The following is a 72,089-nucleotide window of genomic DNA, read 5'->3' on the forward strand; positions in this document are numbered from 1 at the left end:
AACGTTGGCGCCACACTTGCACACCCTGGAGGAAAAAGCTTGAGCCAACATTTGCCTCAAACTTTTTGGCAAACGTTGGCATCACAAAAACAACACCCTGGAGGAGAAAAGCTTACGCCAACGTTTGCCTCAAACTTTTTGGCAAACGTTGGCGCCACACATATACACAAGGGGACCAACGTTTGGCCTAAAGTTTGACCTCAAACTTTAGCCCAAACGTTGGTAGCAGCAAATGAGGACAGCTGGTATAAAAAGTTTGAGTAAAAGTTTGCCTCAAACTTTTACTCAAGCTTTTATGATTCTTGGCCCGGTTCACAATGGGTTTCTCTCCAACTCCAAGAGCAATCAACAGAGGCTTTTATCAACCCAATTCCATCAAGTTCAAAGGCCCAATTCAAGGCTTGAAGACCATTTGAAGAAAGTGTATAAATAGCTTAGGATTTAAGTTTTAGAAGAGCTTTTCCTTTTACTTTTGCTGAGTAGTTTTTGGAGAGCTTTTGGTTTTGAGTTGTTTGGAGTTTCTGAGTTTCAGATTAGGAGAATTGAATTCTCTTCCTCTTAGTTTTCTTGTTTTCAATTTCAATTACATTTGTCTTGGATCTTGGGTTGGAGAATTGGAGGAATTCTGTTTCAATCTCATCCTGAGATCTCTCTGTTTTCTTTACTGCATAATTGAATTTAAATTTCTGTTCATTGTCTCTTCTTCTACTCATTCTGCTATTTACTTTTCTCTATTTCTTGCAATTGAATTCTACATTTGGATCTAGGAAGGCATTGAGATCTAGACTCGGTTATCTAGTCTCTTGGATCCTGAGATCTGGAGTTTGCATTTTAAATTCTCTGTTTAAAGCTTTTCAAGTTCATTTACATTTCCGTTTTAGATCCGGTTCAATTCAAGTCACCTTCTACTTGTCTGATTAATGCAATTTACTTTTCCTTATTTAAATTATGCAAATCCACTTCCCAATTCCCTTTACAATTCAAGCCATTTACATTTCTTGCACTTTAAGATTCTGCAATTTACATTTCTTGCATTCTAAGTTTCTGCCATTTAATTTTTTGCTCTTTAAGATTCAGCACATTTACCTTCTCTGCTCTATAATTTACTGCAATTGTCCCTCTCCCTTTTAATTTCATGCAATTTAGCTTCTGTCGAATACAAACCACTCAAATCAACTCTTGTTTCGCTTGACTAAATCAACCACTAAACTAAAATTGCTCAATCCTTCAATTCCTGTGGGATCGACCTCACTCCCGTGAGTTTTATTACTTGATGCAACCCGGTTCACTTTCCGGTGAGTTTTGTGTGTTAGGAATTCATTTTCCGAAAATGCACATCACCCCTCATTGTGAACTTCTTTCCTGTGCTCTCATGAATTAGCTCTACATGCTCTAGAGACAGGATTCTATTCATCGTATATGGTATGACTGGACTTCTTGTGAAGACCACTCTCATGCCAGGTGAGAAGTCCTCAGTAGGAATCTTCTTATTCCTCCAGTCCTTCGGCACTTTCTTTTTGGTTCCTTCTCCATTTTTGGTGGGTGGTGAATGCCCAACACCAAACTTAGGTTTGATATCTGGGGGTATTGTATGGCTTTCTACCAAGTGAGAGGGCTTAAGCTTTAAGGTCTGTGTGCCGGTACTTCCTTTGTCAGAGAGTGGTTGAAGTTTAGGTATCTTGAATAGCATATAGTTCTCGTGCATCATCAAGACTAATTCTCCTCTCTCTACATCAATGAGGGCTCTTCCAGTGGCTAGAAATGGCCTTCCTAGGATGATGGAGTCATCCGTATTCTCTCCCGTATCAAGTATCAGAAAGTCTACGTTGAGGTTGAGGTCTTCAACTTTTACCAGAATATTCTCCACCAATCCATATGCTCATTTTTGGGACCTGTCAGCCATCTCCAATGCTATCTTTGTAGCCTGTACCTCTTTGATTCCTAGCCTCTTCATTACAGAGAGTGACATCAGATAATACTTGATTCAAGGTCGCATAGAGCCTTCTCAAATGTAATAGTTCCAATGGTACAAGGAATCAGAAAGCTTCCGGGGTCTGACATCTTCTCAGGTAGCCTCCTCTGCACCAGTGCACTACACTCCTTGGTCAAGATCACAGTTTCATCTCCCTTCAAGGCCCTCTTCTCAGAGAGTAAGCTTTTCATGCAGGCCATATAAGGAGGCATCTTCTCCAACACCTCAGCAAAATAAGCATTGATGTGTAACTTCTTGAATACTTCCAAGAATTGAGACAGCTAGTCATCCTTGGTTTCGTTTTGCTCTTCCTGAGGGAGTGTTACTTTAGGCTCTTGTGCCACTAATGGGGCGTGTAGCAGGGGGCTTTTAGCCTTTTCTTGAGCCTTGTCTTCTTCTAGTTCCTCAGCAATATGCACCTCCTTCGGCTCGGCATCCTTAGCCATAATGAGGGCCTTACACTCTTCTCTTGGATTCACCTCTGTGTTGCTTAAAAGAGTGTTAGAAGATCTCTCAGGTGTCCTCTTGCTCAACTGACCCACTTGTACTTTCAAGTTCTTAATTGAAGCTCTCGTCTCTTGTATAAAGCTGTGAATGGTCTTGGAAAGTTTAGAGACTATTGTGGCAAGTCAGAATTGTCTTGAGAGGGTCCTTGTTGCTACTGAGAGAGGTGGAAATGCCTGTTGTTAGACCTATTCTGATTGGTTCCACCCTGATTGTTGTGGAAGCCCTGCTGGGGTCTTTGTGGTTGCTCCCTCCATGAAAAGTTAGGGTGATTCCTCCATCCCTGATTGAAAGTATTGGCATAGGGATCATTGTTGGGATTTCTAGAGAAATTTCCCATGTAATTAACTTGCTCAGTAGTGGGTTGAGCATAGCCACCAGCGTCCCCTTGGATGTAGCTTGCAATCATATCATAGGATGCATCTTGATGGTTGACTGCTGAAACTTGCATCACAGTCAAGTGTTGAGAGCTCGTGCTAATCTGCTAGGACAGTATCCTGTTTTGAGCCAAGTTGGCGTCCGATGTATCTACCTCCATGACTCCTCTCTTTTGAGTAGTCCCAATGTTCACCAGGTTCCTCTCAGAAGTGTATAGGTACTGGTTATTGGTAACCATCTCAATAAGCTCATCTACCTCTTCAAGTGTCTTCTTCATGTGTAGAGAACTACCTGCAAAATGATCCAATGACATTCTGGCCATCTCAGAGAGGCCATCATAAAAGATCTGCAGCCTGGTCCAGTCTGAAACCATGTCAGGAGGATATCTTCTGATCATCTGCTTGTATCTCTCCCAGTTCTCATAGAGGGACTCTCCATCTTTCTGTCTGAAGGTCTAGACATCCACCATAAGCTTAGTCAGCTTCTGGGGTGGGAAGAATTTGATCAGAAATTCAGTGACTACCTTCTCCCATGTGTCCAAGCTCTCATTGGGTTGAGAATCAAGCCGCTGCTTTGCTCTGTCCCTTACAGTAAAAGGGAAGAGCATGAGCTAGTAGACCTCAGGATTCACTCCATTCGTCTTAACAGTGTCACAGATTTGCAGAAAATCAGATATGAATTTGTTGGGGTCCCCCTGTGGGAGTCCATAAAACTGATAGTTCTGCTACACCAGAGTGACCAGTTGAGGCTTAAGCTCAAAATTGTTGGCACCAATGGCAGGTACAGCTATACCGCGCCCATAAAAGTCAGGTGTGGGTGCAGTGTATGAGCCAAGCACCTTTCTTGCTTACTCTTCAGCATTCGTATTCCCTCCATTAGCTGCCATGGTGGATTCTTCAATTTCCTTCTCAAAAGTTTCCTTGAGATTCTCTTCAGCTTTGTAAGCTTTAGCTTGTTGCAAACGCCACCTCAAGAAGGGATTCTTTGTACCTGTTCCTGCTCATAAAAACAAGAAACAAAGAAAAGTGAGTCTCTATGTCAGAGTATAGAGCTCCCAGTGATATATCCTAAAAGAAATACATTAAAATAAGAAAAATAATTGAACTAAAATTTTGAAAATAGATATACAAAAATAACCTAAAAATTCGAAAACTAAAAAGAGAAAAATAATAGAAATTTTTGAAAAAAAATAGAAAAGTAGACACTAATGGGACAGCAAACTTAAGATTAGAAATTATAGGAAAATAAATAAGACAAAAATCAAAAATAAATAAAATAAATAAAATAAGAAATAAAGAATTAAAAAGAAAAACTAATTAAAGAAAAACTAATAAAGATACCTAATCTAAGCAACAAGACAACTGGTAGTTGTCAATCACAAATAATCTCCAGGAACAGTACCAAAAGCTTGGTGCGCGAAAAGAGAATTCACACAGCTTAACTGGCAAGTGCATCAGTTCGTCCAAGTAATAACCTCAAGTGAGTGAGGGTCGATCCCACGAGGATTGTCGGACTGAGCAAGCAATGGTTGTCAAGTTGGACTTAGTCAGGCGAATCAGAAAAGGGTTTTGGTGAGTTGCAATGTGCAAAAACAATGAACAGAGAAATAAAGAAAGCAATAAATAGTTTGGTGTGAAAGCAGTATGAGAAAATAGTTAAGGTCTCGGACATGTTTATCTTTCCAGATTAAAAGTTCTTACCAACTATTTTAACAATGAATGATTCATTCTATGGCAAACTATAAGCGTCTAAACCTTAATCTCTTAGCGATTTAGCCTCCTCTAGCCTTCGTCAACCGCCACTCTCGTGGTCACTTAACTCATATTAGAGGGTGAAGTTTAGAAAACTACTTTATACCACCAAGGCCATAATCACCCTAAACCGGCTGAATAGATATTGCTTATCCCCATCGGTTTGTGTAATTAGTCGTCTAAGAGAAATGTTTTCAAGCTGTAGTTCAAGCGAGATAACTCTCGAGAATCACAAGAACTCATGTAGAAAGGGGTCGTACTCTCGTTCCACCCAATTCATAAGATTAAGAACGAAAACTATCCTTAGAACTGAATCGAACATAAATTAAAATGGAAGAATAATAATCTTAATCCATAGAAATAAACAGAGCTACTAACCCTAACCAAGAGGTTTAGTTGCTCATAACTTACAGAGAAAACAGGGTTCTGAAAAGTGCGGCCTAATGATGCTTGATGCGTGATGCCCTAGAAAGGGTGCATCTTATTCCTTAAATACTAACCTAAGAATAAATGGTAGACCTAAAAAAACATTGTTTTTAATTAGAAATTATAAAAAGAAAATAAAATAAGCTAAGAAGTGCGAAATCCACTTTAGAGGCCCAAAGAGGTGTGAAACGGACTGATGTGGTGTTTAACGACAGGAATGGTCGTTAAACGCCCTTGGGGGAGAGTGCACGTTGCTGGCCTATTTCCCCTGCTGGCTTGAAACACTGGTTAGGCGTTCAGCACCCAGAGGGGGGATGCTGACAGCATTTTCCTTTTTAGCTCCAAACTCCGCCAAACTGCTCTAAATTTCACCTGAAATCATAAAATACCAAAACAACTCAAAGTAGCATCCAAAAGGAATTTTTGTGCTAAAATTAAGCAAAACTACATGAAATCTAACTAAAAACAACTAGAAAATGCTAGGAAAAAGGGTATAAGATGCTCATGCATCAATACACTTGCCCTGCATTTTTCAGAAAAGCTGCTAAATTTGCAAAAATCACTTTTGCACACCAAACTTCTGACTCGCATAACTTTTTCATTAAAAATCATTTTTAGTCTGTTCTTCAAACGACATAAACTTCACGGACACAATTTTTTTCTGAAATAGGTTTGCCAACATTTAAGGATTCGAAAGTCAAGTTATGGCCCGCCGAAGTTTGTTAAAATCAAGTTTTACCAAAAATGCCATACCTCTATTTTTACCGAACTTCCATTTCAAAACCAATGAATTACACCTCAAAACAACACCAATTGGGCCCAAAACAATTCTATATCCATTCTAACTCTTCCACAACCTACCAATATTCAATTTTTATTATTTTCCTTTGATGAACGGATTTTTGCTAGTAAAGAATTTCACAAATGAAACCTCGTTGTAAGTATAGTTTCTAAACCAACAAAGAATCCTTTCATACAAAAATTTGGTTGTCACAAGTAACAAACCCCTAAAAATAATAACCGACGTATTCAAACCTCGGGTCATCTCTCAAGAAATTGCAGGGAGGTGTAATTATTATTGGTTATGGAAAAGTATATTTTTGGGTTTTTTAAATGTTGAACAAGGAATTTAAATAACAAGGAAACAAACTAATAATAAATAAATGTCTTAACAAGTATTGAGAATTGGAATTTCTATCCTCATTATCATCATCAATTATGATAGTAATTGTCCATTGCTCCCACTTAGGCAACCTCTAACTATGAAGGAAAGTCAAGTAGATAAATCAATTTGATTCCTCAAGTCCTAGTCAACTCTCAAGGAAAGACTAGAGTTAGTGGAATTCAAATCAACTAGCAAGTCTCAAATACCAATCAATAAAAGACCTTTGATAATTCAAGAGTCTCCAATTAATCAATCCAAGTTAGGAATAAGAAAATCTATCTTAAAACTCTCCCAAGCATTCAATAACACAAACTAAAGAAAACAATCATAAATATGAAATATTGCATTAAATAAGAAATTCAATCTAACATGGAGTTCATAAATCAAATTGGGAAAATAAACAAACCAACAAGAGAAATAGATAAACTAAAGTTCTAGAACTAATAAGAGTAGAAGAAAACTAAATTAAAGTAAAATAGAAATCTCAAATTGAAAAATAGCTAAACCTAAGAATCCTAAAACCTAAGAGAGAGGAGAGAGCCTCTCTCTCTCTCTAGAAACTACATCTAAAATATAAAATTATGTGAATGAATGTTGTGTGAATGAATGAATGTGATTCCCCCACTCTGCAGCTTCTAATCTGTGTTTTTCGGACTTAAAACTGGGCCAAAAACAGCCCAGAAATCGCCCCCAGCGCTTTCTGAAATTTCTGCACGTGGCGCATATGCATACGCGTCATTTGATGAAATTCCTTGTCACGCATACGCGTCAGTCACGCGTACGCGTCAGTCACGCGTACGCGTCGCTTGTCTTCTGCGCTAGTCTCGCGTACGCGTCAGGTACGCGCACGCGTCGCTGCCAGCTTCCTAAAACTTCATCTTCTTGCGTTCCTTCCACTTTTGCATGTTTCCTTTCTATCCTCTAAGCCATTCCTGCCCTATAGAGCTTGAAAACACTTAACACACAGATCACGGCATCGAATGGTAATAAAGGGTATTAAAAATTGACAGTTTAAAGGCCCAGGAAACATGTTTTCAACTATATCACAGAATTAGGAAGGATTTGTAAAATCATGTAAATTGTATGAATAAGTGTGCAAAGACTTGATAAAAACCACTCAATTGAGCACAAGATAAACCATAAAATAGTGGTTTATCATCCTTCTAAACAATCCACAATCAAAATATACATAACTCATTATTCCTCAAGCTATCATCATCATAATTCATTATCATCATCAATCATCAAAATCATCAATCATCAACTCATTCTCAAGATAACTTCACATTTTCATCAAGGTTACTGATGCCAAGGCATTTTGGCCAGTTTCACTGACCTTTTCTTTACTGTTATTAGGGTAGTTTCATGCATTTTCTTAGGAAATAAGCTAGTTTTGGGTAGATATTCACTTACACCTGGATTCAAGCATACATTGTGCATTTTACATGATTTCATGAGGATTTTGCATGAGTTTAGTGATAAATTGTATGCTGCATTTCCCATGACTTGGACTAGAACTTTGATGCACTCTACTGCCTGATTTCAGGACCAAAGGAAGCAAGGAATGGGAGTTAACTTGCAAAGTTAATGAGAAAAGTGACTGCCAATAACGCTCTCAAAGCCATCATTACCCACGTTAAGAGTCACGTTAACTAAGTTAACGTGAACTCTAATGTGAAGAAAGGAATTTGGGCCAACGTTAATGACACTTAACATTTTCACTAACGTTGGCCAATGCTCACAAGTGGCCACGTTAGAGTCCACGTTAACTTAGTTAACGTGGCCTCTAACGTTAAAAGGGGGAAAGGAAGCAAACGTTAGTGACATTTAACATTGTCACTAACGTTGCCCTAAGTGCATAAAGCCACGTTAACTCCCACGTTAACTTGGTTAACGTGGGAGCTAACGTGAAGAGGCAAGGGTGGTCGACAGCGTTAGTGACACCCAACATTGTCACTAACGTTGGAAGCAACCACACAACCCCAAGGAGCCACGTTAACTTCCACGTTAACTTAGTTAACGTGGAGGCTAACGTGAGAGAAGAAGGTGATGGCCAACGTTAGTGACACTCAACATTGTCATTAACGTTGGAAGGAGCCACACAAGCCACTATGAGCCACGCTAACTCCCACGTTAACTTAGTTAACGTGGAAGCTAACGTGGATGAGTAAAAGATGAGCCAACGTTAGTGACACTCAACATTGTCACTAACGTTGGGATGGCTAAGCAATGCCACGTTAAAGAGCCACGTTAACTAAGTTAACGTGGGCTCTAACGTGAGGCATGAGGGCATATTGGAACGTTAGTGACAATGTTGAGTGTCACTAACGTTCTCGAAGGATAGCAAGCCCACGTTAACTAAGTTAACGTGGGTTTTAACGTAGGAGCAATGGGGGCTTTTCAACGTTATTGGGAAAGTTAAGTCCCAATAATGTGTGCGAAGGACCTAGAGGCAACGTTAGTGGCAACGTTTGTGCCACTAACATTGAAGTTAACGTGGCTTTTACTTAGGAACGTTAGTGAGAAAGTTGATTGTCACTAACATTCTCGAACTCATATTTTCACTAAACGTTAACACCCCTAACGCCCTGAGCTAAAGTCTCTGCCCACTTCACACTTTCTCTCTGCAAGTAAAGCCAAGCCCAAATGAACTACTTCCTGTATTTACTTTCTCTGCACTTCTAGTTTTCATTATGTATTCTCCATCTTTGTTTTCATTTTCCAGAGCTATGAACAACTAAACCCCTTTCATTGGGTTAGGGAGCTCTGTTATAATTTGATGATCAATACTAATTTTCATTATTCTTCTTCTATCTTTTCTCTTGATTTTACTTGAAAGCTTTCGATCTTCATCCAATTGGGTAGTTATCTTGGAAAAGAAACTATTCATACTTGGATCTCTTCTGAACCTTGGAAGAGGAATGAAGAGATCAAGCTAGAAATGCTTTCTCATGCTGGACCAAATTGGGTTTGGATGGATACGTGACTATAATCCTCTCAATGCTTGATTTGGGAAATGCATGTGGTATAATCAGTGACCATACTTCATCTCTTCTCATGAGCAATTGACCAAGAAATTGGCTATTGATCAAGATTTGAGAGATTGAATTACAAGAAATTGTAATTCAATCACTTAAGATTGCCAAGGAGATCAATGAGTGTATTGATTGAGGAAGAGATGTAAATGAAATTGATCCGGAGAATGCAACATCTCCTAAGCCCAATGAACTCCCCATTTCTGATCTTACCCATTCTCTTTAATTTCTGTCATTTACATTTATGAGCAATTCCCCCATTCCCATTTAAGATTCTGCAATTTACTTTCTGCCATTTACTTTTCCGCCATTTAAATTTCTGCAATTCTCAACTCTATTTTCTGATTCGCTCAACTAGAACATTCCTCTAATTAAAGTTGCTTGATCAATCAATCCTTGTTGGATTCAACCTCACTCTATTGTGAGTTTTTACTTGACGACAAATTTGGTACGCTTGCCGAAGGAAATTTGTTATGAGACAAGTTTTCCGTGCATCAAGTTTATGGCGCTGTTGCCGGGGATTGATTGTGCATCAACAATGATTAGATTGGAGGATAACTAGATTGAGCATTTTATTTTTGTTTGATTTAAATTTCTGTTTGAGTTATTTACTTCCTAATTTAGTCAATTTCTTCCCTCCCCCCTACTTTTTTTTTATTTACAATTCATCTCACTAACCCATTAACTGTTTGATATATTGCATCACTCACACTAACAGTAATTCTGACAGATATACCTTCTTCACCTATTCTCTTTGCTTGTACTTGTTGGTTGTATGACAGGGAGAAGAAGCGGGGCTTCAACTTCCTTTGATTCTGAACCTGAGAGAACCTTCCTTAGACTAAGGAGGGAGGCAAGAGACAAACGTGTAGTTGGCGCTGAAGAAGAGGAGGAACACTTTGAGGAATACTTTGAACCAAACATGGAAGAAAACATGAAAAACCATCATGAAGAAGAGGCTCACAACCATGGCAGAAGAGGTCGAGCAAATCATACTGGGGAGGATAGAAGAGTTTTAGGCTCTTATATCAATCCAAACCCAGGAAACTATGGAAGTAGCATTCAAAAGCCAACCATCCATGCCAATAATTTTGAACTGAAGCCACAGCTCATCACCCTTGTGCAGAACAACTGTTCGTTCGGAGAAAGTGTCCAAGAGGACCCAAATCAACATTTAACCACCTTCCTGAGAATATGTGACACAGTGAAGTCTAATGGTGTTCATCCTGACGCCTATAGACTGCTCTTATTTCCATTCTCACTCAGGGATAAGGCAGCCAAGTGGCTAGAATCTTTCCCAAGGGAAAGCTTGACAACTTGGGAAGACGTGGTGAACAAATTCTTAGCAAGATTTTACCCTCTTCAACGAATCAATAGGTTGAGAGCTGAGGTCCAAACTTTTAGACAACAAGATGGTGAGACTCTATATGAAGCATGGGAGAGGTTTAAAAACCTAACAAGGAGGTGCCCACCAGATATGTTCAATGAATGGGTGCAGCTGCACATTTTCTATGAAGGGCTCTCTTATGAGTCAAAGAAGGCCATAGACCATTCATCCGGAGGATCTTTGAACAAGAAGAAGACTATTGAGGAAGCCATAGATGTTATTGAAACAGTAGCAGAGAACGACTACTTCTATACTTCCGAAAGAGGGAATACAAGAGGAGTAATGGAGCTAAACAATGTAGATGCTCTGCTGGCCCAAAATAAGCTCATTACCCAGCAATTGGCTGACCTCACCAAGAAGATGGAGAGGAACCAAGTAGCAGCAATCTCCACTTCATCAACAACCCGAGAAGGAGTGAATGAAGAAGCAGAGGGTAGCCAGGAGCAAGCCAACTACATTGGGAATTCACCAAGGCAAAACCATGATCCATACTCCAAGACCTACAACCTTGGATGGAGGAATCACCCAAACTTTGGGTGGGAAAATCAACAAGACCAAAGCCGTGATCAAAGACGCCCAAATCCAAACGATGCAGCCTCCCAACACTTCACATCTAGACCATATCAACACCCCCATAACAATACCTCTCCACATTCATATCAAGGCCAGAACAACCCTCCTCAGCCTGACTTATCATCACTTGATGAAAGAATCTCAAGGATTAAAAATCTACTTGAAGGCATATACAAGGATATCCAGGACATTAAAGCATTCAGAGAGGAAGTGCAGTCAAATATGCAGAATCAGGATGCTGCCATCAAGAAACTTGAGACACAAATTGGCTATTTATTCAAGCAAATTCCCAGCCACAACCTTCGCAGTAAAAATAACTCAACCAAAAGGGAGGAGTGTCAGGCTATCACCCTTCGGAGTAGAAAGGAACTGAAGGAAAACCCCCAGAAACCACAAGAAGAGAACTCAAATAAAGAGGAAGAAGAGCAGGACGAAGCTCTAGTTCCGAATTTGAGTTCACAAAAAGGGGAAGGAGTGCTGAAATCAGACATCCCAAGAGTTCCATACCCTCAGCAACTAAAGAAGAAGGGAGATGACAATCAGTTTTCGAGATTTTTGGAAATCTTCAAGAAGCTGCAAATCAACATACCCTTTGCTGAAGCAATAGAACAAATGGCACTCCACGCCAAGTTCTTGAAGGAGCTCATGACTAAGAAAAGAACTTGGAAGAACAACGAGACTGTGATACTAACAGAAGAATGTAGTGCTATCATTCAGCACAAACTACCCCAGAAATTGAAGGATCCTGGGAGTTTTCAGATCCCTTGCATTATAGGGGAAATCACAGTGGAGAAAGCCCTTTGTGACTTAGGAGCCAGCATCAACTTGATGTCAGTAGCTATGATGAGGAAGATGAAGATAGAGGAGGCTAAACCAACAAAAATGGCCCTACAATTGGCAGACAGATCGTTCAAGTTCCCGCATGGCATCGTAGAAGATTTGCTGGTGAAAGTGGGAGATTTTATCTTCCCAGCAGACTCTGTAGTGCTGGACATGCAGGAAGAAGCCAAGGCTTCCATCATCCTGGGAAGGCCATTCTTGGCCACTGCTGGAGCTGTCATTGATGTCCAAAAAGGTGATCTTACCTTAAGACTACACAATGAAAAGATGACATTCAATGTGTTCAAGGCCATGAGTTACCCACCAGAACAATTAGGGGAATGCATGAGGTTAGATGTACTTGAGGAGGAAGTGTAAGAAAATTTTGAAGAAGAAGAACCTGAAGAACCTGAGAGATTTGTAGATGAGGAATCTGAATCAAGTGAAGAGGTTGCAACAGCAGAGATTCATATACAAGGTGCACCAAAGGAAGAAAACGAAAAGTCAGAAGCACCCAAACTTGAACTTAAAGCATTGCCACCCTCTCTCAAATATGCGTACTTAGGGGAAGATGAAAATTACCCAGTAATTATAAGCTCATGCCTCAGCCAAGATCAAGAGGATGAACTGCTCAAAGTACTGCGAAAACACAAAGATGCTATTGGTTGGACTCTTGCTGACTTGAAGGGGATAAGTTCAGCCATATGTATGCACAAAATACTGCTGGAAGAAGATGCCAAACCATCCATTCAGTCCCAAAGGAGGTTGAACCCAATCATGAAGGAAGTGGTACAGAAGGAAGTTATGAAGTTATGGCAGGGAGGGGTAATATACCCCATCTCATACAGCCCCTGGGTCAGCCCCGTACATGTCGTGCCTAAAAAGGGAGGAATCACCATGGTTCCCAATGAAAAGAACGAATTAATTCCTACAAGGACAGTCACAGGATGGCGGATGTGCATAGACTACAGAAAGCTCAATGAGGCTACACGAAAAGATCATTTCCCCCTTCCATTCATGGATCAGATATTGGAAAGACTTACAGGGCACGCATATTATTGTTTTCTCGACGGTTATTCAGGATATAACCAAATAGTGGTTGATCCCAGAGATCAAGAGAAAACCTCATTCACTTGCCCATATGGAGTGTTTGCCTACAGGCGCATGCCATTTGGGCTATGTAATGCACCTGCAACTTTCCAACGCTGCATGCTTTCTATCTTTTCAGATATGATAGAAAAATTCATTGAAGTTTTTATGGATGATTTCTCGGTATTCGGAGATTCCTTTCCTAGTTGCCTACATCACCTTGCCTTGGTATTGAAAAGGTGTCAAGAGACCAATTTGGTTTTGAACTGGGAAAAATGTCATTTTATGGTGACAGGAGGAATAGTCCTTGGTCACAAAGTTTCTAACCAAGGTATTGAGGTTGACAGAGCTAAAGTAGAGCTTATTGAAAAACTGCCTCCACCCAGTGATGTGAAGGCAATTAGGAGCTTTTTAGGGCATGCGGGTTTTTACAGAAGGTTTATTAAAGATTTTTCAAAAATAGCCAAGCCCTTAAGCAATCTCCTTGTATCTGATGCACCATTTATCTTTGACGAAACATGCATGTTAGCATTCCAAAACTTGAAAATGAGGTTGTCCTCTGCTCCTATCATTTCCCTACCTGATTGGAGCCTACCTTTTGAATTGATGTGTGATGCATCTGATGTTGCGATCGGGGCAGTGCTAGGACAGAGGAGAAATAACTTAGTCCATGTGATATACTATGCTAGCAAAGTCCTTAATGATACTCAAAGAAATTATACCACTACTGAAAAGGAGTTGCTAGCAATAGTCTTTGCATTTGACAAGTTTAGATCATACCTAATTGGTGCTAAAGTGATTGTTTTTACAGATCACACAGCACTCAAATATTTGTTTGCCAAGCAAGAATCAAAACCAAGACTAATAAGATGGATCTTATTGTTACAGGAATTCAATATTGAAATCAGAGACAAGAAAGGAGTAGAAAACAAGGTAGCAGATCACCTATCCAGGATCCCTCATGATAAAGGTGGAGCACATGATACAAATGTGAACGAGCTCTTCCCGGATGAGCAGTTGATGACAGTTCACAAAGCACCATGGTTCGCAGACATTGCCAACTTCAAGGCATCTGGAGCATTACCTCCAGAGATAAATAAACATCAAAAAAGGAAGCTCATGAATAATGCAAAATACTTTGTCTGGGATGAGCCATATCTCTTCAAGAAGTGTTCAGATGGGATCCTTAGAAGATGTGTTTCAAAAGAAGAAGGACGAGAGGTCCTATGGAACTGCCACGGCTCATGTTATGGAGGACACTTTGGAGGAGACAGAACTGCAGCAAAAGTGTTACAAAGCGGATTCTTTTGGCCTACCCTTTCCAAAGATGCAAAAGAACTGGTAAGGAGCTGCAATGAATGCCAAAGATCTGGAAACTTGCCCAAAAGAAATGAGATACCACAGAATTTCATCTTGGAACTGGAACTGTTTGATGTGTGGGGAATTGATTTCATGGGACCATTCCCAACCTCATATGCAAACAATTACATTTTGGTGGCAGTAGATTACGTCTCCAAGTGGGTAGAGGCTATTGCAACCCCAACAAATGATAACAAGGTTGTCATGAACTTCCTTAGGAAGAATATTTTTAGCCGGTTTGGAGTCCCACGAGCACTCATCAGTGATGGAGGGAGCCATTTTTGTAAAAAACCACTAGAAGCTCTTCTCCTACGATATGGGGTAAAACACAAGGTAGCTACACCATATCATCCCCAAACAAGTAGACAAACTGAGATATCCAACAGAGAGCTAAAGAGGATTCTAGAAAAGACTGTTGGTGCATCAAGAAAGGATTGGTCGAAGAAGCTGGATTATGCTCTTTGGGCATACAGAACAGCATTCAAAACACCACTGGGGATGTCCCCTTATCAACTGGTTTATGGGAAAGCTTGTCACTTACCACTGGAGCTGGAGCACAAGGCTCTCTGGGCTATCAAGATACTAAACTTTGACAACATTGCTGCGGGTGCAAAGAGGATCTTGCAGCTGCAAGAGATGGAGGAATTCAGGTCACAAGCCTATGAAAACACTAAGATGTATAAAGAGAAGGCAAAGAGAAGACATGACCTGCATCTTGCACCTAGGAGTTTGGAAAGGGGCAACGAGTACTCCTCTACAATTCCAAATTGAGATTATTCCCAGGAAAACTCAAATCAAGGTGGTCTGGACCTTTTCTTGTCACAAGAGTTTCGCCTTATGGACATATCGAAATCATGGATGAAGGCTCTGAAAGGACTTTACAGTGAATGGACAAAGACTCAAGCATTACCTGGGCAACATGGGGGAACACCCCAAAGTAAATTACCACCTCAAGTAAAGAAGGAACCGTCGAGCTAGCGACGATAAAAGAGCGCTCTGTTGGGAGGCAACCCAACCTCAGGTAGTTTCCTTTTCATCTATATTTCAATAAGGATCACAAGTTGTTTCCCCTAATATTGCGAGGAGCTAAGTTTGGTGTTCCACACCAAAACAAGTCAAGAGTGAAAGTGTGATTCTAAGTTTGGTGTTCCACCAAAGACATTAGAATTACACCCCACTCCCAAAACACATTGCTAGCTCCAACCAATCAAGGGAAACCACTTAGATGTAGTTAGACTTTAGTAATAATTGTTATATTAACAACAAGATATGAGGTTCTCTGCATATATGCAATGTTTTGTACTGGGCAAGGAACTAAGTTTGGTGTTCGCACACCAAAGTAAGTTCAACAGCCACAAGCACACATACAAGCTAACTATGTCTCAAGTGCTTTGGGAACAAGCAACTTCCAATAACTCTACAGGAATCTTATGAGGAAATAGTGCATATTCACCCAAGGAAGTGAAATAGCAAGGACTAGGATGATGACAAAGAAAGAGAGCAACTAGAAATCATCACCCGAAGGTTGTATTGTCACTTAATTCCATTATACTCAGAATTGTTGAAAATTGGAAGTCCGAATGCACTTTTGATTAATAGATACTCGTAGTTGGAACCTTTTTCAATTCTGTCTTTTAAGTTTTTGGTGTTGAAGAAAGTCTCTGTGTGCTAGTCTTTATGTTACTACACCATCTCCTTACTTAATTGTATGTTTGTCCCTTTAAATCAAATGAAAAGAGAATGATTGTTTACAAAAGACCAGAGAGGAGTTCATACTATGGAATAAGTTCATGAGTTTTTGGTGGGATCATAAGTTAGCTAAGTTGGTTCAACCATAAGGTGGGAAGACAACTATCTGTCATGAATACTATACTTGAGACACACCCCATGAGACTAGATAAATAAGAAGATCCTAATAAGAAAAAAGGGAAAGAGCAATCAAGTTGAGGAATAAAAGAAAAAGACTAAGCAATAAGGCTAGGTACCAATGGTTTTAAATCTTGAGGCATGTGTCTGTGGTGTTCCTGTGTGAGGGATCTACTTGGATGAATAAGCTCTTAGGGGTGCCTTATCACTTGGTAACTTAGGTTAACTAACTCGGGATTATCAGCTGAAAGTCCACTATCAAGAGTAACCCTCACAACAGAACATTTAGTAACCCAAAGAGGTGCTGGACACTAAGGCATCAAGAAAAGAAAATGAATAAACTATATGCCTGTGGTGTGTATGTATGAGGGAAAGACTTGAGGGAGTAAGTCCTTAGGGGTGTCTCAACACCTAGCACCTTGAACCAACTGGTTCGGGAGTGTTGGCTGAAAGCTTATCTTAAAGAGTTGCCCCCTTACAGAACACTTAGCCTAAGAACACAAATAAGCCCTGAAATAACAACAAAAGGATCAATAAATAAAAGTTTCATGGGATGCAATCATAGTGAGTATTCTAGGACATGATAAAGGTCTGAAAGCCAGGAATGAACCTAAGTTGCTATGCATGAAACTACCATAAAACCAGGGACATGACTTCCACAAGAATGACTCATTTCTCTTGGTATCCCATTCATCATTCTCTTGTTCCAGTACTTGCTTAGGGACAAGCAAGCTTTAAGTTTGGTGTTGTGATGCCAGGGCATTTTGGCCAGTTTCACTGACCTTTTCTTTATTGTTTTTAGGGTAGTTTCATGTATTTTCTTAGGAAATAAGCTAGTTTTGGGTAGATATTCACTTACACCTGGATTCAAGAATACATTGTGCATTTTACATGATTTCATGAGGATTTTGCATGAGTTTAGTGACAAATTGTATGCTGCATTTCCCATGACTTGGACTAGAACTTTGATGCACTCTATTGCCTGATTTCAGGACCAAAGGAAGCAAGGAATGGGAGGTAACTTGCAAAGTTAATTAGAAAAGTGACTGCCAATAATGCTCTCAAAGCCATCATTACCCACGTTAAGAGTCACGTTAACTAAGTTAACGTGAAATCTAATGTGAAGAAGGGAATTTGGGCCAACGTTAGTGACACTTAACATTTTCACTAACGTTGGCCAATGCTCACAAGTGGCCACGTTAGAGTCCACGTTAACTTAGTTAACGTGGCCTCTAACGTTAAAAGGGGGAAAGGAAGCAAACGTTAGTGACATTTAACATTGTCACTAACGTTTCCCTAAGTGCACAATGCCACGTTAACTCCCACGTTAACTTGGTTAACGTGGGAGCTAACGTGAAGAGGCAAGGGTGGTCGACAACGTTAGTGACACCCAACATTGTCACTAATGTTGGAAGCAACCACACAACCCCAAGGAGCCACGTTAACTTCCACGTTAACTTAGTTAACGTGGAGGCTAACGTGAGAGAAGAAGGTGATGGCCAACGTTAGTGACACTCAACATTGTCATTAACGTTGGAAGGAGCCACACAAGCCACTATGAGCCACGTTAACTCCCACGTTAACTTAGTTAACGTGGAAGCTAACGTGGATGAGTAAAAGATGAGCCAACGTTAGTGACACTCAACATTGTCACTAACGTTGGGATGACTAAGCAATGCCACGTTAAAGAGCCACGTTAACTAAGTTAACGTGGGCTCTAACGTGAGGCATGGGGGCATATTGGAATATTAGTGACAATGTTGAGTGTCACTAACGTTCTCGAAGGATGGCAAGCCCACGTTAAAGAGCCACGTTAACTAAGTTAACGTGGGTTTTAACGTAGGAGCAATGGGGGCTTTTCAACGTTATTGGGAAAGTTAAGTCCCAATAACGTGTGCGAAGGACCCAGAGGCAACGTTAGTGGCAACGTTTGTGCCACTAACGATGAAGTTAACGTGGCTTTTACTTAGGAACGTTAGTGAGAAAGTTGATTGTCACTAACGTTCTCGAACTCATATTTTCACTAAACGTTAACACCCCTAACGCTCTGAGCTAAAGTCTCTGCCCACTTCACACTTTCTCTCTGCAAGTAAAGCCATGCCCAAATGAACAAAAGAACTGCTTCAAACTCAAGATCCAAAGGCCCAAGACTTGAAGAGCTAACTAGAAGATGAGAAGAGTAGTATATATAGGAGTAGCTTTGAATTATTTTGGAGAGTCCCGGGGAGTTGGAAAATAGCATAGAACTACTTCCTGTATTTACTTTCTCTGCACTTCTAGTTTTCATTATGTATTCTCCATCTTTGTTTTCATTTTCCAGAGCTATGAACAACTAAACCCCTTTCATTGGGTTAGGGAGCTCTGTTATAATTTGATGGATCAATACTAATTTTCATTATTCTTCTTCTATCTTTTCTCTTGATTTTACTTGAAAGCTTTCGATCTTCATCCAATTGGGTAGTTATCTTGGAAAAGAAACTATTCATACTTGGATCTCTTCTGAACCTTGGAAGAGGAATGAAGAGATCAAGCTAGAAATGCTTTCTCATGCTGGACCAAATTGGGTTTGGATGGATACGTGACTATAATCCTCTCAATGCTTGATTTGGGAAATGCATGTGGTATAATCAGTGACCATACTTCATCTCTTCTTATGAGCAATTGACCAAGGAATTGGCTATTGATCAAGATTTGAGAGATTGAATTACAAGAAATTGTAATTCAATCACTTAAGATTGCCAAGGAGATCAATGAGTGCATTGATTGAGGAAGAGATGTAAATGAAATTGATCCGGAGAATGCAACATCTCCTAAGCCCAATGAACTCCCCATTTCTAATCTTACCCATTCTCTTTAATTTCTGTCATTTACATTTATGAGCAATTCCCCCATTCCCATTTAAGATTCTGCAATTTACTTTCTGCCATTTACTTTCTCGCCATTTAAATTTCTGCAATTCTCAACTCTATTTTCTGATTCGCTCAACTAGAACATTCCTCTAATTAAAGTTGCTTGATCAATCAATCCTTGTGGGATTCGACCTCACTCTATTGTGTGTTTTTACTTGACGACAAATTCAGTACACTTGCCGAATGAAATTTGTTATGAGACAAGTTTTCCGTGCATCAGTTACTAACCCTTACATACTCACATAATTCTACTTATCCTATGGTTATCTAGCCTACATTTTCACGTGACATTATATATTATCTACGAGAAACCAAGATCATACCTTGGCCGATTCCTCCCTAAGCCAAAGAGACCTCAAATTTTACCATTCCTCAAGCTCCAAAGCTCCAGCTCCTCACCAAACGCGAACTCCTAGCCTCCAAGATTCAAATTCATGCTTCTAAGGCCATCAATTTGATCCCAAAGATATAATTTAGTCTAATACCAAACAATATCACTCAAAATTAATAGAGGGTTTATAATTATCAATTATTCACAAGAGTTAGTGGTTTTCCACCTTACCCCCGATTGTTTGGGACAAGACCCGGCAAGTTTCAAAAGGTAATTCAATCCTATAACACCAAAATCACATAATCTCCCAAAATCAAAGCCCAAATTTTTGAAATTACAAGAAAGAATACTGAGTAAGAAATAGCAAGGTAATTACCATTTTGTTTGGTGAGTTTTGTAGAGCTCGACGTGATGGTTTCATGGCCGCAAATGGTGCGATGATCGGAGCTCAAAATCGAAAGATAAGTGGATTTGAATTTGGAGCTAGGGTTTGAGGTTTCTTCTCTTCCCTTTCGGCGTGCCTCCATGGAAATGAGGAAGGAAGATGGCTAAGTTTGGTGCTTTATATGTTGGGTCTTAGGCCTGATCCAACTGGTTCGGCTCATTGGCCCGGTTTTAGGCTAAAACTTTTAGAATTAGTGTCGAAATTCATATTTTTAATATTTTTACCTCTTTAGATTAATAAAATTTAGTTTTCTAATTTTTTTTATTAATAATTAATTTATTGGCTAATTATTTATTAATTACTCGGGGTTTACATCCTATCCACCTAAATAAGAATTTTGTCCTCAAAATTCGCATTCAGTTACCTGAAAACAAGTGTGGATAGTCCTTTCTCATTTCGGATTCGAGTTCCTAAGTGTGTTATTCAATTCCAGCCCGACTCCAAGCAAGTTTTACTAGTGCCACTTTCTTTCCGCGCAACTGTTTAATACTAGTATCATCAATTCGAACCGAAGTTGCCTGAAGCGTCAAATTCTCTTTCAATTGAACTGATTTAGGTTCTAAAATGTGGCTGGCATCAGAAGTGTACTTCCGAAGTTGCGACACGTGAAATACGTCGTGCAAGTTCGAAAGATGTGGCGGTTGAGCTATCCAATATGCTATTGATCCAATTCTCTTTAGAATCTGAAACAGACCGATATAACGAGAATTCAATTTCTTTGCTTTGATCGCACTATCCACTCCTATTGTTGGAGTAACCCTTAGGAATACATGATCTCCCTCATCGAATTCTAAAGGTTTCTGTCTCTGCTCGGCGTAGCTTTTCTAGCATTTTTTAGTAGTAAGCAATCTATCTCGGATTTTCTTAATCTATTCTGTGGTTTCAGCTACTAACTCAGGCCCCAATAAACTTGATTCTCTGTCTTCATACCAACACAATAGAGATTGTCACTTTCTTCCATACAGAGCCTCATACGAAGCCAATTTGATGCTCGCATGGTAACTGTTGTTGTACGCAAACTCCAATAGCGGCATATACCGATCCCAACTGGCCAGTTAATCCAGCACACAAGCCCTCAACATATCTTCTAGGGTTTGTATCGTCCTCTCTGATTAACCATCTGTTTGAGGATGGTACACCATACTTAAACTTAATTGAGTTCCAAATGCTTTCTGGAAAGCTCTCCAGAATCTCGAAGTGAAACGAGGATCTCTATCAGAGATTATGGTGGTCGGTCCACCATGCAGTCTTACAATCTCCTTAATGTACAAGCGTGCTAGCTCCTCTAAAGTATAATTCATCTGGATGGACAAAAAGTGAGCTGACTTCGTCAACCGATCCACAATCACCCAAACTTCATCAAATCCAGCCTGAGTCCTTGGCAATCTTGACACGAAATCCATTGCGATACTTTGCCACTTCCATTGTAGAATTTCCAAAGGTTGTAGGGTTTTGGACGGTTTTTGATACTTAATTTTTACTTTCTGTCAGGTTAAACACTTTGAAACTACAATGCTACATCGTTCTTCCTTCCCGGCCACCAGAACTTCTTCGTTAGATCATGATACTTTTTGGTACTTCTTGGATGAATCGAGAACTTACTCCGATTAGCTTCTATTAACACATCTTGTCTCAAATCTTAAACTTTTGTATATAGATCCTTTCTTTCTACCTCTGATGAGCGGATATTTTATACACTTTTTGGTACTATTTTCTTAGTGTTTTTAGTATATTTTGTTAGGTTTTATTATGTTTTAGTAGTTTTTAGTGCAAAAATTACTTTTTGGATGCTACTTTGAGTTTTTGTGGTTTTCTATGATTTTAGGTGATTTTTGGGTGAATTTGGTAAGTTTTGGCAAAGTCTGATTCAAAGGCACAGAAAGGATAGCAGATGCTGTTAGATCCTGACCTCTGTGCATTCGAACGAGCGTTTCTGGAGCTACAGAGGTCCAATTGATGCGCTCTCAACAGGGTTGGAAGGCTAACTTCTAGACTTTACAGAAATATATAATAGTCTATACTTTTATTTAGAAAGGACTACCCAAAACGGGCGTTGAACGCCCAACTTACACCCTTTCTGGCGTTCAACGCCCAAGAAGGACCAACCCTCTAAGTTGAACGCCCAAACTGGCATTTAACGCTAGCCAGGGAGCAGAAAATGCCCAGAACTTGATTTGAACGCCAGACATCAGCCCAAACACTCACCAACTGGGCCCCAAAGTGGATTTTAGCACTTCTTAGCTTATTTTATTTCCCTTTTGTAATTTTTAATAAAAAACAATATCTTTTAGGTTTAGTCTTAGAGTTTTCATTATAAATAAGGAACTTCCTTCCTCCTGAGGACTATGCCTCCCAGGAGGGGAGAAGCATAGACACATTACTTTCTCTGTATTTTTTGTACAGCATGAGTAACTAAACCTCCTAGGTTAAGGTTAGGAGCTCTTCAAATTCCAATGGATTAATGCAATTACTTTTCTACTTCAATCGATGTTTGATTCTATTCTATAATCTATTGTCGTTCTTCATCCTTATGAATTTGGGGTGGAACGAAAGTATGACCCCTGTTCTACATGAGTTCTTTACGAGTCCTGACCCGGATAGTATTGAGCTATAGCTTGAGAGTGCATCTCGTTAGTCAGGGGTAATTGCTAAGCTCAAGAGAACCAGAAGAGTAAAGAGGGATGGTAGAATTTATGAAATGTAACCTATCTATATGAATGCAACTAAATGCAAAATTCTTTTTATCTACTTAGTTAAAAGTAAATAAACCTTCCAAAAATAAATATGAACTGAATCTCACTAATTCAAATCATAAAATGAAGTACACATAGACTTGCAAGAAGAAAGCTCGTGAAAGCCGGGAACAAAGAATCGAGCATCAAACCCTCACCGGAAGTATGCACACTCTAATCACTCAAGTGTTTAAGGCTGGATTCTCTCAATTCTCTACTAACCTTGCTTTCTAAGGCTTGCTCTTCTTCTACCAATCAACAAAAATTTAATGCACAAATACACATATCAAGAGGTCTTTTAAGGGTTGTAATGGGATTAGGGTCAAGGTAGGGTTGTATTTGGTCAAGTGGATTAAAATCTGAATCCTTGATTCACCTAAACTTTCTACCTAACTTAAGACAATCCATGTAATCAACATACAAAATCTAACTACCCATTAACTATGTTTTCCACATCTTCATGCATCCCAATTTTGAGTACAGTACATGATGCACGGAAAACTTGTCTCTCAAAAAATCTCCCTTCGGCAAGTATACCGAATTATCGTCAAGTTATAACTCACAAAAGAGTGAGGTCGAATCCCACAGAGATTAATGGATTAAGTAATCAATGATTAATTGATTATCCTAGTTAGACGAATCAAATTGGAGTGATAAGAAACAAGGAAATATAAATGGCATAAAAGTAAAGAAAGCAATAAAGTGCAGAAAAGTAAAATGGCAAGAAAAGTAAATGTAAGAACTAAAAATAAAATGAACATTGGGATCAAGAGATATTGCAATCCTCCGGATCAAGTTCATTCTAATCTCTTCCTCAATCAATGCATTCATTGATCTCCTTGGCAATCTTAAGTGATCGAATTACAATTCCTTGTAATTCGATCTCTCAAATCTTGATCAATAGCCAATTCCTTGGTCAATTGCTCATGAGAAGAGATGAAGTATGGTCACTGATTATACCACATGCATTTCCCAAATCAAGTGTTGGAGGATTATAGTCACATATCCATCCACACCCAATTTGGTCCAGCATGAGAAAGCATTTCTAGCATGATCTCTTCATTCCTCTTTCAAGGTTCAGAAGAAATCCAAGGATGAATAGTTTCTTTTCCAAGATAACTATCCAATTGGATGAAGATCGAAAGCTCTCTATTAAAATCAAGAGGAAAGAAAGAAGAAGAAGAATAAGAACTACACTTAATCCATTGAATCACAATAGATCTCTCTAACCCAATGTAAAGAGTTAGTTGATCATTGCTCTACAAAAATAGAAAAGAAAGAAAGTGAAGAAAAGTAAAGATGAAGATTCAAACTGAAATTGAAAATTCAACATTCATAAATGAAAATTACAACTAAAAGAAAGAGAAGAAAAAGTGTGTGAGGGGAGGGAGTCCGAAGACCCCTCTTCAATCCCCCATTCCAGAATTTTCAGCCTCCCCTTTCCAAGATGGCTTGAATGTAAAACCTAAGGCCTTTATATAGGCTCTTCTAAATTACAAAATGAAATTAAAAGCAAATAACAATTAAATGAAAATTCCTATTCTAGATGCTTCTTGTGGCCTTGATTGGTTGACAATTGTGGGCTTGCTTGCTTGAGCTTTGAAGTAGACTTGAGAGAGAAGTGAGTTAAGTTGAGGTCCAGGTGCTAAAGTTAGTGCTAAAGTTAGCCACACTAATGCTACAAGTGTGGCGTTAGTGCTAAAGTTATTGTGGCTAACGTCGCACTTGCTGCCCAGTTGGTGTTTTTAGAGCTTAAAAGATGCCTCTTGTTTGTGCTCCAATTTTATGCTCACTATAGTGTATTATATATCGTTGGAAAGCTCTAAATGTCAGCTTTCAAACGCAACTAGAATCACCTCAATTGGACCTCTGTAGCTCAAGTTATGCTCCTCTGAAGTGGACATGGTCGCTGGCATAGTTGCTAGCGTTAATGAAAAACTTGAGTGCCAATAACGCTAGCGATCAGGGCTTTAATATTGCCAGTTTCTGAAGCTCAAACTTAGTGTACACCCCATACTATTATATATTATTGGAAAGTCCTGGATGTCTACTTTCCAATGCCTTTAAAAGCGCATCATTTGGAGCTCTACAACTCGAGTTACACTTCTTGGAAGGTGAAGAGGTCAGCTGGCCTTACAACAGGTTGATACCATGTTCATCTTTGCACTTTTGGGCAGGTTTTCTCCCTCAAATTTAGTGTCAACCATATAGTTCCACATATGCTTGGAAAGCTCTAGAATCCTACTTTCCAATGCCACTAGAATCACCTTATTTAGAGCTTTGTGGCTCAAGTTATGCGTGTTTGAAGAAGGCATGGTCAGGCTGCCAGGTGGGACTTTTGCCCACGTTAACTACCACGTTAACTAAGTTAACATAGGAGTTAACGTGGCTCATAGTGGCTTGTGTGGGCTCATTCCAACGTTAGTGACAATGTTGGGTGTCACTAACGTTGGCGATTGGTGCACAAAATTGTGATCTCTGGTAATGGCTTCTTAGGCCAGATACTCTGATCTAGTTTTACAGTCTGTCACAACTTCGATACAACTAACCAGCAAGTGCACTGGGTCGTCCAAGTAATACCTTACGTGAGTAAGGGTCGAATCCCACGGAGATTGTTGGTATGAAGCAAGCTATGGTCACCTTGTAAATCTCAGTTAGGCGGATATAAAATGATAAAGGTGTTTTCGAATATTATATAATAAAATAGGGATAGAGATACTTATGTAAATCATTGGTAGGGATTTCAGATAAGCGAATGGAGATGCTTTTCGTTCCTCTGAACCTCTGCTTTCCTGCCATCTTCATCCAATCAGTCTTACTCCTTTCCATGGCTGGCTTTATGCAAGGGCATCACCGTTGTCAGTGGCTACATCCCCTCCTCTCAGTGAATAATATGCTCACGCACCCTGTCACGGCACAGCTATTCATCTGTCGGTTCTCGATCATGCTGGAATAGGATTCACCCTCCTTTTGCGTCTGTCACTAACGCCCAGCACTCGCGAGTTTGAAGCTCGTCACAGTCATTCAATCATTGAATCCTACTCGGAATACCACAGACAAGGTTTAGACTTTCCGGATTCTCTTGAATGCCGCCATCATTCTAGCTTACGCCACGAAGATTCTGGTTAGGAGATCTAAGAGATACTCATTCTAGCTTAATTCATGTAGAACAGAAGTGTTTGTCAGGCACGCGTTCATAAGGGAGAAGGATGATGAGCGTCACACATAATCATCACCTTCATCACGTTCTTGGGTGCGAATGGATATCTTAGAAGAGAAATAAGAAGAATTGAATAGAAAACAGTAGTACTTTGCATTAATCTTTGAGGAACAGCAGAGCTCCACACCTTAATCTATGGAGTGTAGAAACTCTACCGTATGAAAATACATAAGTGAAGGTCCAGGCATGGCCGAGATGGCCAGCCCCCAAAATGTGATCAAAGGATCATAAGGTAATCCAAAGATGCCTAATACAATAGTAAGAGGTCCTATTTATAATAAACTAGCTACTAGGGTTTACATGAGTAAGTATTTGATGTATAAATCCACTTCCGGGGCCCACTTGGTGTGTGTTTGGGCTGAGCTTAAGTGTTGCACGTGCAGAGGCCATTTGTGGAGTTGAACGCCAGTTTCTGTGCCAGTTTGGGCGTTCAACTCTGGTTTTGGATCCTTTTCTGGCGCTGGACGCCAGATTTGGGCAGAAGGCTGGCGTTGAACGCCAGTTTACGTCGTCAATTCTTGGCCAAAGTATGGACTATTATATATTGCTGGAAAGCCCTGGATGTCTACTTTCCAACGCAATTAGAAGCGCGCCATTTCAAGTTCTGTAGCTCCAGAAAATCTACTTTGAGTGCAGGGAGGTCAGAATCCAACAGCATCAGCAGTCCTTTTTCAACCTCTGAATCTGATTTCTGCTCAAGTCCCTCAATTTCAGCCAGAAAATACCTGAATCACAGAAAAACACACAAACTCATAGTAAAGTCCAGAAATGTGAATTTAACATAAAAACTAATGAAAACATCCCTAAAAGTAACTAGATCCTACTAAAAACATACTAAAAACAGTGTCAAAAAGCGTATAAATTATCCGCTCATCACAACACCAAACTTAAATTGTTGCTTGTCCCCAAGCAACTGAAAATCAAATAGGATAAAAAGAAGAGAATATACTATAAATTCCAAACTATCAATGAAACAGAGCTTCAATCATATGAGCGGGACTCATAGCTTTTTGCCTCTTGAATAGTTTTGGCATCTCACTTTATCCATTGAGGTTCAGAATGATTGGCATCTATAGGAACTCAGAGTTCAGATAGTGTTATTGATTCTCCTAGTTCAGTATGATGATTCTTGAACACAGCTTCTTTATGAGTCTTGGCCGTGGCCCTAAGCACTTTGTTTTCCAGTATTACCACCGGATACATAAATGCCACAGACACATAATTGGGTGAACCTTTTCAGATTGTGACTCAGCTTTGCTAAAGTCCCCAATTAGAGGTGTCCAGGGTTCTTAAGCACACTCTTTTTTTGCTTTGGACCTTGACTTTAACCGCTCAGTCTCAAGTTTTCACTTGACACCTACACGCCACAAGCACATGGTTAGGGACAGCTTAGTTTAGCCGCTTAGACCAGGATTTTATTCTTTTAGGCCCTCCTATCCACTGATGCTCAAAGCCTTGGGATCCTTTTTAATTGCCCTTGCCTTTTGGTTTAAGGGTTATTGGCTTTTTGCTTGCTTTTTCTTTTTCTTTCTATTTTTTTTTCTATATTTTTTTTTCGCCCTTTTTTTTTCTGCAAGCTTTGTTCTTTGCTGCTTTTTCTTGCTTCAAGAATCATTTTTATGATTTTTCAGATTATCAAATAACATGTCTCCTAGTCATCATTCTTTCAAGAGCCAACATATTTAACATTCTTAAACAACAACTTCAAAAGACATATGCACTGTTCAAGCATACATTCAGAAAACAAGAAGCATTGTCACCACATCAATATAATTAAACTAAGTTCAGGGATAAATTCGAAACTCATGTACTTCTTGTTCTTTTGAATTAAAACATTTTTCATTTAAGAGAGGTGATGGATTCATAGGACATTCATATCTTTAAGACAAAGTTACTAACTACTAATGATCATGTAATGAAGGCACAAACATAGATAAGCACATAACATAGAAAACGAAAAACAGAGAAAGTAAGAACAAGGAATGAATCCACCTTAGTGATGTCCTTGAGCACTTCTATGTCTCTTCCTTGTCTTTGCTGCTCCTCCTTCATTGCTTTTAGATCTTCTCTGATTTCATGAAGGATGATGGAGTGCTCTTGATGTTCCACCCTTAGTTGCTTCCAATAATTGTGTGGAAGAAAATGTATCCCCTGAGGTATCTCAGGGATCTCTTGATTTGCAGTCAAATGTTCTACCACTGAGCTATAGACCCTTGATGGAAGCTTTTGTCTTCCCTTTCCTCTTTCTGGAGGTTTCTCTGGCCTTAGGTGCCATCAATGGTTATGGAAAAAACAAAAAAGCTATGCTTTTACCACACCAAACTTAGAATGTTGCTCGCCCTCGAGCAAAAGAAGAAAGAATGAAGAAGATATGGAGGAGATGGATGGAAGTGTGTATTCGGCCATATGGGTGGGATTGGGTGGGAGAGATGTTGAATTTTGAAGGTAGTGGGTGTATGGATGTGAGTGGTAGATGGATAACAGAAGGGATGATCATGAATGGAAAGAGAGATGATGAGGTAGGTGGGGATCCTGTGGGGTCCACAGATCTTGAGGTGATCCTGTGGGGTTCACAGATCCTGAGGTGTCAAGGCATTTACATCCCTAAACCAATTTAGGCATGTAAAATGCCCTTGCACACAACTCTGGGCGTTCAGCGCCAGGTTGGTGCCCATTTTGGGCGTTCAACGCCCCTTTGCTGCCATTTCTGGCGTTGAACGCCAGAACCATGCTTGTTCTGGGCGTTCAGCGCCAGGATGCTCCCATTCTGGGCGTTCAGCGCCAGAACTATGCTCTGTTCTGGCGTTTGAACGCCAGACAGATGCTCCTCCAGGGTGTGATTTTTCTTCTGCTGTTTTTGATTCCGTTTTCAATTTTTATATTTATTTTGTGACTCCACATGATCATGACCCTAAGAAAACATGAAAAACAATAAAAATAAGAATTAGATAAACATTGGGTTGCCTCCCAACAAGCGCTTCTTTAATGTCAATAGCTTGACAGTGGGCTCTCATGGAGCCTCACAGATGTGCAGAGCTTTGTTGAGACTCTCCAACACCAAACTTAGAGTTTGGATATGGGAGTTCAATACCAAACTTAGAGTTTGGTTGTGGCCTCCCAACACCAAACTTAGAGTTTGACTGTGGGGGCTCTGGTTGACTCTGCTTTGAGAGAAGCTTTTCAAGCTTCCTCTCCATGGTTGCAGAGGGAGATCCTTGAGTTTTGAATACAAGGGAGTTCTCATTCCATTGAAGGACTATTTCACCTCTGTCAACATTAATCACAGCTCTTGCTGTGGCCAGGAAAGGTCTTCCTAGGATGATGGATTCATCCTCTTCCTTTCCAGTATCCAGGACTATGAAATCAGTAGGTATGTAAAGGCCCTCAACCTTTACTAATACATCTTCTACTTGTCCATAAGCCTGTCTTCTTGAGCTGTCTGCCATCTCTAGTGAGATTTTAGCAGCTTGCACCCCATAGATTCCCAGTTTCTCTATTACAGAGAGGGGCATGAGGTTTATACCTGAACCAAGGTCACACAGAGCTTTAAAGATCATGGTGCCTATGGTACAGGGTATTATGAACTTTCCAGGATCCTGTCTCTTCTGAGGCAATGTCAGTTGATCCAGATTACTTAGTTCATTGATGAACAAGGGAGGTTCAACTTCCCAAGTATCAATGCCAAATAATTTGGCATTCAGCTTCATGATTGCACCAAGAAACTTGGCAGTTTGCTCTTCAGTAACATCCTCATTCTCTTCAGAAGAGAAATACTCATCAGAGCTCATGAAGGGCATAAGGAGGTTCCTCAGAGGGAAGCTCCTTATTGGTCACTGGACGTCCCAGGAGGTCTTCCTCCTTGGGATTCACGTCCTCTCCTCTCCTCACAGGTTCGGCCATGGCACTTATGTCAATGGCCTTGCACTCTCCTTTTGGGTTCTCTTCTGTATTGCTTGGGAGAGTACTAGGAGGGATTTCAGTGATCCTTTTACTCAGCTGGCCCACTTGTGCTTCCAGATTTCTAATGGAAGACCTTGTTTCATTCATGAAACTTACAGTGGCCTTAGATAGATCAGAGACTAGATTTGCTAAATTAGAAGCATTTTGTTCAGAGTTCTCTGTCTGTTGCTGAGTTGATGATGGAAAAGGCTTGCTATTGCTAAACCTGTTTCTTCCACCATTATTAAAGCCTTGTTGGGGCTTTTGATCCTTCCATGAGAAATTTGGATGATTTCTCCATGTTGAGTTATAGGTGTTTCCATAAGGTTCACCTAAGTAATTTACCTCTGCTATTGCAGGGTTCTCAGGATCATAGGCTTCTTCTTCAGGAGAAGCCTCTTGAGTACTGTTGGATGCAGCTTGCATTCCATGCAGACTCTGAGAGATCATATTGACTTGCTGAGTCAATATTTTATTCTGAGCCAATATGGCTTTCAGAGTATCAACTTCAAGAACTCCCTTCTTCATAGGCGTCCTATTACTCACAGGATTCCTTTCAGAAGTGTACATGAACTGGTTATTAGCAACCATGTCAATGAGTTCTTGAGCTTCTGCAGGCGTTTTCTTTAGGTGAATGGATCCACCTGCAGAAGTGTCCAGTGACATCTTTGATAGCTGATATAAACCATCATAGAATATATCCAGGATGGTCCATTCTGAAAGCATGTCAGAAGGACACTTTTTGGTCAACTGTTTGTATCTTTCCCAAGCTTCATAGAGGGATTCACCTTCTTTCTGTTTGAAGGTTTGAACATCAGCTCTAAGCTTGCTCAGCTTTTGAAGAGGAAAGTACTTGGCTAAGAAAGCCGTGACCAGCTTATCCCAAGAGTTCAGGCTATCTTTAGGTTGAGAATCCAACCATAATCTAGCTCTGTCTCTTACAGCAAAAGGGAAAAGCATGAGTCTGTAGACTTCAGGATCTACTCCATTAGTCTTAACAGTATCACATATCTGCAAGAATTCAGTTAAGAACTGAAAAGGATCTTCAGATGGAAGTCCATGAAACTTGCAGTTCTGCTGCATTAGAGAAACTAATTGAGGTTTAAGCTCAAAGTTGTTTGCTCCAATGGCAGGAATGGAGATGCTTCTTCCATGTAAATTGGAATTAGGTGCAGTAAAGTCACCAAGCATCTTCCTTACATTATTATTATTTTCGGCTGCCATCTCCTCTGCCTGTTTGAAAATTTCTGAAAGGTTATCTCTGGATTGTTGTATTTTAGCTTCTCTTAATTTTCTCTTCAGAGTCCTTTCAGGTTCTGGATCTGCTTCCACAATAATGTTCTTGTCCTTGCTCCTGCTCATATGACAAAGAAGAAGACACAGAAAAATAATAATAATAATAGAGATCCTTTATACCACAGTATAGGGATCCCTTTGTGAGTGGAAGAAAAGAGGGGGAGACAAAGAATGTGATGTAAAGGAGGAAACACAACTGTACGAATGGAAGAGATGTGAGATGAGATGTTAGGATATGAATGAATAAATAGAATGAGATGGGAGAGGGGGAATTTTCGAAAATATTTTTGAAAAAGAGTTAGTGATTTTTGAAAATAGTTTTTGGAAAATGTTAGTAATTTTTGAAAATTTTTGAAATAAAAAATAAAAATAAAAATAATTAGTTAATTAAAAAGAAATTTTTGAAAAAGGGGGAGATATTTTCGAAAATTAGAGAGAGAGAGTTAGTTAGGTAGTTTTGAAAAAGTTAAGAAACAAACAAAAAGTTAGTTAGTTAGTTGAAACAAATTTTGAAAAGATAAGAAGTTAGGAAGTTAGAAAAGATATTTTGAAAAGATATTTTTAAAAAAAAGATAAGATAAGAAGATATTTTTGAAAAGATATGATTGAAGTTAGTTTTGAAAAAGATTTGATTTTTAAAATCTCAATTAATGACTTGATTCATAAGAAATCACAAGATATGATTCTAGAACTTAAAGTTTGAATCTTTCTTAACAAGCAAGTAACAAACTTCAAATTTTTGAATCAAAACATTAATTGATTATGTTATTTTCGAAAATTTGGTATAAAAATAAGAAAAAGATTTTTGAAATTTTCGAAAATAACTAAAAATTTTGAAAAAGATTTGATTTTTGAAAAAGATTTTGAAAAAGATAAGATTTTCAAATTGAAAATTTGATTTGACTCATGAGAACAATTTGATTTTTAAAATTTTTTTTGAAAAAGTCAATCCAAATTTTGAATTTGATGAGAGAAAAAGGGAAAGATAATTTTTTTGATTTTTGAAATTTTTATGAAAAACATGAAAATTATGCAATGCATGAAATTTTTGGATCAAAACAATGAATGCATGCAAGAATGCTATGAATGTCAAGATGAACACCAAGAACACTTTGAATGTCAAGATGAACATCATAGACACAATTTTGAAAAATTTTTAATGCGAAGAAAACATGCAAGACACCAAACCTAGAATTCTTTAATGCTTAGACACTAAGAATTCAAGAATGCATATGATAAACATGATAAGACACAAAACAAAAAATCATCAAGATCAAACAAGAAGACTTACCAAGAACAACTTGAAGATCATGAAGAACACTATGAATGCATGATATTTTCGAAAAATGCAGGATGCATATGCAAGTGACACCAAACTTATGATATGACTCAAGACTCAAACAAGAAACACAAAATATTTTTTTTGATTTTTATGGTTTTCTAAATTTTTTTGGATTTTTTTCGAAAATTATATGAAAAAGAAAAAAAATAAGGATTCCAAAATTTTTAATATGAATTCCAGGAATCTTGCCATGTTAGTCTAAAGCTTCAGTCCAGGAATTAGACATGGCTCACTAGCCAGCCAAGCTTTCAATGAAAGCTCCAGTCCAAAACACTAGACATGGCCAATGGCCAGCCAAGCTTCAGCAGATATGGATACTTTTCATGTATAGAACAACTAAGTGTGTGAGAATCTCTTCATTTGTGATGGTAAGTTGAAACCCCAGTCCAAAAATTAGACATGGCTTACAGCCAGCCAGGATTCAACGAATCATCATGAGACACTGGAATTCATTCTTAAAAATTCTGAAGAAAAATATATTTTGAAAATATTTTTGAAAGATTTTTGAAAAGAAAATAAAATAAAAAGAAAATTACCTAATCTGAGCAACAAGATGAACCGTCAGTTGTCCAAACTCAAACAATCCCCGGCAACGGCGCCAAAAACTTGGTGCACGAAATTGTGATCTCTGGTAATGGCTTCTTAGGCCAGATACTCTGATCTAGTTTTACAGTCTGTCACAACTTCGATACAACTAACCAGCAAGTGCACTGGGTCGTCCAAGTAATACCTTACGTGAGTAAGGGTCGAATCCCACGGAGATTGTTGGTATGAAGCAAGCTATGGTCACCTTGTAAATCTCAGTTAGGCGGATATAAAATGATAAAGGTGTTTTCGAATATTATATAATAAAATAGGGATAGAGATACTTATGTAAATCATTGGTAGGGATTTCAGATAAGCGAATGGAGATGCTTTTCGTTCCTCTGAACCTCTGCTTTCCTGCCATCTTCATCCAATCAGTCTTACTCCTTTCCATGGCTGGCTTTATGCAAGGGCATCACCGTTGTCAGTGGCTACATCCCCTCCTCTCAGTGAATAATATGCTCACGCACCCTGTCACGGCACGGCTATTCATCTGTCGGTTCTCGATCATGCTGGAATAGGATTCACCCTCCTTTTGCGTCTGTCACTAACGCCCAGCACTCGCGAGTTTGAAGCTCGTCACAGTCATTCAATCATTGAATCCTACTCAGAATACCACAGACAAGGTTTAGACTTTCCGGATTCTCTTGAATGCCGCCATCATTCTAGCTTACGCCACGAAGATTCTGGTTAGGAGATCTAAGAGATACTCATTCTAGCTTAATTCATGTAGAACAGAAGTGTTTGTCAGGCACGCGTTCATAAGGGAGAAGGATGATGAGCGTCACACATAATCATCACCTTCATCACATTCTTGGGTGCGAATGGATATCTTAGAAGAGAAATAAGAAGAATTGAATAGAAAACAGTAGTACTTTGCATTAATCTTTGAGGAACAGCAGAGCTCCACACCTTAATCTATGGAGTGTAGAAACTCTACCGTATGAAAATACATAAGTGAAGGTCCAGGCATGGCCGAGATGGCCAGCCCCCAAAATGTGATCAAAGGATCATAAGGTAATCCAAAGATGCCTAATACAATAGTAAGAGGTCCTATTTATAATAAACTAGCTACTAGGGTTTACATGAGTAAGTATTTGATGTATAAATCCACTTCCGGGGCCCACTTGGTGTGTGCTTGGGCTGAGCTTAAGTGTTGCACGTGCAGAGGCCATTTGTGGAGTTGAACGCCAGTTTCTGTGCCAGTTTGGGCGTTCAACTCTGGTTTTGGATCCTTTTCTGGCGCTGGACGCCAGATTTGGGCAGAAGGCTAGCGTTGAACGCCAGTTTACGTCGTCAATTCTTGGCCAAAGTATGGACTATTATATATTGATGGAAAGCCCTGGATGTCTACTTTCCAACGAAATTGGAAGCGCGCCATTTCGAGTTCTGTAGCTCCAGAAAATCCACTTTGAGTGCAGGGAGGTCAGAATCCAACAGCATCAGCAGTCATTTTTCAACCTCTGAATCTGATTTCTGCTCAAGTCCCTCAATTTCAGCCAGAAAATACCTGAAATCACAGAAAAACACACAAACTCATAGTAAAGTCCAGAAATGTGAATTTAACATAAAAACTAATGAAAACATCCCTAAAAGTAACTAGATCCTACTAAAAACATACTGAAAACAGTGTCAAAAAGCGTATAAATTATCCGCTCATCAGCGATCACCTCCCTTCTTCACGTTAGCTTCCGCGTTAACTAGGTTAACGTGGGAGTTAACGTGGCTTATTGGGGCTTGTGTGGGTTCCTTCCAACGTTAGTGACAATTTTTGGTGTCACTAACGTTGTCGACCACCTTGTTTCTTCACGTTAGCTTCCACGTTAACTAGGTTAACGTGGGAGTTAACGTGGCTTATTGTGACTTGGCCAACGTTAGTGATAATGTTGAATGTCACTAACGTTGGCTTCCCCTTTACTTCTTAACGTTAGAGGCCACGTTAACTAAGTTAACGTGGTAACTAACGTGGCTACTTATGAGCTTGGTCCAACGTTAGTGATAATGTTAAGTGTCACTAACGTTGGCTCCATTTCCTTTCTTCAAAGTTAATGCCACTAACTTTTCTCACTAACGTTGGGGCTTTCCTTCCTTCCACGTTAGTGCCCATGTTAGTGTAACTAACGTAGCCACTAACGTGGCTTCTTCTCTTCTTCTTTTGGCCTGAAATCAATCAAACAAAGTGCATCAAAGTCTTGCTCTTAATCATGGGATCATGCGTCATCCAATTTATCATATAATTCATGCAAAATTCTCATGAAATCATGTAAAGTGCACAATGTATGCTTGAATCAAGATGTAAGTAAATATCTACCCCAAACTAGCTTATTTCCTAAGAAAATACATGAAACTACCTTAAAAACAGTAAAAAAAAGGTCAGTAAAACTGGCCAAAATGCCCTGGCATCACAACACCAAACTTAAAGCTTGCTTGTCCCTAAGCAAGTACTGGAACAAGAGAATGATGAATGGAATGCCAAGAGAAATGAGTCATTCTTGTGGAAGTCATGTCCCTGATTTTATGGTGGTTTCATGCATAGCAACTTAGGTTCATTCCTGGCTTTCAGACCTTTATCATGTCCTAGAATACTCACTGTGATTGCATTCTTGAGACTTTTATTCATTGATCCTTTTGTTGTCATTTCAGGGCTTATTTTTGTTCTTAAGCTAAGTGCTCTGTAAGGGGGCAACTCTTTAAAATAAGCTTTCAGCCAACACTCCCGAACCAGTTGGTTCAAGGTGCTAGGTGTTGAAGCACCCCCTAAGGACTTACTTGCTCAAGTCTCTCCCCCATACATACAGACCACAGGCACATAGTTTATTTATTTTCTTTTCTTGAGACCTTGGTGTCCAGCACCTCTTTGGGTTACTAAATGCTCTGTAGTGAGGGTTACTCTTGATAGTGGACTTTCAGCTGATAATCCCGAGTTAGTTAACCCAAGTTACCAAGTGATAAGGCACCCCTAAGAGCTTATTCATCCAAGTAGATCCCTCATACAGGAGCACCACAGACACATGCCTCAAGATTAAAACCATTGGTGCCTAGCCTTATTGCTTACTCTTTTTTTTCTTTTATTTTTCAACCTTTATTGTTCTTTCCCTTTTTCTTATTAGGATCTTCTTATTTAGCTAGTCTCATGGGGTGTGTTCAAAGCATATGATTCAGGACAGATAGTTGTCTTCCCACCTTATGGTTGAACCAACTTAGCTAACTTATTACCACACCACAAACTCAGGAACTTACTCCATAGTATGAACTCTACTCTGGTCTTTTATAAAACACTCATTCTCTTTTCATTTGATTCAAAAGGGACACGCATACTAGTAAGCAAAGTAAGGATGCAGTAATGACATTCAAACTAGAAAACACAGCCTTAAAAAGTTTAAAAGACAGAATTGACATGCTTATTCACAAGGAGAAAGCACACATACATACAAAGAACATAGAAGACAATCATGCAAATTAAAGTGCTGGAAATAAGTAAGAGGAGAAAGGAACTTTACCACCTTGTATTTTATGTTCATTGTTGTTGCCCTTTTCCTCCTATTCTTTCCCTTCCCACACCAGACATAGAATGATTGCTTATACTCAGGCAATAATTAAAACAGTGGTGACGGGGTCCATGATGGATCATGAATGTCTTAGAATGAAGTGTGAGTATGCATGTTTTTCAGCAAGCAAGGTTAAGGGTACAATAAAGACACAAGAGATACAAACATAGGCATTTTGATTGCATTAATAAGTGGTGTTGGCATGGTACTTTGTATGAAAGTTAAGTGGCAACACCAAACTTAGTGTGCCACTGTCAATCTAGAATGTTGCAAGTACCCAGTGAAGATTGAAATTCAAATTGTTGCATGGCAACACCAAACTTAGAGTACAATCATATGCCAAATTATTGAAAGTAAACTAAGCAAAGCAAGGAAATGTTACCTACGGTTGGGTTGCCTCCCAACAAGCGCTCTTTTAATGTCATTAGCTTGACATGTTGTTCACGACTTTCTTCCTCTTCTTCCAGTTTGTTAAGAGGAATGACCTCAAGAGGAAAGAGGAGCCAGTTAATGCCCCTTGTTTTGAGTGCCTCTCCCCAGCAAGCCTTCTTCTGTTGTTAGCTTGAGTAAACTTGCTTGTTGGGGTAGGGGTGGGATGGCTTTTGGTTGACCTTTTCTTCCTCATGAATATTGTCCTTCTTTTCTTGGTCACTATCCTTTTGTTAGTGTTCATGTTGATTGCCTTTACCACCTTGATTTCAGGATTTGGGTATTGTATGATGGGTGGAGCATCCTCTTCATCAAGAACTTCTTGAATTGGTGGTTCAATGAACTCACCCTCTATATAACTCTCTGTTTCGTTGGAGTGTGGGTTCCCTTGATTGACTTCCTCCCTTATTCTTGACCTTTGAATGAACTCCTCTGTTTCTGGAGAGAGTGAAGTGGTCTCTCTTTGTGATCTCAGCTCTTCAATGAATTGTTCTTCAGAATAGAGTTGTGCATTCTCCCTCAATTTTTCTTCATGGTCCCTTTTTGCTATTTTCTCCTCTTCGATTGTTTTTATTATTTCTTCAAGGAGGAGTTCTATCCTAGTGAGTCTCTCCTCTACTCTACTTTTTCTGAGTTCTTCAATGATGAGTTCCACCCTAGCAAGTTTATCTAAAAGAGGTTGGGTAGATTGTAATGGTTGGGCGGGGTTGGCTTGTGAATGGTATTGGTTGTTTTGTGGTTGTGTGTTCTGAAAGTGGTATGACTCTTGTGGGTAGTGGATTGAGTTTTGTGGATGGTGAAATGAATTGTATGGATTTGGGATAGACTTTTGTGCTGAGGCATACTCAAATGATGAAGAATTTAGGCATGTAAAACTTGGAGGTGAGGTTGTATAATTGAGAGGTGATGGCTCTTGATGAATGGGGTATGAATGAGTGAAATCTCTTTGATTATGATCTTCCGAGCCACAACTTGAGTAGTGATTAATTTCACCAAAATATGGACCATTTTGTGACTCTGGAAAGTATCCCATTTCATATTCTTGATACTCCCACCCACCATGAGCATAGTAATGTGAATCATTATGTGGTGGTGGAGAGTTTTCCATGAAATATGATTGACTAAAATATGATGGATGCTCCTTTCTTTCTTGCAGAAAGCTCTGTCTCAAACAATAATCACCAAAAGAAATTGGAATCTCCATTGTCACAGATGAGGAAATTCCCAGTGAGGCAATATCACAAACAGTTAGTTAGCAAAAGAAAATAAAGAAGCAAAAGAAAATAAAGACAAAAGAAAAGTGTCTAATCTAGTAAATCAATCAACCGGTAGTTTGTTAATCACAATTAATCCCCGGCAACGGCGCCATCAACTTGATGCACGGAAAACTTGTCTCTCAACAAATCTCCCTTCGGCAAGTATACCGAATTGTCATCAAGTAACAACTCACAAAAGAGTGAGGTCGAATCCCACAGAGATTAACGGATTAAGCAATCAATGATTAATTGATTATCCTAGTTAGACGAATCAAATTGGAGTGATAAGCAATAAGGAAATGTAAATGGCATAAAAGTAAAGAGAGCAATAAAGTGCAGAAAAGTAAAATGGCAAGAAAAGTAAATGTAAGAACTAAAAATAAAATGAACATTGGGATCAAGAGATATTGCAATCCTCCGGATCAAGTTCATTCTCATCTCTTCCTCAATCAATGCATTCATTGATCTCCTTGGCAATCTTAAGTGATCGAATTACAATTCCTTGTAATTCGATCTCTCAAATCTTGATCAATAGCCAATTCCTTGATCAATTGCTCACGAGAAGAGATGAAGTATGGTCACTGATTATACCACATGCATTTCCCAAATCAAGTGTTGGAGGATTATAGTCACATATCCATCCACACCCAATTTGGTCCAGCATGAGAAAGCATTTCTAGCATGATCTCTTCATTCCTCTTTCAAGGTTCAGAAGAGATTCAAGTATGAATAGTTTCTTTTCCAAGATAACTACCCAATTGGATGAAGATCGAAAGCTCTCTAGTAAAATCAAGAGGAAAGAAAGAAGAAGAAGAATAAGAACTACACTTAATCCATTGAATCACAATAGAGCTCTCTAACCCAATGTAAAGAGTTAGTTGATCATTGCTCTACAAAAATAGAAAAGAAAGAAAGTGAAGAAAAGTAAAGATGAAGATTCAAACTGAAATTGAAAATTCAACATTCATAAATGAAAATTACAACTAAAAGAAAGAGAAGGAAAAGTGTGTGAGGGGAAGGAGTCCGAAGACCCCTCTTCAATCCCCCATTCCAGAATTTCCAGCCTCCCCTTTCCAAGATGGCTTGAATGTAAAACCTAAGGCCTTTATATAGGCTCTCCTAAATTACAAAATGAAATTAAAAGCAAATTACAATTAAATGAAAATTCCTATTCTAGATGCTTCTTGTGGCCTTGATTAGTTGACAATTGTGGGCTTGCTTGCTTAAGCTTTGAAGTGGACTTGAGAGAGAAGTGAGTTAAGTTGAGGTCCAGGTGCTAAAGTTAGTGCTAAAGTTAGCCACACTAACGCTACAAGTGTGGCGTTAGTGCTAAAGTTATTGTGGCTAACGTTGCACTTGCTGCCCAGTTGGTGTTTTTGGGGCTTAAAAGATGCCTATTGTTTGTGCTCCAATTTCATACCCACTATAGTGTATTATATATCCTTGGAAAGCTCTGAATGTCAGATTTCTAACGCAACTGGAATCATCTCAATTGGACCTCTGTAGCTCAAGTTATGCTCCTTTGAAGTGGACATGGTCGCTGGCATAGTTGCTAGCGTTAATGAAAAACTTGAGTGCCAATAACGCTAGCGATCAGGGCTTCATTATTGCCAATTTCGAAAGCTCAAAATTAGTGTCCACCCCATACTATTATATATTGTTGGAAAGCCCTGGATGTCTACTTTCCAATGCTCTTGAAAGTGTATCATTTGAAGCTCTACAACTCGAGTTACACTTCTTGGAATGTGAAGAGGTCAGCTGGCCTTACAACAGGTTGATACCATGTTCATCTTTGCACATTCGGCGCAGGTTTTCTCCCTCAAATTTAGTGTCAACCATATAGTGCCATATATGCTTGGAAAGCTCTGGAATCCTACTTTCCAATGCCACTAGAATCACCTCATTTGGAGCTTTGTGGCTCAAGTTATGCGTGTTTGAAGAAGGCATGGTCAGGCTGCCAGGTGGGACTTTTGCCCACGTTAACTACCACGTTAACTAAGTTAACGTGGGAGTTAACGTGGCTCATAGTGGCTTGTGTGGGCTCATTCCAACATTAGTGACAATGTTGGGTATCACTAACGTTGGCGATCACCTCCCTTCTTCACGTTAGCTTCCACATTAACTAGGTTAACGTGGGAGTTAACGTGGCTTATTGGGGCTTGTGTGGGTTCCTTCCAACGTTAGTGACAATGTTTGGTGTCACTAACGTTGTCGAACACCTTGTTTCTTCACGTTAGCTTCCACATTAACTAGGTTAACGTGGGAGTTAACGTGGCTTATTGTGACTTAGCCAACGTTAGTGATAACGTTGAATGTCACTAACGTTGGCTTCCCCTTTACTTCTTAACGTTAGAGGCCACGTTAACTAAGTTAACGTGGCAACTAACGTGGCCATTTATGAGCTTGGTCCAACGTTAGTGATAATGTTAAGTGTCACTAACGTTGGCTCCATTTCCTTTCTTCAAAGTTAATGCCACTAACTTTTCTCACTAACGTTGGGGCTTTCCTTCCTTCCACGTTAGTGTCCACGTTAGTGTAACTAACGTAGCAACTAACGTGGCTTCTTCTCTTCTTCTTTTGGCCTGAAATCAATCAAACAAAGTGCATCAAAGTCTTGCTCTTAATCATGGGATCATGCATCATCCAATTTATCATATAATTCATGCAAAATTCTCATGAAATCATGTAAAGTGCACAATGTATGCTTGAATCAAGATGTAAGTGAATATCTACCCAAAACTAGCTTATTTCCTAAGAAAATGCATGAAACTACCTTAAAAACAGTAAAGAAAAGGTCAGTGAAACTGGCCAAAATGCCATGGCATCAGTACATATGCATTGCTATCACTATTTACTTTGGGGTATTTTGTCCCCTTTTTATTGCTTATTTTTTTTCTTTTCTTTTTCTCCCTTTTTTTTATTTTTTTCTTTTATTTTGTTTTTCTCAATACATATGATTAAGATATTGAATGCATGAACATGTTCTCAACATTTGTTTTTCACATTTTCATAGAAAAGTCTAACATACTCAATTCCCAAACCAAATATTTTCAAACCCAACTTTTCCACACTTAAATCATGAACACTCTCACTCATCTAAGCTAACTGATAAACCCATATTTTATGATGTAGTTTGTGCTCAATTTAAGTGATTTATTCAACCCTTCACCCACTTATTCATGTAAATTGCATGGTTTTACTTTTCCTTCCTTATATTATGATATATGTGAAAAACATGATTTCTATGCTTTAAAAATATTAATTTTAATTACCCTTTACTATCATTCGATGCCGTGATTTATGTGTTAAGTATTTTTAGATCTCATAGGGCAGGAATGGCTTAAAGGACAAAAAGGAAACATACAAAAATAGAAGGAAAACACAAAAATGGAGTTTTGAAGAAAAGGCAGCAACGCGAACGCATGGACGACACGAACGCGTGCCTAGTGCGAAAATGCAGCAACGCGAACGCGTGGACGACGCGGACGCGCGCCTTGAGCAGAACGCAAATGACGCGTACGCATGACAAGGAAAAATCCCAGATGACGTGAACGCGTGACCTACGCGAACGCGTGACTGACACCACGTACAAGAATCTGCAGAAAACGCTCCCAGCGATTTCTGAACCCTTTTTTTCGGCCCAAATCCAAACCAGAAACACAGAATATAAGCCAGAGAATGGAGGAATCAAAAGGATATACGTAGAACAACTTAGTAATAGATACAATATTCACACTTTTAGGATTAGATGTAGTTTTAGAGAGAGAGAGGTTCTCTCCTCTCTCTTAGGATTTAGGATTAGGATTTCTCTTATTTTAGGATTGCTTCTTCAATCACAGGTTCAATATTCCTTTAATTTATTTTCTACTTTTATTTATTCCAATACTTTTACTTGTTAATGTTCCTAATTTGGCTTATGAATTTTCCATGTTAAGATTTGAATATTCTATTTAATACAATTTAAGGTATTTCAGTTTATGATTGTTTTATTCTATTTATGAATGCTTTCAATTCAAATTAGATTTATTTTCTCCTTTTGGACTTGGTTAAGTAATTTATAACACTTGAGTTATCAACTCAGCTATTGATTGAAATTGGAATTCTTTGCTAGTTAATTTGCACTCCAATAACTCTAGTCTCTCCATAGGAGTTGACTAGGACCTGAGGATCAAATTAATTTGTCCACTTGACTTTCCTTTGTTTAGCAAGGGTTAATTAAAAGTGGGAGCAGAATCCAATTCTCATCACACCTGATAAGGATAACTAGGATAGGACTTCGATTTCTTATACCTTGCCAAGAGATTTTTATTATTATCAATTTATTTTCCTTGTCATTTAAATTACTTGCCCCTTATTTCCAAAAACCCAAAAATATACTGTTTTACATAACCAATAATAAATCATACCTCCCTGCAATTCCTTGAGAAGACGACCCGAGGTTTAAATACTTTGGTTATAAAATTTTATTGGGTTTTGTTACTTGTGACAACCAAACTTTTGTAAGAAAGGAATTCTTGTCGGTCTAGAAGCTATACTTACAACGCGAATTTATTGTGAAAATTCTAGATCGCGCGAGAGTTTCGTTCTTCAAAATGGCGCCGTTGCCGGGGAATTGCAAACGTGTGCCTTATTATTGGTTATTGTAAATATTTTCTTTTGCTTGTTTATTTCTTTTTATTTTCGCTTTCAATTTTTATTATTTACTATAAATTCTAACCCCTATCGCTTTGAGTTTGGCTCTAATAATGTTGAAAGGAATGGAAGCTATAACAGGAACATGCATCAAGGTCAAAACAATCAGAGATGGACGGAGCCACAAGGATCTAATCAACCCTTTAGGCAACAACACCTTCCAAACTACCATGGACGACGACCATTCAACAATGCATGTCAAGACAATAGGTACGGTGGACCCCTTCGTGACAACCATCACCCACCAAATTACTATGGTCAAAAACCATTCCGAGGTGCATGCCGAAATGATAGATATGATGGACCCCCATCATACGCCTATGAACCACCTCCTCAACACAGCTTTGAACCACCACACTCAGAAGCCAACTACCACCATTCACCTCCATATGACCCTAATCCATATCCATACCAATTCCAACCCAATTACTCCCAAGAACCACCACTTCCCTATGCACCATGTCCATATCCATCACTCCAAGAATCAAAGGAGCAACTCAAGGAAACATTTGAAAAGTTTCATGCCACACTTCACTAATTGAATCAAGCAATAAATAGACTACCTTCCCGACGTTCGGACACTCAAGGAACCCCCATGGCTTCATGTGGGCAATCTAATGAAGAACACAGCATGAAGGAGATACTAGAAACCCCACTGAACAGTATAGAGCATGATTTTGTACTGGAACAAGTGGAGGAAGCTGAAATTATTGAAGAAGAAGAATTGGTTGAAGACTTAGGAGACGCTGAACCTCCATGGGAATCCAGAATTGTAGAGAATTCTGTCAAGAAATTTACAATTGATGCTAAGGAGGATAGTGAACAACCTCCAAAGCAGGAATCTTATGAAGAACTGGATGGAATAACTCAACAAGCAAGTTTCTTTGATGAAGATAATCCCGAACCAAGTTCTCCTACTAATGAACTTGCATCCGCAAGTGAACTCTTTGAGATGGGAGAATCTTCCCCAAGTGAATACGAAGATGATGTGGAGGTAAATTTTTCGCAACCTCCAACTTATGACTTGAGTGATGAGGAAGATATCGAAGACTTGGATCAAGATGTGGTTGAAATTGAAGAAGTCTGCAAGGAAATGGAAGAATTCATAGAAGAACACAAGGGAGAAGAGCTTGCAAAACCACTGGAAACACATATCCCGAGGCCATTACCACCCAATACTAAATTTAAGTGGGTAAATTCCTTAGCTTTTATCTTTACTTTTCCACTTGAATATGGTTTGCTTGAAACAGATGGCCAGCTTAGAGCTCTTTGCGGCTTTAAGAGTAAAAGGAAAATGGTTCGTGCTCAAGGCTGCTATGCGAGATTCAATAAGGTTCCACGCTTCAATCTGAAGTGTAAGGATTGGTTTCGAGTTCGATTGAATGGGTCTCGGAAAATGTCTAGTCATCTTGGTGAGAATGCAACTTCCAAACCGCCCGGCTAGAAAAGTAAAAATCAAGACAAAGGCGGATATAATAGCAAGGTGTGGGATCTTGGAATCTATTCTGACATTCAACATCCCGGGAACCTGAGAAGCTGTTTGAATTTACTCAAAGGCTTTACATGCCTAGTTTGGGACCCCGGAGGCTGTTGGCATTCCAAACAGTGGTGGAGATTTTTTGATGAATTCAAGCACAAGCCATCATAGCAGAAAGCTCATCAAATGTCCAACTTAAGGACTTTAACTAAAAGTGCTAGGTGGGAGACAACCCACCATGGTATGATCGTTCTTTTTTCAATTTTATTTCGTTTTGTTTATTTTTATTTTATTTTATTTACATTGAACCTGGAATTATTCATAGCATCTACATTAGCATTGCATACTGCATAACTGCATAAAAAAAATCACCCCACGCGAGCGCGCAGGCCACGCGTGGGCATCGAATGGAAATCGGCGTAAAGATCTAACGCCCAGAAAGTTAGGCTGGAATTGTGCGGATGGTGTGCGTTTAGCACAAATCGGCCCACGCGTTCGTGTCCGTGACGCGAACGCGTCACTCACACTACACACATCCCACGCGAAAGTGTGAGCGACGCGTATGCGTCGCGTGGATTTTATGGACTCTTTTGGAGACAGAGAGTTGTGCCAAAACGACGCTGGAAGCGTGCATTTAGCACAATTCTGAGCGACGCGTACGCGTGCCCCACACGTACGCGTCACTTTCATTATCCCACAATCACGCGATCGCGTCGATGACGCGGCCGCGTCACTCCCCTTTTCACCCAAATCACGCGATCGCGTGCCCCACGCGTTCGCGTGGATTCAAAAATACTAAACCCCCATTCACGCGAAACCCTACCCCTCGCGTCACCCATTCATCCCCTTCCCTCCTCGTCTGCACCTCCTCCCCCCTCTGCAACCACCGTCATCCTAGCTGCCCAGCCCCGATCGCCGCGCTGCACCACCCCGCCGACGCCCCCCCTAGGTAGCTAGGATGTGGTTAGTGGATTTAGGCCTGATAATTGCACCGTTCGTGCTACCTGTTTTTATCTGATTCGCAATTCTGAATTTACTGTAATGCTGTGCTGTTCATATGTTGTTCTTCATATTTGATGTTGCTGTTAAATTGTTCTTTAATATTCTTGCTATTTGTTAATCTTTCCAGCACTATTTACTTTCATATGAACTGATTTTTCCTGCTGTTTACTACCCGGGAACATCCAATTTTAGCCGGAATGCTGCCCAATTTTCTGCAAATTTATGGTTTAATCTACCCCCATTCATGTATTGGTTTGGAAATTCAGTATTTTGCATTACTTGGCTACAACCAAACCAATTCCTGAATGCACGGACTAGCATTCTTATTCCTTTTGGTTCCCTGAGTAATAAATTGCTTATTGATGATTTCATTCTCATTTTAAACTTACTTTATCTATAGGAATTATCATCAATAAACTGCAATCCTTGCTTGAATATGAGTTAATTGTTCTTCAAGTTTGTGGATTTCTTGGTAACTAGGAAAACCATTCTCATGCCACTCACTTTAACTTCCTTTTTAACTCCTAACCACTTTAGCTTTCTAACTTCTCTTTTTTGGTTTTTACCTAACTACTTTAACTTTCTAACTCAAGGCATGATTACTGTTTTTCCAAATTAACTTGAATTCCACTTCTATTACATTTTGGATTGTGATTTTTACTCTCAGATTTTTAACTCGAATTCAATCCAAAATGTATATATACTTACCTCAATTCATGCTCTATTGTTTTTTCTTTTGCCTTTAAGCTTACATTGACAAAATCTTACTTGCGTACTTGTTTTCCTGCTTTAGTTCTTCAATTATATCCTGCTACTTCTGCTTTTCAGGATGTCTGATCCCAAAAGTAAGGGAAAAGGCAAGGCAACTATAGGCAAATGGAAAAGAGGAGAATCTTCTACCTCTATCCTGGATATCCTTCACGACGATTCCTGGGCAGGAAAAGAACCTTACCCCGCAGGAAAAGGCCGACCAGCTCCTCACTACCACAGATCAAGTCAAATTTGCAAACAAATACTGCGAGCTAAAGTATCCAGTGTTTGCCACTTCTAGGAACCTCTACCTAGAGTGAACTCTTAAAATTCCAGAAGAACTCACCCAGTACACTTCCGAACAGATAAAACAAAGAGGCTGGTTCTTCATGGAAAGGAACTTGACAGAGGTCAATGCATCTTGGGTCAGAGAATTTTACTGTAACTATTTCAAGACTTCCCTGGATGCAGTACACCTCAGAGGAAAACAGATTTTAGTCACTGAGGAAGCTATTGAGGATATCCTCCGTCTTCAGCCTAAGTCAGATCAGCCTTACGGTTACCAAAAGGCTGAAGAGGATATGAGATACATGAGATATGACTGGGATGCATTCAAGCAGAGAATAACCCTTGATCCTACTGCCCCATGGGTCATGGGAAAGAATACAGTGATGCCTAAGGGAATCAAGCTGATATATTTGAATGATGAGGCTCAGCTTTGGCAACAGATCCTGAGTAACTACGTGATGCCGAGCACTCATGAGATAGAGGTGCCCGCTGCTATGATCACCCTCATCTGGTGTGTGATGGAGGGTAAGGACCTGTATCTTCCACATTTCATGTGGTATTATATGGCCAGGGTCCATGTCAGAGGCACCCTCCCTTTCCCTTATCTGATCACCCAGCTAGCCCGCCGAGCTGACGTGCCTTGGGAGCTTGCTGATGAGAAGCCAACTGCTGCAGACTGCAAGAAGATCATTCCTCACAGCAGGAAGTTTCTGGCATTAGGGTACAGACCTCCTTTTCTCACTGCCTCAGGTGAGGCAGCCACATCTTCAGCTGCCCCTTCTGCATCAACTGCTGTACCAGCCCCATCCACTGCACCTCCACCTGCTCCTGAGCCCATTTATCATCTGGTGCACCGCCTCTTCGCACGCCTGGATCATATGGAGCGTCGCCACAAGCGACGCTACGAGCACCTAAAGTTGATGATCCGATCCGGCAGTGACATCCCCTCCGAGCCTGACACCACTTCTGAGCCATCTGATGCGGAGGTGGATGATCATGAGGAGGAGGCACATTGGTGCACGAAATTGTGATTCACACTTTTCACAACTCCGTACAACTAACCACCAAGTGCACTGGGTCGTCCAAGTAATACCTTACGTGAGTAAGGGTCGATCCCACAGAGATTATTGGCTTGAAGCAATCTATGGTTACCTTGTAAATCTTAGTCAGGAGATTAATTATGATTATCAGTTTGAATTGAGAAAAATAAAAGAGCATGAAATAAATACTTGTTATGCAGTAATAGAGAATATGTTGGAGTTTTGGAGATGCTTTGTGGTGCACGAATTATGAATCACACTTTTCACAACTCGTACCACTAACCAGCAAGTGCACTGGGTCATCCAAGTAATACCTTACGTGAGTAAGGGTCGAATCCCACGGAGATTGTTGGTTTGAAGCAATCTATGGTTATCTTGTAAATCTTAGTCAGGAAGTCAATTATGTTTATCAGTAGAATTTCGAATAACCAAGAGAGCATAAATTAAAGGTTACTTGTTATGCAGTAATGGAGAATGTGTTGGAGTTTTGGAGATGCTTTGTCTTCTGAATCTCTGCTTTCCTCTGTCTTCTAATTCACGCACACACGTCCTCCTATGGCAAGTTATGTGTAGGTGGATCACCGTTGTCAATGGCTACCATCCATCCTTCCAGTGAAAAGATTCCCAATGCACTGTCACCGCACGGCTAATCATCTGTAGGTTCTCAATCATGCCGGAATAGGATCTGCTATCCTTTTGCGTCTGTCACTACGCCCAGCACTCGTGAGTTTGAAGCTCGTCACAGCCATTCGATCATTGAATCCTACTCGGAATACCACAGACAAGGTTTAGACTTTTCGGATTCTCATGAATGCCGCCATCAGTTCTAGCTTATACCACAGAGATTCTGATTAAGGAATCTAAGAGATACTCATTCAATCGGATATAGAACGGAGGTGGTTGTCAGGCACACGTTCATAGTTTGAGGAAGGTGATGAATGTCACGGATCATCACCTTCATCATAGTTAAGCGCGAATGAACATCTTAGATAGGAACAAGCGTGTTTAAATGGAAAACAGAAATACTTGTATTAATTCATCGAGACACAGCAGAGCTCCTCACCCCCAACAATGGGGTTTAGAGACTCATGCCGTCAGAGAATACAAAGTTCAAATCTAAAATGTCATGAGATACAAAATAAGTCTCTAAAAGTTGTTTAAATACTAAACTTAGTAGCCTAGGTTTACAAAAAATGAGTAGACTATGATGGATGATGCAGAGATCCACTTCTGGGGCCTACTTGGTGTGTGCTGGGGCTGAGATTTAAGTGAGTCACGTGCAGAGGCTATTTGTGGAGTTGAACGCCAGTTTTTGTGCCAGTTTGGGCGTTCAACTCCAGCTTTTGATCCTTTTCTGGCGCTGGACGCCAGAATTGGGCAGAGAACTGGCGTTGAACGCCAGTTTACATCGTCTATCCTTGTGCAAAGTATGGACTATTATATATTTCTGGAAAGCCCTGAATGTCTACTTTCCAACGCAATTAAAAGCATGCCATTTCGAGTTCTGTAGCTCCAGAAAATCCATTTTGAGTGAAGGGAGGTCAGAATCCAACAGCATCAGCAGTCCTTTTTCAGCCTGAATCAGATTTTTGCTCAGCTCCTTCAATTTCAGTCAGAAAAATACCTGAAATTACAGAAAAATACACAACTCTTAGTAAAGTCCAGAAATATGAATTTTTCCTAAAAACTAATGAAAATAGACTAAAAAGCAACTAAAACATACTCAAAACTATATGAAATTAACCCCAAAAAGCGTATAAAATATCCGCTCATCACAACACCAAACTTGAACCGTTGCTTGTCCTCAAGCAACTAGACAAATAAAATAGAAGACTAATAGGTTGAGAAGCAATAATATCTCAGAGTTTTTTGATTGAAGCTCAGATTCTAATCAGATGAGCGGGACTAGTAGCTTTTTGCTTCTGAACAGTTTTGGCATCTCACTTTATCCATTGAAGCTCAGAGTGATTGGCATCTATAGGAACTCATAATTCAGATAGTGTTGTTGATTCTCTTAGTTCAGTGTGATGATTCTTGAACATAGCTTTTTTATGAGTCTTGGCCGTGGCCCTAAGCACTTTGTTTTCCAGTATTACTACCGGATACATAAATGCCACAGACACATAACTGGGTGAACCTTTTCAGATTGTGACTCAGCTTTGCTAAAGTCCCCAATTAGAGGTGTCCAGAGTTCTTAAGCACACTCTTCTTTTTGCTTTGGACCTTGACTTTAACCGCTCAGTCTCAAGTTTTCACTTGACACCTTCACGCCACAAGCACATGGTTAGGGACAGCTTGGTTTAGCCGCTTAGACCAGGATTTTATTCCTTTAGGCCCTCCTATCCACTGATGCTCAAAGCCTTGGGATCCTTTTTATTTGCCCTTGCCTTTTGGTTTTAAGGGTTATTGGCTTTTTCTGCTTGCTTTTTCTCTCTCTCTTTTTTTTTTTGCAAGCTTTGTTCTTTGTTGCTTTTTCTTGCTTCAAGAATCATTTTTATGATTTTTCAGATTATCAATAACATGTCTCATGTTCATCATTCTTTCAAGAGCCAACATATTTAACAGTCTTAAACAACAAATTCAAAAGACATATGCACTGTTCAAGCAATCATTCAGAAGACAGAAAGCATTGCCACCACATTTAACTAATTAGAATTTCTCTTATTAAAATTCGAAATTTTATTGCCTCTTATTCAAAAGATCTACTACTTTATTCATGTTTGCTGATGATGAGAAAAATAAACTATAGCTTAATTTGGAGATAAAATCAAAATAGATACTAATTACTACTATATGACTCCTAAGGTAAACTTCTATAAGGACACTGTCACAGAGTTAAGGCAGAAATTGGAAATTAACAACCTTTATTCTGGGGGAACGGGGGTCCTACAAGAGAAGACTTTTGGCGCTTCAGTTCCCTTAAGTCACGCCCATGCTCCTCTTGTTCTTTAAACATATAGGTCAACATTTGACTGTGTTCCTTCTGTTCTTTTATTATTTGCTCCATAGCTTCCCTTATCTTGGTAACGGACGTCTCAAGATACTCCCAATATTCAGATTGAGGGATCTCTGGGAGGAATTCCTGTGCTCTCTTCTTGATGGGATCCTCCTGTGCTTGTTATTTTTCCATTGATGCTTTGGTGATTGGCTTTTCAATTAGGATATATTCAGTTATTCCCATCCTTACTCCAGCGTCCTTGCAGAGCAGAGAAATCACGCTTGGATAAGCCAACCTGGCCTCTTTAGAATTTTTGTTAGCAATTTTGTAGAGTTCAGTTGAAATCAGCTGATGAACCTCCACTTCCTTTCCCATCATGATGCAATGGATCATCACTGCTCTTTTAACTGTGACTTCAGAACGGTTGCTAGTGGGCAACAGAGAACGCCCAATGAAGTCCAGCCATCCTCTGGCGACTGGTTTGAGATCCTCTCTCTTGAGTTGATTTGGGACACCCTTTGTGTTGGTGGTCCACCTCGCTCCAGGGATACATATGTCCTCTAGAATCTTATCCAGGTCAATGTCTGCTCTCATCATCCTCCTGTTGAAGGAGTCTGGATCATCCTTTAGCTGAGGTAGCTTTAAGATCTCCCTGATCTTGTCAGGGGTGGTATGAACAATCTTTCCTCTGACCATGGTCCGAAATTCATAGAATGCAGTTCCAGATAGTTTTTGCTTGTCAATTTGCCACATATTAGCATAGAACTCCTGGACCATGTTCCTTTCCACTTTCGTTTCACGATTAGCTAGGACTTCCCAGTTCCTGATTCGAATTTGCTCCTGGATCTCCGGATATTCATCTTCTTTTAGATCGAATCTAACTTCCGGGATCACTGATCTCAGACCCATTACTTTAAGATAATGGTCTGAATGTTCTTTAGATAAGAACTTCCCTTGATTCCAAAGTGGTTTTGGAACGCTCTCTTTCTTGCCTCTTGGAGTGGGTTGTTTTCCTTTAGGAGCCATGATCTTAGTGATCTCGGATAAACACACCAAACTTAGGAGAGGGATAGAAGGAGAGCTAGGTGCAATTGTTGATGGAGGAGGGGGGAGGCCGAACCCAAATTTAAAGGGATGGGGGGTGGATTTTCGAAAAATTGGAAAAGATAAGATAAAAAGATTGAGTTGAAAAAGATAAGATAGAAGATATAGTTTAATTTTGAAAAGATATGATAGATTTTTGAAAAAGATAAATCTGAATTTTGAAAAAGATAATATGGAGAATTGAAAAAGATATGGATTAGTTGAAAAGATTTTTTAGTGAAAAAGATAGATTTGTTTTCAAAAAAGATTTGAAAAGAGTTGGATTGAATTTGGAAAGATGGATTTTTAGAAATTAAGGATTTTAGAAATCAGGGTTCTTGACATGTTCATGTAAAAATCATGCATTGAAGCATAAAATTTGAAATTAAAATGGAAATACGTGTGGAAAAAATGAATTTGGCTCCTCCCTGCCTTCCTGGCGTTTGAACGCCCAAACACTGCCTGTTTTGGGCGTTCAGCGCCCAATTGCTGCTCTCCTGGGCGTTCAACGCCCAGCTGCTGCCATTACTGGCGTTCAACGCCCAGTGGGTGCCCCTTTCTGGCGTTGAACACCCAGCTGCTACCATCACTGGCGTTCAGCGCCCAGTGGATGCCCATTTTGGGCGTTGAACGCCCAAAATGCTCTTTTACTGGCGTTTTCTTGCCAGTGAGATCTTTTTCTCTATTTTGTGTGCCGAGGTCTTCTGTAAATGATTATTTACCTTGTTATCAATGAACTCTATATAAACAAATAAAAATAAGAATAGAAATAGGGCAAGATGCTTAGAGGATTGTTGCCCCATGGCTGGGTTGCCTCCCAGCAAGCGCTTCTTTATTGTCATTAGCTGGACCTTGCTGAGCTTTTAATCTAGCTTCAGCCTTGAGCATTCTTGCTCGATGTTGCCTTCAAGATAATGCTTGATTCTCTGTCCATTGACAATGAACTTCTTATCAGAATCAATGTCTTGAAGCTCCACATAACCATATGGTGACACACTTGTAATCACGTATGGTCCCCTCCACCGGGATTTCAGTTTCCCGGGGAATAGCCTGAGTCTAGAGTTAAACAACAGGACCTTCTGTCCTGGTTCAAAGATTCTAGATGACAGCTTTCTGTCATGCCATTTTTTTTATTTTTCTTTATAAAGCTTGGCATTTTCGAAAGCTGTGAATCTGAATTCCTCTAGCTCATTTAGCTGGAGCAATCGTTTTTCTCCTGCTAATTTGGCATCAAAGTTTAGGAATCTGGTTGCCCAGTAGGCCTTATGTTCCAGTTCCACGGGCAGGTGACATGCCTTACCATACACGAGTTGGTATGGAGATGTCCCTATGGGGTCTTGAATGCTGTCCTGTAAGCCCATAGAGCATCATCCAGGCTCCGTGCCCAATCCTTTCTACGGGTATTTACTGTCCTTTCCAGGATTCTCTTTAATTCTCTGTTAGAGACTTCAGCTTGCCCATTGGTTTGTGGATGATATGGAGTGGCCACCTTGTGGCGAATTCCATACCGAACCATGGCAGAGTAAAGCTGTTTATTGCAGAAGTGAGTGCCCCCATCACTGATTAGTACTCTAGGGACACCAAACCTGCTAAAGATATGTTTCTAGAGGAACTTCAGCACTGTTTTAGTATCATTGGTGGGTGTGACAATAGCCTCAACCCATTTTGATACATAGTCAACTGCCACCAGAATATAAGTGTTTGAGTATGATGGTGGGAAAGGTCCCATGAAGTCAATTCCCCATACGTCAAACAACTCAATTTCCAAGATTCCTTGTTGAGGCATGGCGTAACCATGAGGTAGATTACCAGCTCTTTGGCAACTGTCACAATTGCGTACAAACTCTCGGGAGTCTTTATAGAGTGTGGGCCAATAGAAGCCACATTGGAGGACCTTGGTGGCTGTTCGCTCACCTCCGAAATGGCCTCCATATTGAGATCCGTGGCAATGCCATAGGATCCTCTGTGCTTCTTCTCTAGGCACACACCTACGGATAATTCCGTCTGCACATCTCTTAAAGAGATAAGGTTCATCCCACAAGTAGTACTTTGCATCAGTAATTAATTTCTTCTTTTGTATCCTGTTGTACTCCTTGGGTATGAACCATGCAGCTTTATAGTTTGCAATATCGACAAACCATGGTGCTTCCTGAATGGCGAATAAATGCTCATCAGGAAACGTCTCAGAGATCTCAAGAGAAGGGAGGGACGTCCCTTCCACTGGCTCTATCCGGGACAGATGATCAGCCACTTGGTTCTCTGTCCCTTTTCTGTCTCTTATTTCTATATCAAACTCTTGCAGAAGCAATACCCATCTGATGAGCCTGGGTTTTGAATCCTGCTTTGTGAGTAGATATTTAAGAGCAGCATGGTCAGTATACACAATCACTTTTGATCCTACTAAGTATGATCTGAACTTGTCAATGGCGTAAACCACTGCAAGTAGTTCTTTTTCTGTGGTTGTGTAATTTTTCTGGGCATTATTTAGAACGCGACTGGCATAATAGATGACATGCAGAAGCTTGTCATGCCTCTGTCCCAATACTGCACCAATGGCATGATCACTGGCATCACACATTAGCTCAAATGGTAATGTCCAGTCTGGTGCAGAAATGACTGGTGCTGTGACCAGCTTAGCTTTCAGCGTTTCAAACGCCTGCAGGCACTTTGTGTCAAACACAAATGGCGTGTCAGCAGCTAGCAGATTGCTTAGAGGTTTTGCGATTTTTGAAAAATCCTTTATAAACCTTCTATAGAATCCTGCATGCCCCAGAAAGCTTCTGATTGCCTTAACATTGGCAGGTGGTGGTAATTTTTCAATTACCTCTATTTTTGCTTGATCCACCTCTATTCCCTTGTTTGAGATTTTATGCCCAAGAACAATTCCTTCAGTCACCATGAAGTGACACTTTTCCCAGTTTAAAACTAGGTTGGTTTCTTGGCATCTTTTCAGAACAAGTTTCAGGTGATCAAGACAGGAGCTGAATGAGTCTCCATATACTGAGAAGTCATCCATGAAGACTTCCAGAAATTTTTCCACCATGTTAGAGAAAATAGAGAGCATGCATCTCTGGAAGGTTGTAGGCGCATTACATAGCCCAAATGGCATCCTTCTATAAGCAAACACTCCGGATGGACATGTGAATGCTGTTTTCTCTTGATCCTGGGGATCTACTGCAATCTGGTTATAGCCTGAGTAGCCATCCAAAAAGCAGTAATAATCATGACCTGCTAGTCTTTCTAGCATCTGGTCTATGAATGGTAAAGGAAAATGATCCTTTCTGGTGGCTGTATTGAGCCTTCTGTAGTCAATACACATGCGCCACCCCGTAACTGTTCTTGTAGGAACCAGTTCATTTTTTTCATTATGAATCACTGTCATGCCTCCCTTTTTTGGGACGACTTGAACAGGGCTCACCCAGGGGCTATCAGAAATAGGATAAATAATCCCGGCCTCTAGTAACTTGGTGACCTCTTTCTGCACCACTTCCTTCATGGCTGGATTTAGCCGCCTCTGTGGTTGAACCACTGGTTTGGCATTATCCTCCAATAGGATTTTGTGCATGCATCTAGCTGGGCTTATGCCCTTAAGGTCACCTATGGACCACCCAAGAGCTGTTTTGTGTGTCCTTAGCACTTGAATAAGTGCTTCCTCATCCTGTGAATTTAAAGTAGAGCTTATGATCACTGGAAAAGTGTCACCTTCTCCCAGAAATGCATATTTCAAGGATGGTGGTAGTGGCTTGAGCTTGGGTTTAGGAGGTTTTTCCTCTTTCAGAAGAAAGTTCAGAGGCTCTTTCATGTCCCCTGAATCCTCCAAATCAGGCTGAACATCTTTAAAGATGTCTTCCAACTCTGATTCGAGACTCTCAGCCATGTTGATCTCTTCTACCAAAGAGTCAATAAGATCAACTTTCATGCAGTCTGTTGCTGTGTCTGGATGCTGCATGGCTTTGACAGCGTTCAACTTGAACTCATCATCATTGACTCTCAGGGTTATTTCCCCCTGTTGGACGTCAATGAGGGATCGTCCAGTTGCTAGGAAGGGTCTTCCTAGAATGAGAGTAGCACTCTTGTGCTCCTCCATTTCCAGCACAAACAAGTCAGTGGGAAAGGCGAATGGCCCAACTGTGACAATCATGTCTTCAATCACGCCTGATGGGTATTTAGTGGAACCATCAGCAAGTTGGAGACATATCTGGGTTGGTTTAACTTCTTCAGTTAAGCCAAGCTTCCTGATAGTGGATGCAGGTATTAGGTTGATGCTTGCCCCAAGATCGCATAAAGCTGTCTTGGTGCAATTACCTTCTAATATGCATGGTATCAGAAAACTCCCAGGGTCTTTAAGCTTTTCAGGAAAGCTCTCTAGAATGACTGCACTGCATTCTTCAGTGAGGAGAACTCTTTCTGTTTCTCTCCAATCCTTTTTATGACTCAAGATCTCTTTCATGAACTTGGCATAAGAAGGTATTTGCTCAAGTGCTTCTGCAAATGGAATCTTTATTTCAAGAGTCCTGAGATAATCTGCAAAGCGAGCAAATTGCTTATCCTGCTCCTCTCTCCGGAGTTTTTGAGGATAAGGTATCTTGGCTTCATATTCTTCAACCTTAGTTGCTGCAGGTTTATTGCCTACAGAAGTGGTTGAAGAAGCCTTTTTAGAGGGGTTGTTATCAGCACTTGTGTGTGTCTGATCCCTCACTGACAATTGAGTGCCAGAGTTAGAAGCTGGAGTGACGTGAGAAGCCAACTCCTTGTCTGTTCCTGGCGTTTGAACGCCAGAATTGTGCCCATTTTGGGCGTTCAGCGCCAGATCCTGCCCATTTTGGGCGTTCAACGCCAGATCCTTGCCCATTTCTGGCGTTGAACGCCAGTCCTGCTGTATTTCTGGCGTTGAACGCCAGTTTTGGCCATGGTCTGGGCGTTCAGCGCCAGCCTTCCACCAATTTTCTGGCATTTTAGCACCAGAATTATTTTTCCCTGGGCTCTTACTGTCCTCAGGTGAATTTTGGGTGGTTTGCTCATTTCTTAGCTTTTTGCTACCTTGAGGTGGGGTATTTAATGTTTTCCCACTTCTTAGTTGAACTGCTTGGCATTCTTCTGCTATTTGCTTTGACAGCTGCTGCTTTGTTTGCTTACACTGTTCGTCCATATGTATATTAGCCATCCTTGTCTCTTGTAACCTTTCTTTGAATTCGGCCTACTGCTTTGTTAGAAAGTCCAATTGCTGATTGAATTCAGCAGCTTATATTACAGGACTGAGTTCAGCAGTTGCTGTCTTAACGTCTTCTTTCATGGAAGGGTCACTGCTTAGGTACAGATGCTGATTCCTGGCAACTGTATCAATGAGCTCTTGAGCCTCTTCAATTGTCTTTCTCATGTGGATAGATCCACCAGCTGAGTAATCAAGAGACATCTGAGCTCCTTCTGCAAGCCCATAATAGAAGATGTCTAACTGAACCCACTTTGAAAACATTTCAGAGGGGCATTTTCGTAGCATCTCTCTGTATCTTTCCCAGGCATCATAAAGAGATTCATTATCTCCTTGTTTAAAGCCTTGGATGTCCAGCCTTAGCTGTGTCATCCGTTTTGGGGGAAAGTACTGATTCAGGAATTTTTCTGTCAATTGTTTCCATGTCTTTATGCTGGCCTTAGGTTGGTTATTCAACCACCTCTTAGCTTGATCTTTTATAGCAAATGGAAACAGTAATAGTCTGTAGACATCCTGATCTATTTCTTTATCATGTACTGTGTCAGCAATCTGTAGAAACTGTGCCAGAAACTCTGTAGGTTCTTCCTGTGGAAGACCGGAATAATGGCAACTTTGCTGCACCATGATAATGAGCTGAGGATTCAACTCAAAGCTACTGACTCCAATGGAAGGTATGCAGATGCTACTCCCATATGAAGCAGTAGAGGGGTTAGAATATGACCCCAGAGTCCTCCTGGACTGTTCATTTCTGCTTAGATCCATGATGGAGAAAGGGAGATGATGTAAAATAGAGAAAATATTTTTATTTATTTAATTTATTTATTTATTTTGAAAACAAAATAAATTAAAATAAAATAAATAAAAATGGGTGAAGATTTTCGAAAAAATGAGGAGAGAGAAAGTGGTTAGGAAGTTTTGAAAAGGATATGATGATTTTTGAAAAAGGTTTTAAAATTAAAAAAAAATCTGAATTTTAAAGGAAATTTTCGAAAAATTGCTTAAAAATGGAGAGAAAAAATATTTTTGAATTTAAAGAGGAGAGAGAAAAACAATAAGATATCACAATATTTAAAATTTTTAGATCTGATGCTCCTTGTTTTCGAAAATTTTTAAGGGAAAAACACTAAGGAACACCAAACTTAAAAATTTTAAGATCAAGACACAAGGAAAACTCAAGAACACTTTGAAGACTCACAAGAACACAAGAACATGAAGGAAGAACACCAAACTTAAAATTTTTTTGAAAACCAAAATAAATTTTCGAAATTTTTTTTTTTTTGAAAAATCAACAAGAAAACACCAAACTTAAAGTTTGGCACAAAATTTAATAGAGAAAATATTATTTATGAAAAAGATTTTAAAAAGAGTGTACCCAACTGCCACGGGCTTAGACTAATGCTCTAGCCAACTGGGCAGTAAATGTAAAACTTGTTTTAAAGAAGGATATTTTTAACCAAGAACAATAATAAGAGACTCTAAACCAAAAAGAAAAATTTTCCTAATCTAAGCAACAAAATAGTCCGTCAGTTGTTCAAACACGAACAATCCCCGGCAACGGCGCCAAAAACTTGGTGCACGAATTATGAATCACACTTTTCACAACTCGTACCACTAACCAGCAAGTGCACTGGGTCGTCCAAGTAATACCTTACGTGAGTAAGGGTCGAATCCCACGGAGATTGTTGGTTTGAAGCAATCTATGGTTATCTTGTAAATCTTAGTCAGGAAGTCAATTATGTTTATCAGTAGAATTTCGAATAACCAAGAGAGCATAAATTAAAGGTTACTTGTTATGCAGTAATGGAGAATGTGTTGGAGTTTTGGAGATGCTTTGTCTTCTGAATCTCTGCTTTCCTCTGTCTTCTAATTCACGCACACACGTCCTCCTATGGCAAGCTTTGTGTAGGTGGATCACCGTTGTCAATGGCTACCATCCATCCTTCCAGTGAAAAGATTCCCAATGCGCTATCACCGCACGGCTAATCATCTGCAGGTTCTCAATCATGCCGGAATAGGATCTGCTATCCTTTTGCGTCTGTCACTACGCCCAGCACTTGTAAGTTTGAAGCTCGTCACAGCCATTCGATCATTGAATCCTACTCGGAATACCACAGACAAGGTTTAGACTTTCCGGATTCTCATGAATGCCGCCATCAGTTCTAGCTTATACCACAGAGATTCTGATTAAGGAATCTAAGAGATACTCATTCAATCGGATATAGAACGGAGGTGGTTGTCAGGCACACGTTCATAGTTTGAGGAAGGTGATGAATGTCACGGATCATCACCTTCATCATAGTTAAGCGCGAATGAACATCTTAGATAGGAACAAGCGTGTTTGAATGGAAAACAGAAATACTTGCATTAATTCATCGAGACACAGCAGAGCTCCTCACCCCCAACAATGGGGTTTAGAGACTCATGCCGTCAGAGAATACAAAGTTCAAATCTAAAATGTCATGAGATACAAAATAAGTCTCTAAAAGTTGTTTAAATACTAAACTTAGTAGCCTAGGTTTACAAAAAATGAGTAGACTATGATGGATGATGCAGAGATCCACTTCTGGGGCCCACTTGGTGTGTGCTGGGGCTGAGATTTAAGTGAGTCACGTGAAGAGGCCATTTGTGGAGTTGAACGCCAGTTTTTGTGCCAGTTTGGGCGTTCAACTCCAGCTTTTGATCCTTTTCTGGCGCTGGACGCCAGAATTGGGCAGAGAACTGGCGTTGAACGCCAGTTTACGTCGTCTATCCTTGTGAAAAGTATGGACTATCATATATTGCTGGAAAGCCCTGGAAGTCTACTTTCCAACGCAATTGGAAGCATGCCATTTTGAGTTCTGTAGCTCCAGAAAATCCATTTTGAGTGCAGGGAGGTCAGAATCCAACAGCATCAGCAGTCCTTTTTCAGCCTGAATCAGATTTTTGCTCAGCTCCTTCAATTTCAGTCAGAAAAATACCTGAAATTACAGAAAAACACAAAACTCATAGTAAAGTCTAGAAATATGAATTTTTCCTAAAAACTAATGAAAATAGACTAAAAACCAACTAAAACATACTCAAAACTATATGAAATTAACCCCAAAAAGCGTATAAAATATCCGCTCATCACTTTGTCTTCTGAATCTCTGCTTTTCCCCTGTCTTCTTCTTCACGCACGCAAGGTTCCTCCTATGGCAAGCTATGTGTTGGTGGATCATCGTTGTCAATGGCTACCATCCGTCCTCTCAGTAAAAATGGTCCAAGTGCGCTGTCACCGCACGGCTAGTCATCTGTCAGTTCTCACTCATGCTGGAATAGGATCCATTGATCCTTTTGCGTCTGTCACTACGCCCAACCATTGTGAGTTTGAAGCTTGTTACAGTCATTCAATCCCTGAATCCTACTCGGAATACCACAGACAAGGTTTAGACTTTCCGGATTCTCAAGAATGCTGCCAATGGATTCTAGCTTATACCACGAAGATTCTGATTAAGGAATCTAAGAGATACTCATTCAATCGAAGGTAGAATGGGAGTGGTTGTTAGGCACGCGTTCATAGATTGAGAATAGTGATGAGTGTCACGGATCATCACATTCATCATATTGAAGTGCGAATGAACATCTTAGATAGAAACAAGCATGTTTGAATGGAAAACAGAAATAATTGCATTAATTCATCGAGACACAACAGAGCTCTTCACCCCCAACAATGGAGTTTAGAGACTCATGCCATCAAAGAGTACAAAGTTCCGATCTAAAAATGTCATGAGGTACAAAATAAATCTCTAAAAGTTGTTTAAATATTAAACTAGTAACTTAGGTTTACAGAAAATGAGTGAACTAAAATAGATAGTGCAGAAATCCACTTCTGGGGCCCACTTGGTGTGTGCTGGGGCTGAGACTTGAGCTTTACACATGCCTAGGCTGTTTCTAGAGTTAAATGCCAGGTTGTAACCTGTTTCTGGCGTTTAACTCTAACTTGTAACATGTTTCTGGCGTTTAACGCCAGAATGCAACATGGAACTGGCGTTGAACGCCAGTTTACGTCATTTATCCTTGAGCAAAGTATGGACTATTATATATTGCTGGAAATCCCTGGATGTCTAATTTCCAACGCAATTGAGAGCGTGCCATTTGGACTCTTGTGGCTCCAGAAAATCCATTTCGAGTGCAGGGAGGTCAGAATCCAACAGCATCTGCAGTCCTTTTTCAGCCTGAATCAGATTTTTGCTCAGCTCCCTCAATTTCAGCCAGAAAATACCTGAAATCACAGAAAAATACACAAACTCATAGTAAAGTCTAGAAATATGAATTTTGCCTAAAAACTAATAAAAATATACTAAAAACTAACTAAAACATACTAAAAACTACATGAAATTACCCTCAAAAAGCGTATAAAATATCCGCTCATCACAACACCAAACTTAAACTGTTGCTTGTCCCCAAGCAACTAGACAAATAAAATAGGATGAAAAGAAATCAAGAAGTAATAATATCTCAGAGTTTTAAGTGAAGCTCAGATTCTAATCAAATGAGCGGGACTGGTAGCTTTTTTTTTTTTTTTGCTTCCGAACAATTTTGGCATTTTAGTTTATCCTTTGAAATTCAGAATGATTGGCATCCATAGGAACTCAAAATTCAGATAGTATTATTGATTCTTCTAGTTTAGTATGTTGATTCTTGAACACAGCTATTTTATGAGTCTTGGCCGTGGCCCTAAGCACTTTGTTTTCCAGTATTACCACCGGATACATAAATGCCACAGACACATAACTGGGTGAACCTTTTTAGATTGTGACTTAGCTTTGCTAAAGTCCCCAATTAGAGGTGTCTAGAGTTCTTAAGCACACTCTGTTTTTGCTTTGGACCTCGACTTTAACCGCTCAGTCTCAAGTTTTCACTTGACACCTTCACGCCACAAGCACATGGTTAGGGACAACTTAGTTTAGCCACTTAGGCCAGGATTTTATTCCTTTTAGACCCTCCTATCCATTAATGCTCAAAGCTTTGGATCCTTTTTACCCTTGCCTTTTGGTTTTAAGGGCTACTGGCTTTTTCTACTGCTCCTTCTTCTTTTTCTCTTTTTTTTTTGCTACTTTTTCTTGCTTCAAGAATCAATTTCAGAATTTTTCAGATCATCAATAACATTTCTCTTGTTCATCATTCTTTCAGGGGCCAACAATTTTAACATTCATAAAATTCAATATAAAAAACATGCACTTTTCAGGCATTCATTCAGAAGACAAAAAGCATTGCCACCACATATAGATAATTAGAATTTTCCCTATTAAGAACTCGAAAAAAAAATATTTCCTCCTTATTCTAAAAATCTGCTATTTTATTCATGTTTGATGATGATGAGAAAAATAAATTATAGCTTAATTGGAGATAAAATCAAAATAGAGATACTAATTACTACTACTCATATATAACTTCTAAGGTAAATTTCTAATAAGAACAATTATCACAGAGTTAAGGCTAAGATTAGAACTCAACAACCTTGAATTTGGGAGGTGGATGTCTCTTTAGTCTGTGGAGTGCTTGGCTCTTCAAGAGATAGCTTCTGACGCTTCAGTTCCTTCAGTTCACGCCCTTGCTCTTCTTGTTCTCTAAGCAGTTTGCAGAGCATGCTATTTTGATTTTGCTGTTCTTCCTTCAGTTGATCCACAGCTTCTTGCAACTTGGTGACAGATGCTTCTAGACGCTCCCAATATTCAATTTGAGGGATTTCCGGGAGGAACTCCTGTGCTCTCCTCTTGATGGGTTCGTCCTGCACTTGTTGTCCTTCCATAGATTTTTTGGTGATTGGTAGCTCAACTGGGATGTACTCATCTACTCCCATTTTTATCCCAGCATCTTTACATAACAGAGAGATCAAGCTTGGATAAGCCAATCTGGCATCTTTGGAGTTCTTGTTTGCAATTTTGTAAAGCTCACAAGCAATCAGCTGATGAACTTCCACTTCTTTTTCCAGCATAATGCAATGAATCATTACTGCTCTTCTGATGGTGACTTCAGAACGGTTGCTAGTGGGCAGTATAGAGCGCCCAATGAAGTCCAGCCAGCCTCTAGCGACTGGTTTGAGATCTCCTCTTTTGAGTTGGTTCGGGGCACCCTTTGTGTTGGTTGTCCATTTAGCTCCAGGGAGACATATGTCCTCTAGGATTTTGTCCAAGTTCAGGTTTGATCTTATCATTCTCCTATTAAAGGAGTCTGGGTCATCTTGCAGTTGAGGCAGCTTGAAGATCTCCCTTATTTTATCAGGGTGGGTGTGAACAATCTTCCCTCTGACCAGAGTTCTATAGTCATAGAATGCGGTTCCCGCTATTCTCTGCCTGTCCGTTTGCTACAGGTTTGCGTAGAATTTCTGAACCATGTTTCTTCCCACCTTTGTTTCAGGATTAGCTAGGACTTCCCAGCTCCTGTTTCGAATTTGCTCTTGGATCTCTAGATATTCATCTTTTTTCAAATCGAATTTAACTTCTGGGATCACTGAACTTAGACCCATTATTTTGTAGTAATGGTCTGAATGTTCTTTGGTCAAGAACTTCCCTTGATTCCAAAGTGGTTTTGGAATATTCTCTTTCTTGCCTCTTGAGTTGGTTTGTTTTCCCTTAGGAGCCATGATCTTAGTGGGTATTGGCTTAGTGATCATGGATAAACACACCAAACTTAGAGGTTTGCTTGTCCTCAAGCAAAAGAAAAGAAAGGAGAGGGATATGAGGAGAGCCAAGTCTGAATGGTGGAGGTGGGGGGGGGAGGCCGAACTAGGATTTAAAGGGAACGGGTGGGTTTTTCGAAAATTTTGAAGAAGATATGATAAAAGCTATGATTTATAAAAGATAAGTATGATAGGAAAAAGATGCACTTTAAAATTTAAAAGATATGAATAATATGGAAGATATTTGAAAAAGATAACTTTGTTTTGAGAAAGATGTTGTGAAGATTTGGAAAAGATATTGATGAGTTGAAAAGATTGTAGAAGGAAAAGAGATAGATTTGTTTTGAAAAGGATTTGAAAATAATTTGAAGAGGATTAAAAAAAAAGGGTTTATGAATCAAGATACATTTGATATCTTTTGAAAAAGGATTTGAAAAATTAGGATTTGTAACATGTTTGTGCAAAAAATCATGAATTGAAACATAAAAAATGGAAAAAATTTGAATTGAAAATGAAATTGCCTACTCCCCACAATCCTGGCGTTAAACGCCCAACTGCTGCATGTTTTGGGCGTTTAACGCCCACTTGGTGCTTGGTCTGGGCGTTTAACGCCCAGCTGTTGCTTCCAGCTGGCGTTAAACGCCAGAAACTTCTTTGTTACTGGGCGTTTTTCTGAACGCCCAGGATGTTGTAAATCTGGCGTTAAACTCCCAGAAGCTTCTTCTTTCTGGCGTTTAATGCCCAGATGGCTATCTCTACTGGCGTTAAATGCCGAGTAGATGCTCCTTTTGGGCGTTTAACGCCCAATTGTGCCTCTTACTGGCATTTTCTTGCCAGTGAGCTCCTTTTTCCTGTTTTGTGCTCTGAATCCTTCTGTAGCCCTGTGAACTTATGCAATTGATTTTTTACCTTATTAATATTGAACTTATATGCTTTAAAAATAAATAAAATGAAGAATAGAATAAAATAAAATAACAGAAAGAGTTTTGCTAATGGCTGGGTTGCCTCCCAGCAAGCGCTTCTTTATTGTCTTTAGCTGGACCTTACTGACCTTTTTAATCTAGCCTCAGCCTTGAGCATTCTTGCTCAACATTGCCTTCAAGATAATGTTTGATTCTCTGTCCATTAACAATGAACTTCTTATTAGAATCAATGTCTTGAAACTCCACATAGCCATATGGTGACACACTTGTAATCACATATGGTCCCCTCCACCGGGATTTCAGTTTCTCAGGGAATAGCCTGAGCCTAGAGTTAAACAGCAGAACCTTCTGTCTTGGTTCAAAGACTCTAGTTGACAGCTTTCTATCATGTCATCTTTTTGCTTTCTCCTTGTAGAGTTTGGCATTTTCGAAAGCAGTGAGTCTGAATTCCTCTAGCTCATTCAGCTGGAGCAATCTTTTTTCTCCAGCTAATTTGGCATCAAAATTTAGGAATCTGGTTGCCCAGTAAGCTTTGTATTCTAGTTCCACGGGCAGATGACAGGCCTTACCATACACAAGCTGGTATGGAGAGGTCCCTATAGGAGTCTTGAATGCTGTTCTGTAGGCCCACAGAGCATCATCCAAGCTTCTTACCCAATTCTTTCTACGGGTACTTACAGTCCGTTCCATGATTCTTTTCAGTTCTCTGTTAGAGACTTCAGCTTGCCCATTTGTCTGTGGATGATATGGAATTGTCACTTTGTGGCTAATTCTATACCGGACCATGGCAGAGTAAAGCTGTTTGTTGCAGAAGTGAGTACCCCCATCACTGATTAGTACTCTAGGGACACCAAACCTGCTGAAGATATGTTTTTGGAGGAACTTTAGCACTGTCTTAGTATCATTAGTGGGTGTGGCAATGGCCTCTACCCATTTAGATACATAGTCGACTGCAACCAGAATATAAGTGTTTGAGTATGATGGTGGGAAAGGCCCCATGAAGTCAATGCCCCATACATCAAACAACTCAATCTCCAAGATCCCTTGTTGAGGTATGACGTAACCATGAGGCAGATTACCAGCTCACTGGCAACTGTCACAGTTACGTACAAACTCTCGGGAATCTTTATAAAGGGTAGGCTAGTAGAAACCACATTGGAGGACCTTGGTGGCTGTTTGCTCACCTCCGAAATGACCTCCATATTGTGACCCATGGTAATGCCATAAGATCTTCTGTGCTTCTTCTCTAGGCACACACCTACGAATTATTCCGTCTGCACATCTCTTAAAGAGATAGGGTTCATCCTACAAGTAGTACTTTGCATTAGTAATTAATTTTTTCTTTTGTTGCTTGCTGTACTCCTTGGGTATGAACCTTGCAGCTTTATAGTTTGCTATGTCTGCAAACCATGGTGTTTCCTGAATGGCGAACAAATGCTCATCCGGAAAGGTTTCAGAGATCTCAATAGGGGGGAAGAACGCCCCTTATACTGGTTCTATTCGGGACAGGTTATCAGCCACTTGGTTTTTTGTCCCTTTTCTATCTCTTATTTCAATATCAAACTCTTGCAGAAGCAACACCCATCTTATGAGCCTGGGTTTTGAATCCTGCTTTGTAAGTAGATATTTAAGAGCAGCATGGTCAGTGTACACAATCAATTTTAATTCTACTAAGTATGATCTAAACTTGTCAATGGCATAAACCACTGCAAGCAATTCTTTTTCTGTGGTTGTGTAATTTTTCTGGGCGTCATTTAAAACACGGCTAGCATAATAAATGACATGCAGAAGCTTGTCATGCCTCTGCCCCAATACTGCACCAATGGCATGATCACTGGCATCACACATCAATTCAAATGGTAATACCCAGTCTGGTGTAGAAATAACTGGTGCTGTGACCAGCTTAGCTTTCAGAGTTTCAAACGCCTGCAGACACTCTGTGTCAAACACAAATGGCGTGTCAGCACCTAGCAGATTGCTCAAAGGTTTTGCGATTTTTGAAAAATCCTTTATAAACCTCCTATAGAATCCTGCATGCCCCAGAAAGCTTCTGATTGCCTTAACATTGGCAGGTGATGGTAATTTTTCAATTACTTCCACTTTAGCTTGATCCACCTCTATTCCCTTGTTTGAAATTTTATGCCCAAGGACAATCCCTTCAATCACCATAAAGTGACATTTTTCCCAGTTTAAAACCAGGTCTTGGCATCTTTTCAGAACTAGTGTCAGTGATCAAGACAGGAGCTAAATGAGTCTCCATATACTGAGAAGTCATCCATGAAGACTTCCAGAAATTTTTCCACCATATCAGAGAAAATAGAGAGCATGCATCTCTGAAAGGTTGCAGGTGCATTACACAGCCTAAATGGCATCCTTCTGTAGGCAAATACTCCAGATGAACATGTAAATGCAGTTTTCTCTTGATCCTGGGGATCTACTACAATTTGGTTGTAACCTGAATAGCCAGCCAAAAAGCAGTAAAAATCATGACCTACTAGTCTCTCTAGCATCTGGTCTATGAATGGTAAAGGAAAATGATCCTTTCTGGTGGTTGTATTGAGCCTTCTGTAGTCAATACACATGCGCCACCCTGTATCTGTTCTTGTAGAAACCAGTTCATTTTTTCATTATGAACCACTGTCATGCCTCCCTTTTTGGGGAAAACTTGAACAGGGCTCACCCAGGGGCTATCAGAAATATGATAAATAATCCCAGCCTCCAGTAACTTGGTGACCTCTTTCTGCACTACTTCCTTCATGGCTGGATTTAACTGCCTCTGTGGTTGAACCACTGGCTTAGCATCATCCTCCAATAGGATCTTGTCCATGCATCTAGCTGGGCTTATGCCCTTAAGGTCACTTATGGACCACCCAAGAGCTGTCTTGTGTGTCCTTAGCACTTGAAGTAGTGCTTCCTCTTCCTGTGAATTCAAAGTAGAGCTTATGATCACTGGAAAAGTGTCACCTTCTCCCAGAAATGCATATTTCAGGGATGGTGGTAATGGTTTGAGCTCGGGTTTAGGAGGTTTTTCCTCTTCCTGAGGAATTTCCAGAGGCTCTTTCAATCCCTCTGAATCCCCCAGATCAGGCTGAACATCTTCAAAAATGTCTTCCAGCTCTGATTCGAGACTCGCAGCCATGTTGATCTCCTCTACTAAAGAGTCAATAAGATCAACTTTCATGCAGTCTTTTGGTGTGTCTGGATGCTACATGGCTTTGACAACATTCAACTTAAACTCATCCTCATTGACTCTCAGGGTTACTTTCCCCTTTTGGACATCAATGAGAGTTCGTCCAGTTGCTAGGAAGGGTCTTCCTAGAATGAGAGTAGCACTCTTGTGCTCTTCCATTTCCAGCCCTACAAAGTCAGTGGGGAAGGCGAATGGCCCAACCCTGACAATTATGTCTTCATTCACGTCTGATGGGTATTTAATGGAGCCATCAGCAAGTTGGAGACATATCCGGGTTGGTTTGACTTCTTCAGTTAAACCAAGCTTTCTGATTGTGGATACAAGTATTAGATTGATACTTGCCCTAAGATCACATAGAGCTGTCTTGGTGCAATTACCCTCTAATGTGCATGGTATCATGAAGCTCCCAGGATCTTTAAGCTTTTCTGGAAAGCTTTTCAGAATGACTGCACTGCATTCTTCAGTGAGGAGAACTCTTTCAGTTTCTCTCCAATCCTTCTTATGACTCAAGATCTCTTTCATGAACTTGGCATAAGAGGGTATTTGCTCAAGTGCCTCTGCAAACAGAATCTTTATTTCAAGAGTCCTGAGATAGTCTGCAAAGCGAGCAAATTGCTTATCCTGCTCCTCTTGGCAGAGTTTTTGAGGATAAGGCATCTTGGCTTTGTATTCCTCAACCTTGGTTGCTGCAGATTTATTTCCTACAGAGGTGGTTGGGGAAGCCTTTTTAGAGGGGTTGTTATTAGCACTTGTGTGTGTCTGATCCCTCACTAGCGTTTGAATGCCAGGGGTGGAAACTGAACTGGCGTTGGACGCCAACTCCTTACCTGTTCCTGGCATTTGAACGCCAGAACTGAGCTTCCTTTGGGCCTTTAACGCCAACTCCTTGCTTGTTTGTGGCGTTTGAATGCTAGAACTGAGCATTGGTTGGGCGTTTAACGCCAGCTCTCCATCCTTTTCTGGCATTTGAGCACCAGAATCATTCCTCTCTGAGCTCTTACTGTCCTCAGAGGGATTTTGGATGATATTTTGCTCATCCTCTGTCAGTTGTTCTTTCCTTGGCTTTCTGCTGTTTTGAAGCGAGGTATTTAATGTTTTCCTACTTCTTAATTGAACTGCCTGGCACTCTTCTGTTATCTGCTTTGATAACTGCTGTTTTGATTAGATTTGATTTTTAAAATAAAAAATCTGAATTTTTAAAGGTAATTTTCAAAAAATCAATTAAAATAAGGGAAAAAGATATTTTTGAATTCAATGAGGAAAGAGAAAAACAATAAAAAGATACAAAACTTAAATTTTTTTAGATCCAATGCTCTTTATTTTCGAAACTTTTTGAGGGAAAACACCAAGGAACACCAAACATAAAAATTTTAAGATTAAAACACAAGAAAGACTCAAGAACACCTTGAATATTCACAAGAACACGAAGAACAGAAATTCAAAGACTCAAAGGACTCAAGAACTTAAAAAAAGAACACCAAACTTAAAATTTTTAGAAAACCAAAATAAAATTTTCGAAAACTAAAGAAAAATTAACAAGAGAACACCAAACTTAAAGTTTGGCACAAGATTTAATCAAAGAAAAATTATTTAAAAAAAAATTTTTAAAAAGAAGATAGCCAATTACCAAGAACATAAGCACAATGCTCTAGCCAATTGAGCTATAAATTTAACGTGTTTTAATAAGTTATTTAATGTATAAAATATTTTTTTTTGGATACTAATAATTCAAAAATGCACAAGAAAAACAAGAAAAATCACAAAACAAGAAAAACTAAAGATCAAACAAGGAAAATAAACAAGAACAACTTGAAGATTAAGAAAGAACAATGAACACAAATTCAAAAATTTAAAAGAAAATAAAAACATGCAATTGACACCAAACTTAAAATATGAAACTAAACTCAAACAGAAAAACTCAATTATAAGTTTATAAAATTTTCGAAAAATTTAAAAAGAGAAAATAAGGATTAAAAAAAAATTTCAACTAAAAACAATAATAGAAGACTCTAAACCAAAAAGAAAAATTTTTTCTAATCTAAGCAACAAAATAAACCGTCAGTTGTCCAAACTCGAACAATCCCCGGCAACGGCGCCAAAAACTTGGTGCATGAAATTGTGATTTACACTTTTCACAACTCCGCACAACTAACCAGCAAGTGCACTGGGTCGTCCAAGTAATACCTTACGTGAGTAAGGGTCGATCCCACAGAGATTGTTGGCTTGAAGCAATCTATGGTTACCTTATAAATCTTAGTCAGGAGATTAATTATGATTATCAGTTTGAATTGCGAAAAATAAAAGAGCATGAAATAAATACTTGTTATGCAGTAATGGAGAATATGTTGGAGTTTTGGAAATGCTTTGTCTTCTGAATCTCTGCTTTCCCCTGTCTTCTTCTTCACGCACGCAAGGTTCCTCCTATAGCAAGCTGTGTGTTAGAGGATCATCGTTGTCAATGGCTACCATCCGTCCTCTCAGTGAAAATGGTCCAGGTGCGCTGTCACCGCACGGCTAATCATCTGTCAGTTCTCACTCATGCTGGAATAGAATCCATTGATCTTTTTGCGTCTGTCACTACGCCCAACCATTGTGACTTTGAAGCTCGTCATAGTCATTCAATCCCTGAATCCTACTCGGAATACCACAGACAAGGTTTAGACTTTCCGGATTCTCAAGAATGCTGCCAATGGATTCTAGCTTATACCACGAGGATTCTGATTAAGGAATCCAAGAGATACTCATTCAATCAAAGGTAGAACGGGAGTGGTTGTCAGGCACACGTTCATAGATTGAGAATGGTGATGAGTGTCACGGATCATCACATTCATCATATTGAAGTGCGAATGAACATCTTAGATAGAAACAAGCATGTTTGAATGGAAAACAGAAATAATTGCATTAATTCATCGAGACACAGCAGAGCTCCTCATCCCCAACAATGGAGTTTAGAGACTCATGCCATCAAAGAGTACAAAGTTCCGATCTAAAAATGTCATGGGGTACAAAATAAATCTCTAAAAGTTGTTTAAATACTAAACTAGTAACCTAGGTTTACAGAAAATGAGTGAACTAAGATAGATAGTGCAGAAATCCACTTCTGGGGCCCACTTGGTGTGTGCTGGGGCTGAGACTTGAGCTTTACACGTGCCTAGGCTGTTTCCAGAGTTAAACGCCAGGTTGTAACCTGTTTCTGGGGTTTAACTCCAACTTGTAACCTGTTTCTGGCGTTTAACGCTAGAATGCAACATGGAACTGGCGTTGAACACCAGTTTATGTCATTTATCCTTGAGCGAAGTATAAACTATTATATATTTCTAGAAAGCCCTGAATGTCTACTTTCCAACGCAATTGAGAGCGCACCATTTGGACTCTTGTAGCTCTAGAAAATCCATTTCGAGTGCAGGGAGGTCAGAATCCAACAGCATCTGCAGTCGTTTTTCAGCCTGAATCAGATTTTGCTCAGCTCCCTCAATTTCAGCCAGAAAATACCTGAAATCATAGAAAAACACACAAACTCATAGTAAAGTCCAGAAATATGAATTTTTCCTAGAAACAAATAAAAATATACTAAAAACTAACTAAAACATACTAAAAACTACATCAAATTACCCTCAAAAAGCGTAAAAAATCCGCTCATCACACATGCCCAGGATGAGCAGGGAGGACTTGAGCAGGCTGCACCACACCATGAGGAGCCACATCAGATATAGCCCACAGACCCAGAGATCCCTCTACAGACAGAGCCTCCACTTCAGCAGGCAGCTCCTCCGACACTTATCCAGACTGCAGATCTTCAGCTCACCACAGAGACACCTACTGCACACCCTTCCGGAGATGACGCTTCTCACACCCAGCTTGACTGAGCATCGAGGACGATGCTATTATTTAAGTGTGGAGAGGTCGCCATCTCTGGCGTACTTTATTTTGGTGAACTACTTTTCAGACTCTTTTTATCCTATTTTGTTTATTTTTCTGTATTTTTATTTTTATTTTTATTTTATCCTATCTTATTTATCTTTCAGTACTTGCACATTTTGCTGTATTTTCACTTTATTTATACATTTTGCACTTTAGTTTATATATATCCTAGATATTTAGTTTAGTCTAGTTGCGATTTTAGCTTATTAAGTTATGATATAGAATATATAGATTAATTAGTTAGTTTACCCTTTTTAACATACGATAAATTGGATTAATTGAAAATAAAAAGAGTAAACTAAAAACTTTAGTATAACAGAATCACAACAATCCACACACTGTATATATATATAGCAATAAATGATTGGTTAATTTACACAATATTTTTCAAGGAAGAACACTAAGATTTTAAGAGCCACCCTAAGATTCACATTGAGAATAATGGGAACCTTTGATTTCTACTTGCATGACATACATAACTGATATATGGTTTTTGAGCCAAAGAACACACAGCCTGTGAGTTTTTGAGCTTAATTGTATGGTTACATTCAACCATAAATTTCATTCTTGTGTGTTTCGC

At 39.7% G+C, this 72,089-nt stretch overlaps 1 protein-coding gene and 2 non-coding genes across 3 annotated transcripts; 1 reads left to right on the top strand and 2 right to left on the bottom strand.

Moving 5' to 3' along the window:
- Nucleotides 1-10,606: 10,606 nt before the first annotated feature.
- Nucleotides 10,607-10,713, bottom strand: LOC112761676 (small nucleolar RNA R71). The gene has a single exon (XR_003182060.1). It is a non-coding gene; the product is annotated as a small nucleolar RNA R71 (small nucleolar RNA).
- Nucleotides 10,714-20,428: 9,715 nt separating this feature from the next.
- LOC112757301 (uncharacterized) lies at nucleotides 20,429-21,412 on the bottom strand. Its single transcript, XM_025805896.1, has 2 exons — nucleotides 21,359-21,412; nucleotides 20,429-20,833 (listed from the first exon to the last, which is right to left on the bottom strand). Exons 1-2 carry the CDS (start codon nucleotides 21,410-21,412, stop codon nucleotides 20,429-20,431), a joined length of 459 nt encoding a protein of 152 aa, XP_025661681.1.
- A 9,208-nt stretch (nucleotides 21,413-30,620) lies between these two features.
- LOC112760590 (small nucleolar RNA R71) lies at nucleotides 30,621-30,728 on the top strand. Its single transcript, XR_003181023.1, has one exon. It is a non-coding gene; the product is annotated as a small nucleolar RNA R71 (small nucleolar RNA).
- The last annotated feature ends 41,361 nt before the right edge of the window (nucleotides 30,729-72,089 follow it).

The sequence above is a fragment of the Arachis hypogaea genome, chromosome 16 (genome assembly GCF_003086295.3).
Source record: "Arachis hypogaea cultivar Tifrunner chromosome 16, arahy.Tifrunner.gnm2.J5K5, whole genome shotgun sequence".
In the NCBI taxonomy this organism is placed as follows: Eukaryota; Viridiplantae; Streptophyta; class Magnoliopsida; order Fabales; family Fabaceae; genus Arachis; species Arachis hypogaea.

Excerpts from the sequence above, each read along its gene's own strand:
- LOC112757301 (XM_025805896.1), bottom strand. The coding sequence starts at position 21,412 with ATGGATTTCGTGTCAAGATTGCCAAGGACTCAGGCTGGATTTGATGAA. Across the intron at positions 20,834-21,358 it reads CTGGATTTGATGAAGTTTGG|AAAAGCTACGCCGAGCAGAG; the intron begins GTGATTGTGGAT and ends AAAAAATGCTAG.